The sequence below is a fragment of the Dioscorea cayenensis genome, chromosome 14 (assembly GCF_009730915.1).
Source record: "Dioscorea cayenensis subsp. rotundata cultivar TDr96_F1 chromosome 14, TDr96_F1_v2_PseudoChromosome.rev07_lg8_w22 25.fasta, whole genome shotgun sequence".
In the NCBI taxonomy this organism is placed as follows: Eukaryota; Viridiplantae; Streptophyta; class Magnoliopsida; order Dioscoreales; family Dioscoreaceae; genus Dioscorea; species Dioscorea cayenensis.
This window is the reverse complement of record NC_052484.1, coordinates 8,111,254-8,183,342: the sequence shown is the minus strand read 5'-3', so window position 1 is coordinate 8,183,342 and position 72,089 is coordinate 8,111,254. Positions and strand designations below refer to the sequence as shown.

General features: G+C 41.1%; 4 non-coding genes across 4 annotated transcripts; 3 read left to right on the top strand and 1 right to left on the bottom strand.

Moving 5' to 3' along the window:
* Positions 1-6,267: 6,267 nt before the first annotated feature.
* On the top strand, positions 6,268-6,374 carry LOC120276629. The gene has a single exon (XR_005541340.1). It is a non-coding gene; the product is annotated as a small nucleolar RNA R71 (small nucleolar RNA).
* A 4,987-nt stretch (positions 6,375-11,361) lies between these two features.
* LOC120276559 lies at positions 11,362-11,468 on the bottom strand. The gene has a single exon (XR_005541275.1). It is a non-coding gene; the product is annotated as a small nucleolar RNA R71 (small nucleolar RNA).
* Positions 11,469-29,118: 17,650 nt separating this feature from the next.
* LOC120276576 lies at positions 29,119-29,225 on the top strand. Its single transcript, XR_005541291.1, has one exon. It is a non-coding gene; the product is annotated as a small nucleolar RNA R71 (small nucleolar RNA).
* An 8,746-nt stretch (positions 29,226-37,971) lies between these two features.
* Positions 37,972-38,078, top strand: LOC120276630. Its single transcript, XR_005541341.1, has one exon. It is a non-coding gene; the product is annotated as a small nucleolar RNA R71 (small nucleolar RNA).
* The last annotated feature ends 34,011 nt before the right edge of the window (positions 38,079-72,089 follow it).

The window sequence follows — 72,089 nt, the reverse complement described above, 5'->3', positions numbered from 1 at the left end:
GTGGTGGTGGTGGGAATGTTGGAGGGGTCCTTGGTCTCGTAACAAATGGCGAGGTCAGGTCTCACTCGAGTAACTACTATAAGATATTGAGACTCGCCATCACCTCTGTGTGGTTCACTGCTTGAATCGCACGAACCTCTACCAGATCTGCCTGTAACCCTCCCACAGCATTCTCGAGCCTCTCAAATTGATCATGGGCTCGCGTGGGAGAGAATATACGCATGGGTGGTTGCTATTGTGCTGTAGGAGGTTCCTCTTTCTGTACCTGCTTTGTATGTGGCTCAAGCACTTGCTGTGACCCCTCTGCTGTGTCATCCTCGATCTCGACTGGCTTTGGTAGGGGCATGTTAATCACATACACCCCGTCTCGATATCTCCTGATCATACCCATCAGTCGCATAGTCTGCAAGCGAGGGGTGTGGGTACTATAATCTTCTCAGCCCCCTTGGTCGCATCCAGGATACCCATACCCCTGATGAGTCTCTTAATATACGGGCCTGAGAAGATGACTCCAACTCTGGCGTACTGGCCCTGGTGGCACAAGTACTCGGCCAAGATGTGCCCCAGATGAATCGGCTCACTCTACACCATGGAGTACAAGTATAATAGCTCATGTCGGCTCAACCCCCTGTGCTATCATCTTGTGTGTTCACCGATCGGTTGAGAACAGCATGGATGTACATGTACGCTAGTCGAGAAAGGCAAGTAGCCTTGGACACTCCCGGCTTATACTGGCCCTAACCACAAAGTGTCCTATATACTCTTTGAGCGGTTAAGCTACCCGGATAATCGGTCGATAGGCAATCGTACGCCTCATTGTATGAACCCAATCTGACGGAGAACTATGTGACGCTCTTACTATGGTATTGGCCGAACGCTCTGAACTGAATGATGCAAGTACCTCCAATGTCAACATACGAATAGCCGGCCCACGAATAAGTAACAGATGGCGCCAACTCCCCACAACAAGCAACTACTCAACCTTATCCGTCATGCCATTGGCCAACTGAATCTCTCTGATCGCACTCAAGTTCAGGAATCGTGTATGACCGAACTTAAGCTTCGCCAGTCACTGACAGGGCTCCCCGGAAGTGCACGGAGTTATCAAAGTAATAAATCCCAGGTGAGTGGGGTATTGTATCCACATGGAAAAGGGAATAAAAATACTTAATTTGCTTCTTAACTATATGAAAGATGAATAGTGATATATGTGACAAGATTCAATTCTCAAAAGTAAAACAACCCGGAAGAGAGCAAAAGTAAAGGAGAAGGTAAGGCAATCGATAAAGATGGGGTACCCGGGTATTGATCCGCCTAGGAAAATCGTTTCAAGTGCAAGAATTCTCTATTATGCTTCCTAACTAATGCAATGGTGAGTCAGGGACATCCTTTAATGCATGGCCCCAAATCTAGGGTTAACCAAGTCTAATCCTCTACATGTCCCGGAGGAGAGGTTGAATAACCTCTCAACCTCGCACTCATAAGAAGGATTGCATTAAGTTCTGGAGATTCCAAGTTATAAATCTCTTCCTAATTGTAGACCTAACCCTTGGTCCAGAAGAAAGGTCCCTAACCACAATTAAGCCTTAGATGCTAAAATCACTTCAACGCTTCACTTCGTTGCACTCACAACTAAGCCCCAGCGGAGGGTCATCCCTTAGCTCATTCGCTCTATTATAGCCACAAAGAACTCGAGGAACAGAGGTAGAATCTATCACACAGGAGGGGAAAGGCGACGCTCCTGTACCTCTCGACTCACCCTCTCAACCCTCTCCAATCAAGCTTTGTCTAACTCTCGTGGTGTGTCACTCACTCACAAGGGTTACCACATGAACTCTCAACCCTAGTGACACTCTAAGGGAGTATTCAAACAATCAAACATTCAATTTTGGAACTCACAATAACATCAATTAATTGAAAGCATAATAAAAAGATTCAATGAAACTAATACGTCCTAGGGTTCACAAATACCCAAGTACCCACTAGGGGTTTAGCTCTCCATGTAGCATAATACAAACGATAATGAAATCAAATGTAAAAGAAAACAATCCATAGGAAAACCCCCTCGAAAGTCATGGCGATGGTCTTGTGGAGAGTCCTCTACTCGTCGCAAGATCCCCTTATCCGGTATAAGATATGCCTCGCCGAATCAATCCGATAGAGGCTTCCTTACCAACCTTCTTCCAAAGAGATGATGATGTTGGAGCCGTAGAACCTCTCCAAATCCCTAGCCAATAACTCTCAAAACCCTAGCCGCATCCTTCTATCAAGTTGGGGAAAAGATGAAGAAAAGAATATTGAAATCGGGGCTGAAATCGGCCTTAAATAGGGTTGGAATCGGGATTGCACATGCCCTTGTGGATATTCCACACGGGCCTGTGAAATTAACGCACGGGCATGTGAAATTTCCACACGCCCGTGTGGCTCCTCTGTTTTGCTCCTTCGACCGGATGTGAACAGTGCTTGCTACATTGATTTGCTACAGTACCGCCCGAAAAATACTCCTGAATCCATGCTTTTATCGAGGTAATGTAAACGGGCACACGTTCACGTCGTAGATCATCTTGGTTCTTCAATAAACGGTCATGTTGGTGGAGATCTTACTAAATATACACAAGCCGGAATACTAGGATGTAACTGCCTTCGTGTCCCTCCGAATCATTGTCTTAGCTCGAATACAAGGAGGTTGGCACACATTCTAGCATTCTAAACCCGACTCTTGTCTCCGCGTTTGAGCCTTCTCAAGATCTCCTCCAAATAGTGAGTAAAACGATCTACAATGGCTTCATTCATAAATAATCTCCCTCACAACCCAACCTGCATAAAAGTACATAAATACACACGTATTAGCGCTAAAACCTGACCAAATTAATGCTCATCATAAAGAAATAACGCTTTGCATTCTTATCCTTATCAGTCACTCAAACAAAGCCTGATGCTCGGGAATAGCAAACTCCATGTGTTATGGCTTAGGAGAATGTTCTCTGGGATGCTTGCTGGCTTGCTTATTTGATCTTGGTGTCATACCTGCAAGAATTGAAAAGGAATTGATCAAATAAACTTAAAGATTCAATACTACAGAAATACACATGGTCGTGTGGTAATTCCACATGCCCGTGTGGATCTACGGGGCGTGAATACCACACGATCACTATGCAAAAATTTCAAAAAATGCATCTAAAACTCATTCTAAATTACTCTGAAAGCATGCGCCAACTATTTAACATGTAAATAAAGAAACATTCACAAGATTTAGACTAAATAAATTAAGATTGGCGAAGAAAAGAGGGGAAGAGGGCCTACCGACAAGATGAGGATGAAAACCTAGAAAACGGCTCGAAAACTCGAATGAAATCCCTCTAAATCGACGGTGAGAAGTCGGGAGAGGGAAATAATGAGTTCTCTGAGTGTTTGGGAGTGCGAAAATGAAAAGTCACAATAGATTTATAAAGAAAAATCGTGGCCTTTTGAGTTCTGTACATCCAGGCGGGTGTGTGGAAATTACCCATGCTCGTGTGACTCCACAGCGGAGCTTTACAGAGGTAGTCACACGCCCTTGTGTGCTCTTGGGATAGTATACTTTGCCTCTGATTGCACCGACAAGGGTTTATGGAAATTTCCCATGCCTATGTGCCTAACCGACAGGGACACACACACACTCCTGTGGCTTCTCTGTTCACCTTAGTAATTTGGCTAAGTGTTCCACATGCCCCTGTGGAAATTCTACATGAGCATGTGGATACTCATAGGGGTACTCATAGGGGCATTCACACGCTCCTGTGTCTTCTCAGGGTGGCAGAAAACTCTCTGCAGAGATCCACACGGGGGTGTGGAAATCACCCAAGCCCGTGTGTAATTCACAGGGTTATCCACAGGGTAGACACACGCCCCTTTGTCTTCTCGGGATAGAGCTCTGAACTCTGCAAAGAAACACATGCTCGTGTGGAAATTACCTACTAGCGTGTGACTGTCACAAGGTCATCCATAGGGGTACACAAACGCCCCTGTGTCTACTTGGGATAAGCTCTGTATGGAGACACACGGCCGTGTGGAAATTATACACGTCCGTGTGTCTTCTCTGGATGACTTAGAAAAATTACACATTAAAAAAATCTGACAAGAGAATCATGCAAAACATGCTCAAACGACCAAGAAACTTTGCTAATCATAATTCGACACATGAAAACACTAATAATCTAATAGAAAATCACAATAAAAGTTGTAAAAGATTAAGACACCGACACTCAAGCTCTTATTCATGCAAGCACTAAACTAAAACCTAGAAAACAGTAAAGACTTGGGTTGCCTTCCAAGAAGTTCTTGTTTAACGTCACTAAGCTTGACGTACCTGACTTTACCTCACGAGGGCTCATAGATGAAAGTTTCCCTCTTAATCATAACCTAAAATCATGATGAACATAATTTTTTTAAGGTAGAGGGAGAGTTGTTAAGCATGTTACCACATGAGGGTATGTCACCCTTACTCCATTCTTGTACATCGCCATTAGCCTTGGGGTGTTTTTTGTAACATCTTCTTGCTTGCTTCATCTTCTGGATCATCTTCTTCATGATTCCCGGGGTAGGTTGCACCTTGTCCTCTAGACCAAGCATCAAAACTTCTTCATTCTCCATCTCTTGGTCAAGTAACCCCTCGTACAGGTCCGGGCACATCATTTCTTGCACATATTCATCTATTAGTTCATCAGTAATGTGAAAAAGAAAAGAGTTCATCAAAGTCTAGAGAATGTCTCAAGGCTTTAGTGAGGCGATATGTAAGCTTGTCATTCCCAACTCGTAAAGTCAACTCCCTACTGTCCATGTCTATAAGAGCCTTGGAAGTGTGCAAGAATAGCCTCCCAAGTATCAATGAGATATCAACATCCTCATCAACATCCAACACTACAAATTCCATAGGAAATATGTACTTGTCAACCTTCACAAGTACGTCTTCGATGATGACCCTCGGATGTCTAACCATTCAGTCTGCCAATTGAAGTGTCATCCTAGTGGGCCGAGGCTCTCCCAAGCCTACCTTTTGGATGAATATGTAAGGCATGACGTTAATACTAGCCCCTGAGTCTGCCAATGCATTCTCCTCACCCAAATTGCCAATGTTGCACAGAATAGTGAAGCTTCCGGGATCCTTCTTCTTGTTCGGCATATTCTTTTGCAACACCGTCAAATATGAAGCATCTAAGATCACAGATACACTCTCCTCCAACTTCCTCTTGTTGGTGAAGAGGTTCTTGAGAAACTTTGCACAACGAGGCATTTAAGACAATGCCTCCACAAATGGGATATTGATATGCAACTGCTTCAATAGACCCAAAACCTCTTGTATTGCTCATCATTTTGGTCATTCTTCAATCTTGAAGGATATGGGATTCTTAGCTTGTAGGATGGGGGTGCTACCCCTTTCTCTTTTGTTATTTCCTCAATCTCCATGACCTCAGGTGCTTCAATATTGGTTTTCTCACTTGGGAGCCTACCCTCAACTTCACGACCACTTCATGTTCTCTTGGGTTGATTTCGGTGTTACTAGGTAAGCTCCATTGAGGTCTCTCCAATAATGACTTCGCAATCTGCCCCACTCGATTCTCTAAATTGTGCAATGACGCGGTGTGGTTGTAAAGTGTAGCTTCGACCAATTGAAACCTTGTATCTGATGATTGGATGAACTTGGTCAAAGCTTTCTCTAGATCGGTCAACCTAATCTCCAAGCCTGAAACTCGATTTTCAATGTTTGGAGCTTGTTGTTGTTGTTGTTGTTGGAAACCCGGTAGTGCCATAGCCTTTTGTTGCTCGGGGGTACTCCATGAAAGACTCGGGTGGATCCTCCAACCCGGATTATAGGTGTTGCTATATGGATTCCCTATACCTCTCATTGCATTCCCTACAAAGTTAACTTGCTCCACAGAGGATGTACCACCAATAGCTATCGGGCAATCGGATGGAGCATGTCCTCCTCCACATCCATTATAACTAGTTACAACCGCCAATCTAGGAGAAATTAGAGTGTCTAACTTCTTGCTCAATGACTCCACTTAGGCTACCAACGACGAAACCGCATCAATCTCATGAAGTTCAGCTATCTTCTTTCTGTCCCTTGTGTTCCACTGATAACTATTCATAGCCATTTCTTCAATGAGATGTCGGGCCTCATTGGGAGTCTTGCTTCCTAAGGTACCTCCTACTGCAACATCAAGTAAGTGCTTTGTGCTTGGGTTCTAACCATTATAGAAAGTTTGAATGATCATCTACTCGAAAAACCCATGTTGAGAACATTTCTACAGGAGCTCCTTGAACCTATCCAATGTCTCAAATAGAGACTCCAATTCCGTTTGCACAAAAAATGATATTTCATTCCTATGCTTCATGGATTTTCTGGGAGGGAAATATCAGGCAACAAAAGCTTCTACCACCTCCTCGCATGTAGTCATCAATGCTCTAGGTAATGAATGTAGCCATTGCTTTTCTCTTCATTTCAAGGAAAATGGGAAAGCTCTTAACTTGATAGCATCATCCGTAACACCATTAATCTTGAGCATGTCGTACATTTCTGAGAAGTTCTCAATGTGATTGTTTGAATGCTCATCGACCAAACTATTAAACTGTGCCGACTACTGTAACATCTGGATGAAGCCTCACTTGAGCTCAAAATTTTGAACCATGATCAGTGGTCGTAAAATACCAGACTGGGTGCCATTCTATTCTGATAGTGTCCTCTGCTGCTCATTCTGTTCTGCCATGTTATCTGACCATTAACCTTCTATTTCAGCTTGATTTGACTGTCCTTACACATGTTCTTTTCCCCTTCTATGAATTCTTCGTTCAATGTCAGGATTTTCTTCAACCAATGTTGATGGGTTTCCTCGGGTCATAACCTGGAGTTGTAACCAAAGAAAAGAAAATAAATCAGAACGATGGAAGAATAAGAAACTGTGAAATAGAATAAGTGATGAATAGCTAAAATTGCAAATTGCAAAGTGTTTCCAAAATGCCTATTCCCCAGTAACGGCCCCAAAAACCATGGCACACCTCTTTGCATGTGACTCGCAAGTGCACGGGATTGTCGAATTAATAATACACTTGTGAGTGGGTAGTTGTATCGACAAGGAATAGAGATCAGAAACACAAAGATTGCTATTTAACTAGAATGGAGATGAATCAATAGTGGTGTGAACAAAATCAATGAAAATAGAAATAAGAAAAGAAGAAGGAGATGCAAATAAAAGATAGGAGAGGCGATCAACAGAAATCGGGGCATCCGGGCATTGCTCACCCTAGGACTATTTTTTCAAGTGCAAGACTAGCCATTATGTTTCTAAACTGATGCTTAATGAATCGTGGAAATCCTAAAACACAGGGTCCCAAACCTAAGGTCAACTGTGACTAACCCTACACTATGCCTCGGCGGAGAAATCGCTCAGTCTCGACGCCTCACACTGTGCAAGGTTGCTTAAAGATCTAGGGACTCCAAGTGATAAACCCTATTCCCTAATCCAGATCTAACGCTTTTGGTCCAGACGAAAGACCCCTAGTTACAATTAAGCTCCGGCACTAAGGATTACTTCAACGCTTCACTCTGTCGCTTGCACAACAAAGCCCCAATGGAGTTCATCTCTTAGGACTTCACTCTATTATGGCCACAAAGAACTCTTGGAACACGTAGATAGGATAAATCACACCAGAAAGGAAATGGGACGTTCCGCTACCTCTCGACTCATCCTCTTAACCCTCTCTAATCTAGCATTATCTAATCCTCATGGTGTGTCACTCATCCACAAAGATTACCAAGATGGATTCTCAACCCTAGTGTCACTCTATGGGAAATTCAACTCAACGAGCATTCAAGATTGGAACTCGATTAAAACATCAATTAAAGAAAGCATAACAAAAGGTCAATAAAACAATAACATCCTAGGGTTTACAAGTCCAAGTACACACTACGGGTTTAGCTCTCCATAGAGCAAAATATAATCAAAAATGAAATCGAAAGTAAAGATATACAATCCATGTATAAAACCCCCTTGGTGTCTGTTTTGATGGTCTTATGGAGTGTCGTGTCTTCTCCAAAGGTTCCCTCATCAAGCCTAGGGCACACCTCACCGAATCGATGCCGACGAAAGCTTCCCTAATAACTATCTTCTGAAGGAACACGTTGTTGAAGGCCGTAGAACCACTCCTAAAACCTAGCCAACGCTTCTCCAAACCCTATCTGTGAGCGCCTCCAAAGATGGTGAGGAGATGGGCAAACGATGGGAAAAAAGATCCTCAAAACAGGCTAAAGTCATGACTTAAATAAGCTGGAATCGGGTTTCCACAAGGGCGTGTGGAATTTCTTGTAAACTTTGATGGCTTGATAGGTTTTGTATTACAAATGGAATGATGTCTTATAATGTCTGATCTTGATATTATCACTATTTGTTATGTAAAATCAATAAGGAAATAAAAAGTTCTTCCTATTATTTGGGGAAAATCACAATCAGATGAGTAGCTATAACTAAAATGGCACCTTCTATCATTGAAGATATTAGTAGTAGATATGGATAGCTAACAACTATAGGAATTGTGTTTGATAGCATTGTGTATCTTTTGACCTGCTTTTTGTAAAAACAAAGCAAGTCTAGCAATTCTGTTAGCGTTAGATCCTTGCCTCTATCTCCATAAATGGATATTTTCCCTCTAAATTAATTTAAGACATTAGGAATTAGTACCAACTCGACCTATCAAGATATATGAAATAGAGTTCCATATGCAAAAAAAAAAAAATGCATCCAATTAAAGAATTAAAATGGTTTGATGACTTAGTGGAATAATTTAAAAAAGGAATCCAAAATGTGCAAAGATTTGAGGTTTCCATGAATATTTCCCACTTTGTTGTGCTTGATTCAAAGAAGTTATGATTTCATTTTTAAATGTTTTCTTTCTTTCAATTCAGTTTTCGAGAATAGATGAGTGTACAACATTTATATATTTTATATCACTTTATACACTCATTTAGCATGAATTAGAGTCATATTGTGGAAATCAACGCTAAATATAGTGTGTTTTACATTCTCAGCCTTAGGGCAGCATTTCAAGACGAGAGAGAACAAAAATAAGCATTTTAGACATCAAACGATGATGTTGGAACTCTTTTGCAATCATTTGAATAAGGACAAGGCTAAATTGGGTGGCATAAAGGTAGCTTACGGCCGTAAGTAGATTCTAGAGAACCTTGCGGGCACGCTTATGCCTATAAAGTAGGATTCAGAGCCAAATCAGATAACCTTATGGGCAAGGCTTACTCCCATAAGGAGGGCCATAAGGATCATCCAGAGGAGTTTACGACCACAGCATACGCCGGTAAGGGCAGTAACAAGAAGCGACACAGTAAAGTTTATGGTCCAGAGCTTGCGCCCATAAGCTGGACCATAATACAAATAGAAGTCCTTACCGACATGACTTATGGTGGTAAGTTGTCCAATAAGGCTCATGACTATCTTCTCCAACTCCCTTAAGGCCACATCCTTGTGCCTGTAAGTAACTCGTAAGTAGTCGGGTATAAATAGACCTGATGAGGACTTTTAGGTTGTTTTTGGGTTTTCTTTTGGGTGTTTCTTGGAGGTGAAGTGAAGGAAGATAAGAGATGAATCTTTAGTGCTTAAGGGGTAATTTCAAGGGGGTTTCGAATCAACATTCAAGGTGATTGAAGATCGTATTCAAGTTCATCAACATGATTGAGAACAGGCTTTCCTTGGGCTTCTCCGACAATCCTTCATCGACATGATTTAGAACAGGTTTTCATGTCTTTCATGTTTACTCCTAATATTTTTATTTTGGATGCTTTTCCTCCATTGATGGAGGGCTAACTTACAGATGTTTGGACATATTTGTACTCTAGGGTTTATACTTTTGACATTGGTTGTTGGATCTTTGATGCTTTAATTGCTTTCTTAATTGCAATCATTTTTACTTGAGTCTATTTGTGTATTTGAATGCTTGGTTGCTAATGAGGCAAAATCCCTAGCTATCATGTTTGGTTTACTATGTAACGAGAAGAAATTCATACCTAGTATAGACTTATTGCATTTCAAGAGGATAGTGAGTACGCTTTGGTTAGGTTACTTTAGAGGCTTAGTCTTCTGCAATCCTTCCGAGTGAGTTAGTGATTATCTCTATGATCTTTGCAATCATTTGAAGTGGATTTGAGGAGAAATCGCATTTCTGCTCTGTATTTAGATTAAGGGTAGTAATCTCTTTCTTTGAGGGAGAATATCTATTTAAAAGATTATTAATAGCTCACAGTAAGGTTTCATAGAGTGTTAATGCGATTGTATGGATGTATGTATTAGCTCAGCACCTATTTAGTTACTATTTGCTTGAGAAATCTAAGTTTAGTATACTTATGGAAACCTCTCGGTTCAAATAGGATTACATGCATAAACAACCTTTTTTTTGCACTTTATAACCCTAGAAAGGATGCTATGCTCGGGCTTCGCTTTCTTTCTTGACTTCTCTCCTATTATTATTTTTCATATTTTCTTATCTTTGTTTGCCTTTTGTTCACTCACACAACATTCGATCACTTAGGCTAATTTTTGGGTTTAGGGTTACTACTAGTATTAACTTTATTTTCTATGGATAGACACTCTACTTTCACACACACTTTATTACGTGATCAACACGTACTCTTGTATCCCTATCAAGTGTTTACCTCTATTGAAGGGGAAGATTAGTGACATTAGGAACACTTGAATATCCATTACTTTAGCCATTTCTTTTCTTCCTTCTTTGTTTTTCTTTTGTTTTTATTTATTATTTTCATATTCTTTTTCTTTTATTTGATTTTAGTGTATGGTGCAAATCAATAAGACTAGTAGAAGATGAAGGCAGAATAGAAAGAGTTATTGGAACAAGATTGAGAACAACTTTAATGAACGAGATAGTATCTTTGATAGTGAGTTTTGAGGAAGAGCAGTTGTACACCATGGTAGATTAAGGGAACCAACATAGGACCCTTTCAGATTACTCTTATCCCACTCTCGGTGGCTCTCAATCAAATATAGTTTACCCACCAGTTGCAGCAAACAACTTTGAGCTCAAGTCTGTATTTGTACAGATGGTCCAGAATTTAGTATAATTCCATGGGCTACCAAACGAGGATCCTAACAGTCACATAGGAGGATTCCTCGAGGTATGTGATATGCTAAATATTAACAACATATCATGACGCAATCAAACTTTGCTTTTTTCCCATTTTTATTGAAAGGAAGAGCTAAGCAGTAGCTGCAAGCACTCCCTCAATCATCTATCATGACTTGAGAGAAGCTCATCAAAGCATTTTTAGCTCATTATTTTCCACCATGAAGAATGACCAAGTTGCATCAGGAGATTACAGCTTATGCACAATTGGACACTGAATCACTATTTGAGGTATGGGAGCGATTCACAGACTTGATAAGGAAATGCCCACATCACAACCTCCCTAAATGGATAGAAGTTTAGATTTTCCATCAAGGCCTAAATTAGAGTACCAAACAGCTTATAACCTTAGCAGTGGGTAGATTAGTTAGCACTAAGACCCCAAAGGCAACCAAGCAGTTGATAGAATAGATAGCCATAAACAACTACCTGTGGAACTCTAGTGGTAGCCTAGGTGGAAGCTTTGAGCAAAAAGATTAATAACTTGTCAACTCAGAAGCTGGCTATAATCATGGCATATGACACATGTGGGGGAGGTCATGCCTCAACAAAATATTCCATTGTAAGAGTGATGCATGGACCTGTCGAACAAGTAAATTTTGTTGGTAGTGGCCTCTGAAAACAAGAGAACCCTTATAGTGGCACGTATAACCCAGGATGGTGGAATCACCCCAATTTCTCTTGGGGGAATCAAGGGCATCAGCTGAAGCCCCCGCTAAGATTTTCTCCTTACCAGCAGATAAACAAGAGACCCTCATTAGAGGAAGTACTTACTCGGTTCATTCAAAGCACGGATGTTACGTTTAAGCAGTTTGAAAACCGATTCCAGAGCATAGAGGCATTAATGAAAAACCAGCAGGCTTCTCTAACTTAGAGAATTAGGTGGGGCATATAGCTAAAATATTGTCCGAACGTCCTCAATAAAGTTTGCCGAGTAATACTGAAGCTAATCCCATGCGTATCTCAAAGCTATCACTCTTTAGAATGGTAAAGAAGTAGATATGGGTAATAAAAAGGTGATGGAGAAGGAAAAGGGACTAGAAATTGAGGTTATTGAGAGTCCGACAAAGGAAAGAGAAGCTACTCCAAATGTTGAGAAAAGAACACCACCACCAGTGAAGGAGTATGTTCCTCGTCTCTCGTACCCATCAAGGTTGAAAAATGATTATATGGACGAATAATTCAAGAGGTTTCGGGATTTGTTGACGCAATTGCATATTAATGTACCATTTGTTGAATCCTTGTCTCAAATTCTGAAGTATGCTAAATTTCTTTAGGACCTACTAACAAACAAGCAAATGAAAAGGCCATAGCGGATCTAGGTGCTAGTATCAATGTAATGGCTTATACCATGCTTACGAGACTTTAACTTAGTAACCTTAAGACAACTAGGATGACCATGCAACTAACGAACCACTCCATTAGGCATCCTGGGGGAATCATAGGTGACGTATTGTTTTAGGTTGACAAATTTATTTTCCCGATAGACTTTGTGATTTTAGATGTAGATGAAGATGTTCAAGTGCCCCTCATTCTTGGTAGGCCATTCCTCGCCACCTCCCAAGCCCTAATCAATGTTAGCAAGGGTAAGATGACATTTAGGGTTGTGGATAGGGAAGTCATGTTTGTTTTATCCAATGTAATGAAACATCCTTCAACTTTTAATAATACAAGTTATTTTCTTGTTAAGACTGATTCGATTGTGGATGAATGTGTGCAAGAAATTTTACACAAAGAGCCTTTCGAGGAGTCATTGGATAACCCTCACATTGAAGAGACCACCCCTTTGCTTACACTAACATCAATTGAGGAAGACACGAACAAGAAGCAATGGGGTGAGGTCACTTCCCCTAAGAAAGGCAAGAGAAAACCTTCGCCCAAGGATGTGACCCCTAAGTAAGTCAACTTCATTGGTAAGTTCCCTAATTTCTACGATCTCGCACTTGGGCACTATTTTGGAGACATTGATTTTGGTATTGAGAAGTGTTTCTATTTTGAACCTACTTGACATGTGCCCTATAGGTATGTCAAGCTCATTATATTAGACAACCGCTCCATGGGAGGTAAGTCCAGAAAAAAAAATTTCGTATTTTGTTGAGTTTGAGTTTTTAGTAGTAGTTTTGTAGTTTTGCTTGAGTTAATAATAATTGCTCAGCTTGTATTGGTTGGATGATTGTTATCTTAGACACTTGATAACGCCCCTTGCGTGTGACCCGCAAGTGGACGGGTTTGTCGAGTGATAAATCCCAGGTGAGTGGGGTACCGTATCCACAGAGAGTATGGAGTAAAAATACTTAAATTGCTACTTAACCACTTGAAAGTGAACAATGATAATGTTGATAAAATGTAATGAAAATAAAGATAAAAAGAAACAAGAATTAAAGGCAAAGGTAAGTGAGAGGTAAGGCAATCGATAGAAGTGGGTTACTCGGGCCATGCTCCCCCTAGGATTAATGTTTCAAGTGCAAGCTCAACTATTATACTTCCTAATCAATGCTCAATGAGTTGTGGAAATCCTTAAGTATATGGTCCCAAATCTAAGGTCAACCGTGACTAACTCTATACTATGTCCCAGTGAAGAAATCACTCAGTCTCAACACCTCACACTGCGTAAAGTTGCATGGAGTTCTAAGGAATCCAAGTGATAAACCCTCTTCCTATGTATAGACCTAACCCTTTGATCTAGGCGAAAGGCCCCTAGTCACGACTAAGCCCCAGACAATAAAGTCCCTTCAACGCTTCACACTTTTGCTCATGCAACTAAGCCCAACAGAGTTCATCCTCTAGAACTTCACTCTATTGTGACCGCCAAGAACTCAAGGAAATAGAGGTAGGATAAAAAACACCAGAGGGGAAAGGGGACTCTCCACTACCTCTCGACTCACCCTCTCAACCCTATCTAATCAAGCAATGTCTAACCCTCGTAGTGTGTCACTCATCTACAATGGTTACCAAGATGGACTCTCAACCCTAGTGTCACTCTAGGGGAGAAATCATTCCACAAGCACTGATGATTGGAACTCAGTTGAAACATCAATTAAGGAAAGCGTAATAAAATATCAATGAAACAATAACATCATAGGGTTCATAAAATCCAAGTACCCACTAGGGAATTTAGCTCTCCATGGAGCACAATACAATCAACAATGAAACGAAAGTAAAAATAAGTGTTCCGTAAGAAAACCCCCTCGGTAGTCTTGTCGATGGTCTTGTGGAGTAGCCAAGTCTTCTCCAAAGGTCCCCTTGTCCCGCCTAGGGCACACCTCGCTGGATCTATACCAACGAAAGCTCCCCCAATAAACTTCTTCCAAGCGAATCACGGTGTCGAATCCCTCAAACCACTCGAAAGACTTATCAAAAGCCTCTCTAAACCCTAGCCGACAACTTCCTAAATGATGGACAAAAGTGGAAGAGAATAGGGGAAAAAGATCCCAAAAATCGGGCTGAATCGCAGCTTAAATAGGGCTCAAATTGGGAATCCACACACCCCTGTGGATTTTTCCCACGGCTTGTGGAATTTCCACACGGTCATGGGGAATTTCCACACTGCCGTGTGGATTATTTGGAAATCCTATTTTCTGCCGGCTGTGAACAGTAATTGCTACAATACTTACTACATTGTTTTGCTAGAGTACCTACTACAATACTCTCCCAAAACACTCCCAATTCCATGCTTTTCATCGAGGCAACATAAACAGGCACATGTTTATGTCATAGATCGCACGTCTTCTTCAATCAAAAGCTTCATTAGCGGAGGTCTTGTTATCAATGCACAAGTCGGGATACGCAAATGTGACTGTCTTTGTGCCCCTCCAACTCATTGTAGTGGCTTGAATTCATAGTGGTTGCCACACATTCACGTATCTTGGAGTCCCACTTGTGTCTTAACATTTGTTCCTTCCAAGATTCTGCTAAATAATATGTTTACGATTTACTTTTGGCTTCTTTTCTCAATACTTAGCTTCACAACCCTACATGCGCAAAAGAACACAAATACACATGTATTAGTGCTTAAACCTACTAAAGGTAATACTCAACATAAGGAAAGAACACTTTGCATTCTTATCACATAAGCACTTATCAACACTTATTTTATCTTTCCTAAGTCATATATGTACTTCAGCCTAGCTGTATGAAACAGAGAAAACTCTGCTCAATTTTCTAGGACTCTTATGGGCTACTTACGCCTGTGAGAAGGGCCATAAGCGTCAAACAGAGAGCTTTATGGCCATCTTATGCCCGTAAGCCACCCAGCAAGGGAAATCCAAAGAGTCCTACAACTATACTTATGATCTATAAGTCCTAGTGAGTACAATTCAGAGGTTCCATATGGGTGACTTATGCCTATAAGCGAGGTTGTAAGGGTCATCCAGAGCACTTTACAAGTATACCTTAAACTGTTACAGCCTGTAACCTCCATGGGGATGTGTCACTCTTTTGAACATATTTCACTCTTCCACACCTCAATCAGCTGCGTATTCCCTTCTCTTGTTCCTGAAGACAGTTTGTCCGTGCCTCGACTTCATCCTATGAGGAAGTTACCCTTCTTAAATTCTTTTCACCAAGTTATTCTGACTCTCCGACACTTGAGATGAAGATAGATTTGTTTTTCATGAGCATTATGGTATTTGGCTTATTTTCTTGGTGGTTTCACTATTTTATTACTTTGCATCTCATCTCTGTTGTCTTGTGGGTATTCTTTATAAATATTTGAGCTTCTCTGCACAAAGGGGCCCTTATGGTCTGAGCTCTAGGCTTACAGCCGTAAGTGGGTCATAAAGCTGAAGTTTCCCAAGGCTTACGGGTATAAGACATCCCATAAAAAGGCCATAAGCTACTCTGATTTGGCTGATTGTATATCATAGAATGGACAATGTTGTTCTTTTATATAGGATGACTAAAACAAAACAAACAACTGTTGGGCCAAAAAAGTAGGGCCGTTATAAGGGTTTAACTTCCCAACAAACACTTATGGGACCAATGAAGGAGATGCGGGGGAATGATCATGCACGTGATTAAAAGTCATCACCACCTCGGACGGCAACTGCGATCACTTTCTCTACTCCATGATTTTGAGAACAGTACGATCGTTAGAAGACAAAATGGTTTGGGGTCAATTGCACACTATGGATTGGTAGGTTCTACAATAGTTGGATTTAGATAAAGAGATTAGGGGATTTTTCAGTACAGGAGGATGGACCCCCAGTTATTTGACATAGGAGAGGACACATATCAGGTCGCTACACTTGAGGTACTTAGTACCACTGAGATTAATCACCGTTTGACTAGCTTCAATACAGTAGGCTCTATACGATTTGAGTTATTTGGAGTCGAGTGTACCTTGAGTTATATGGAGTTCACTTTGTTCATGGGTCTCTATAACAGTGAGTTTGTCACGACTCATGCCTACGATCAGTTACTCATTAACTATCTTCGAGGGTAGATGGCAGCTAGTATGTGGAGACATTTGTGCTTAAGACAAAAATACGAACCAGGTATAACAAATGCTTCATGCATCAGCGACCCTATATTCTTTTACATACTCACAGTGATCGTACGATCACTTGTCAGCAGCCTTTATACTAGCAGAGTTTCTCACACATCAAGGACACCCCACCTGTCTGAGGACCATTTTTGTAAGAACATATATCACACATCTTGTTCAAGGAATGAGACTGTGGGAGGAACTGGAGGGACATGTCATAGTAGGTAGCACAACATCCCTTGGGATGGACACTCTTCAGTCTATTGGGATGGTTATGCACGAAGGTCACGGTACATAATCACTCCTTGCTGTAGCAGATTACCTCCAGTTCCTGGAGGAGATTCAGGTGATGCATTAAAGAATGAGTCTAGGAGTGACTCATCACTCTCCTCAGCTATAGGTAGCCAGAGAGCACTAGCTCCCTCTCCTAAACATTGTTCTGATATCCATCAGCTGCGGGCTAAGGTTCGACAGATCCAAGCGAGCCAGCAGGAGATCATCGTAGCACAAGCCCTAATTGTCACTAACCTCGGCCGTGCCTTATTCTTACTTTCTCGATTGATACGTCCTCCAGCTCTAGCTCCTCCGGGATCGACTTCTCCTTCTTCACCGCATCCACCGACAGACTCCACACCTTCCGACGCAGCCAAGCACTAGTTTCTTTTTTATTTCCTTTTGTATTTTTATTTTCATCATTATATTTAGAATTTTGACAAGGTTGACCATGCTGATTTTGTACTCATTTTTTATACTTTTAGTGGATTTATATTTTCTATTTTGTTATTTTATTTTGTTATTTTATTTTGTTGAGCTTTAATGATCTATCCTTATTCTTCGAAGCACTTATTTGCAACACCCAACATCCTCAATTATAAAGGGGATGCTCACTAGGTCATTTCTTGACGTTAAGTGCCCCCTAACTGCTAGGGCACATGATAAGTGCTTGAGTAGACATATTTTTATATATGTTTTACATGCATTGAGCATCATTTTTACTGTGGTTTATGTCTCATATTGTGTATTTGGTGTTCTTTTATGCATATAGGTTGTGAATGCTTTAAAGAGTAAAAAGGAAGCAAAGATAGGCTATAAAGACACAATGTTGGGAGTTCTTGTTCAATTCAAGGATCAAGACACGAGAGCAGTTCATAAACGTGGAGATGTGTGCCAACTTCTAAGAAGATTCAAGTCAATTCACTATTTGGAAGGGCACAAAGGCAGCCACATCTTCATATTCCTTCTCTTTGTGAAGATTGCAAGACCTCTCAAAGATACGTCGATGAAGAAAAGTTTTATAGCCTACCACATGGACGTGTGCCCGGACATGTGGCCTTAAGAGAAGAGTGTTCGGATCGCGTTTTGTGAAAAGTACTGTAGCAATTCACTGTAGCATTGCTGTAAGAAAATTACTGTTCACGCGGCCGCGTGGAAATTCCGCGCGCCAGCGTGGAAATTCTTGCAGCCCACGCGGGCGCGTGGAAAATCCACACGGGCGCGTGAGGGCACGTGACAGACGCTATCTAAGGCCTATAAATAGCCGTTTTGCCCTATTCTTTCTCATCTTTTGTGCGACACTTGAGGGGTGAGACGGCTAGGGTTTGGAGAGGAGGTCTTTGCGGCTTTGGAGGTGCTTCGTCACCAACTTTGATCGATTCCTCCTCCGTCATAGCATAAAGGAAGCCACCGGTGAACCTAGCTTCAGAGTGGGTCCTTCAAGACGTCGAAGCTCTCCATCAAGGCCATCAGTTCATATATAAGGGGGTTTATTTCTATGGTTTTAATGTACTTTCATTCATTGATGGTGTGTTTTGTATGTTTCTCCATGGAGAGCTAAAACTCTAGAGGGTATTTGGGCTTGTGAACCCTAGGATTCTCATCTTTTGTGGATTTGCTTAGTGTTTCTATTTAATCCGAGTTTGATTAAGTTTCATTCTTGATTGTTTAATGCTTGCTTGCCTTATTGATCTTATGGTTATTTGGTTTGCATGATTTGTTGCCTTGGTGGGAGAGAGATCTCCATTAGGGTTAGAACCTCAAGATTGAAGAGGGTTGAGAGGGTGAGTCATGAGATAGTGAAGTGTCCCCTTTCCCCTCCGATTGGTGTATTCTATCTCCATTCCCTAAGCTCTATGCAACCATATTTGGTGGGAGGCGTGAGATTGCTCGATTTCTCTGCCGGGACCTTGTAGGGGGTTAGGATCCTTCGCCGGGAATTAGGGTTGGATCAATCGTTAGGAATTGGATACAGCTTTGGAATCCCTAGAGTGCTTTTGCGGTCATATGTGGTGTGAGGTGTTGAGATTGAGCGATTTCTCCACCGGGACCTCGTAGGGGACTAGTATCGGTGATCTAGAGATAGACCCGATTATGTTTGGATTTCCACGACTTAACTTACTCATCATAGAAACACTTTTGCTTATCCGGTACCTAATACCTGAATCCTAGGGGGAGCATTGCCCGAATACCCCACTTTTTACTCGATTGAGATTCTCCTTCCATTTTTACCCTTGCATATTCGTCTCCGGTGTTCATCTCTTCACACATTAGATCACCACACTATCCCATTATCATTAGGCTAGATAGCAGAGAAGAAGTTAGTACTAGTAGCCCTGTTCCCTGTGGATTCGACTACCCGACTCACCGGGTATTTATTACTTCGACACCCGTGCACTTGCGGTACACACACGCATATTCGGACGTGTCAGCACACCAATGAACACACTAGGCTGGTTCCAAGCATCATTGACCTTTTCAAATTAAATGGGGGATGTAATTATATTCCACACTCTTTCTATTTTTGTTTACATTGTCTTACATGATTTTATTTACACACATTGAGTATAATGTATGAATTAAGTGTGGGGGAGGGGTTTAAGTTTCATTGTTAACTCTTTTACATGTCAAGATCGACTTATGATGGTGCATTTGAAATGTAATTGGACTTTCTTAGTATTAGGGTGGACACATGAGAGTATGTTCCTTTTTGAGTTCTATATTTTTATTATGCACTGTATTATTAGTGATTTACCTAATTAGAACACAAACTTCTTTATTGTAACAACTTAGACCAATGTTAAACTTATTTTAGTTCTGTTCATTGTACTTCTTATGGTTGAATTGACAAAAAGGTTTTGCAAATTTGAAAGAATTTGGAAATGGAAAGAGCTACCCCTATTAGAAGTGTGAAGCTACTCTCGATAAGTCAGATACTATGTATGCCCTAATGAGAGAAAGAGCTAACTCTTTAGGTGAGTGAAAGCTACCCATTTTGTGTAGAAAGATGTGAAAAGAGATGCCTCTCTTAACTGTGAAAAATGCTTAACTAGCGCTACCGGGAATAGGCTACCTTAGGAGATGTGTGAAGCTACCACCATGCAAATAAGAAGTTGTTTATGAATTTTTACTTGTGAAGTACTCTAAGTTGAAAAACGTAAAGTAGAGTTGTAATACACACAATGATAATCTTGAATAATAGAGTGTTTACTATTTTTGAGACTTTAAGTTTTTTGCATTCGAGTATTGTGGAAACTCGAACTACTTGTGAAACTAACAAATTCTTGAGCACTAGAGTTCTTGCACTCTCTCCACTTAGTTTGTAATGGTTAATTTTTGCTTGAGAATAAGAAAAAGCTTAAGTGTGCTGGAATTTGATGAGTGTACAACATTTATATATTTTATATCACTTTGGACACTCATTTGTCATGAATTAAAGTCATATTGTGGAATTCGATGTTAAATATATTGTGTTTCACATTCTCAGGCTTATGGCAACACTTCAAGATGAGAGAGAGAGAGAGAGAGAGAGAGAGAGAAAGAGAGAGAGAGAGAGAAAAGAAGCATTTCAGATCTCAAACGATGAAGTTGGAGCTCTCTCGGCATAATTTGAATAAGGATAAGATAAAACTAGGTTGCTTATGGGTAGCTTACGGCCTTAAGTAGATTCCCGAGAACCTAGCAAGCATGCTTATGCTCGTAAGAAGGGATTCAGAAGCAAATAAGAGAACCTTACGGGCAAGGCTTACACCCATAAGGAGGGTCAGAAGGATCATCCATATGAGTTTACGACCACAATGTACGCCCGTAAGGGCGGTCGCAAGAAGCAACACAGTGAATTTTACGGTCTAGCGCTTAAGGTTGTAAGCTACTGTAATACAAATAGAAGACTTTATGAATATGACTTATGGTCGTAAGTGGTCTTGTAAGGCTCATGACTATCTTCTCCAGCTTCCTTATAGCCATATCCTTACGCCCCTAAGTAGTCGGTAAGCAATCGGGTATAAATAGACCTGATGAGGAATTTTTGGTTTTATTTTTGGGCTTTTCTTAGAAGAAAAGTGAGGGAAGATAAGAGAATAATCTCCAACATTTAATGGGTGATTTCAAGGTGGATTTGGATCAATATTTAAGGGCATTAAAGATTATTGCCATCAAGTCCACCTTGGTGGTGTGCGTGGAAGCTTTCCTAGGGCTTCTCTGGTGATCCTTCATCGCCACAATTGAGAAGGGGGTTTTCATGAATTTTATGTTTACTCCTAATATTTGTATCTTTGATGCTTACCTTCCATTAATGGAGACTAATTTGTAGATGTTTGGGCATAGTTGAACTCTAGGGTTTATACTTTTGATATTAGTTATTGGATCTTTGATGCTCTAATTGTTTTCTTAATTGCAATAATTTCTATTTGAGTCTATTTGTGTGTTTGAATGCTTGGTTTCTAATGAGGCAAAAGCCCTAGCTATCACATTTGGTTTGTTACGTGACGAGAAGAAATTCCCACCTAGCATAGACTTGCCACATTTCGAGAGAATAGGTGACTTAGTCACCTATGGTTAGGGTCCTATGGTGAGGGTTAGGGTACTTTGGAGACTTAGTCTTCCGCAATCCTTCCCATTAAGTTACTGATTATCTCCGTGCTCTTTTCATCATGTGGAATGGATTTTAGGAGAAATTGCATTTCTTCTCTATATTCGGATTGTGGGTAATATCTTTTTTTTTATGGAGATTATCTACTTAAGAGATTGTCATTAGCTCACATTGAGGTTTCATAGAGTGTTAATACAATTGTGTGGATGTTTGCATCAGCTCTGCACCTATTCAATTATTATTCACCTAAAAAATTGGGCTTTAACATACTTCTAGAAACCTCTCCGTTCAAAATAGAATTGCATGCATAAAAAGCCTTTGTCTTGTACTTTATAATCCTAAAGGGATTGATGCACTCTCCACAAGTGTATGGGTCACACACAGGTAATACAGTGGCACCCCATGAGTGGTAGGGGTGTCGAATCGCAGGGACTGGACATAAAGTACTAATTCTTCTTCCAATCTCTAGTTAAACAAGAATAGGAATTGGTTAACAAAGAGAAAATAAAACAAATAAAGGATAGAAAAGGTGGAATTATCAGGCATATTAGGATCGAGTGTTTCAACAACAAGAGAACAATGCCCAGGGATAATTCCTATGAGCTATAGCATGCTGATTGACTTCTAATGTCTATCAGGTACATTCTAAGGTTCTCATGTATGCTCTAAAGCAATGTTGCATCTATGGTCCTCAAATACACCAAATTTTACTAAATTAACTATGATTTCATATACATCGAGTTTTACAATCACATGAGGCAACCACAACAATGGATTAAACACAAGAAACCAAAAGAACTCTGTAGATCATTAGAACAAAGTATTCAAAGCATACAATGCATCATAGTTCAGCAGCTCGGGGCACAATTGACGGTTAGGCCCTCATGGATGGGTACAACATGGAAGAAACAAATAAAGATCTAAGGGAAGAAGACATGACTCCCTCTGACAAGATCCCCTTGTGTATATCCCGCAAGTGCATGGGTTTGTCGAAGTAATAATCCCGGATGAGCGGGTATCAAATCCACAGGGAGTAGGGAATAAAAACACTTAATCCGCTTCTTAGCTATGTGAAAGATCAGTAGTGATAAGTGTGACAATGATTCAATTCTCAAAAGTAAAAACAACAAGTAAGAGAGCATGAGTAAAGGAGGAGGTAAGGCAATCGATAAAGATGGGGTACTCGGATAATGCTCCGCCTAGGACAATTGTTTCAAGTGCAAGAACCCTCTATTATGCTTCCTAATCAATGCAATGGTGAGTCATGGAAATCCTTAAATGCATAGTCCCAAATCTAAGGTCAACTATGCCTAACTCTATACATGTCCCGGAGGAGAGATTAGATAACCTCTCAACCTCGCACTCAAATAGAGTTGCAATGAGCTCTAGGGATTCCAAGTGACAAATCTCTTCCTAATTATAGACCTAACCCTTTGGTAAAGTTGGAAGGTCCCTAACCACAATTAAGCCCTAGATACTAAGATCACCTCAACGCTTCACTCCGTTGCACACGCAACTAAGCCCCAGCAGAGGGTCATCCCTTAGACCATTCACTCTATTATGGCTGCAAAGAACTCGAGGAACGGAGGTAGAATCTATCACGCCGGAGGGGAAAGGTGACGCTCCTGTACCTCTCGACTCACCCTCTCAACCCTCTCCAACCTAGCTTTGTCTAACGCTCGTGGTGTGTCACTCACTCACAAGGTTACCAACAAGAACTCTCAACCCTAGTGTCACTGTAGGGGAAATGTTCATACAATTAAGAATTCAAGGTTGGAACTCATAACAAACATCAATTAATTGAAAGCATAATAAAGAGATTCAATGAAACAAATACATCCTAGGGTTCACAAATACCCAAGTACCCACTAGGGGTTTAGCTCTCCATGGAGCTAAGTACAATCAAAGAAATAGAATGTAAAAGTAATGAATTCATAGAGAAACCCCCTCAATAGTCGTGTCGATGGTCTTATGGAAAGTCCTCTACTCGTCGTCCAAGGATTTCCTTATCCGGTATAGGATACGCCTCGGTGGAAGTTCCCCTACCAACCTTCTTCCAAAGGAATGAAAATGTCGGTGCCGTAGAACCTCTCCAAAACCCTAGTCAATACCTCTCAAAACCCTAGCCGAAACCCTCTCTCAAGTTGGGGAAAAGATGGATAAAAGAAATCCTGAAATCGGGGCTGAATCAGCTTTAAATAGGGCTTGAATCGGGAATCCACACACCCCTGTGGGCGCCCCTGTGGAATTTCCACACGGGAGTGGGTAATTTCCACACGCCCGTGCGGATTCTCTGAAATTGTCATTTTCGGCCGGCTGTGAACAATAACTACTACAGTGTTTGCTACAAATATAACTAGTCCCTTTAACATCAAACATGAGTTTCCAATAGAGTTTAAAGAGTGAGGAGTGCACTGAGTGTAATTCGGGCAAAATTTCCTAAAAATTCAAATAAAACTAGAGCATGAAGATATTCAATTATAAAAATTCTCCTAAACTCAAGAATACAATCATTGCAACTAAGGTGAACCACCATTAGCTATGTGAGCATGTATAACAATCAAAACTAATATAAAAGATATGTGCACTATGAAACTCTCCCCCACACTTAAGTTGTACATTGTCCCCAATGTACACATGCAAGCTCACTCATAATGTATATCAATGAAGAATATATGTGGGAGAAGCAATCAAAACAATACTCCCCTGACTCCTAGTATCGCGTTTGATGGAGCTAAGTCCTTGGGAGTAATGTTCCGATGGGTTGTGAAGCTCACACGGGCAAGTGCCAAAGCACTTTGGCCGTGCCCATGACAAAGTCTCAATTCCGCAAGTGACAAGAGCATCTGCATGCATATACGAGGGGATTCAGTGAAGCTCAATAGAAACAAAATAACTCGAGTATATATAAAAGATAGACAATGAAATACAACTCGAGATGCAAAATGAAAATAAACTCAGAAGGAGAATCCTTTCTAAGTGAAAAAGTCTAAAATAAAAAAGAAAAATAAAGAAAATGCAGAAAAATAAAGTCAAATGTCGGTGTCACGCTCTGTCGGCTCCTCTGCTACTGCTGGTGATGGGGAAACATAAGGTGGATCCACCGTTGCTGGTATAGGAGATGGGGGTGTAGGAGATGCCGAGGGTCTAGATCTCAATAGATCTCGTAGGAAGTCGAAACGGGCCATATGATCTGTACACTGAGCTAATTGTATCGCGCGGAGCTCCACTATCTCGGTCCGAATCTCTCTCACATCGCTCTCAAGCCTCTCAATACGATCATAAGCTCGAGGCCCCTGTGCTGCACGGGATCTGGGAACCTGTCCGGATTCCTCCACTGTATCCCCTCCACTCCCAGTGGTCTTTGTGGTAGCTGAAGCAATAATATAGACCCCTAGCCCACATCTCCGTACCAACCCCATCATCCTAATCGTCTCAAACGCAAGAGGTGTAGGCACAACTGTCCTCTTAACACCACGTAAAGCATCTACCAAACCAATCCCCAAGATGAGTCTGGTAATGTAAGGGCCAGCAAATAATAATCCCACTCTCGCAGACTGACCCTGGTACCTTAGAACATCCACCACTATGCACCCCAAGTGAATCAGCACATTGCGAGCCATGGAGTATAAAAAGAATAAGTCCTGCCTGGTCAGAGCAGATGTGTTATCGCCTCAACATGACACAGAACTGCTGAGGACCATGTGCAAATACCTGTAGCTAAACCGGGATAGGCTGGTGGCCTTCGACATTCCCAGTTCAATTTGCCCATGTCCACATAGGACCCTATACACATAGTCTGGAGTCACTGATACTGAAAATCCACAGGTAAACGTCCATACTCCTCTGTACTGGTATATGCGATGTCATACAGGCCCATCAGAATCAAAAACTCAGTAACACTCATGGAAAATGGATGTCTGAATGCTCAAAACTGTATAGCATCCATAGTGTCAATTCTTCCATACCTCAACCCAAAAGACGCTAAAACCTCAAGCTTCAATGCGCGGTAAGCCAGCTCACGAATCTTCAGTAACCTCCTCCAGCTTCCTACTACTAACATATCATAGATCTCATCAGCTAGCTCGTCACACCGTTGAATATCTCTTAGCGCTTACAAATCCTCAAAACAAGTCTGACCAAAACCAAGTGCTAAAAGTCTCTCAAATCGAGCTTGATGCTCGGGATTTGAGAATTCAATGTGTATTGGCTCGGGTGGGGTGACTCTGAGACGCTTTACTTTGTTCTTCTTCACGTGAGGTGCCATACTTGTAGTACAAAAAGAGGAAAATGATCAAAGAAGCTCAAAAGCAGTATACTGCAGAATTCCACATGGGCTTGTGGAAATTACCCACGCCCGTGTGGATCTGTAGGGCGTGAAAAACCCGCATAGGTGCACAACAATTCTCAAGAATTTAACTTAAAACAGCGTCTAGACGCTTTCTAAACATGCACCATGCATTGTAAAAATGAAAATTCGCACTTACAGATATTTAATCTGTGAAAAACAAGAGTTGGCGAAGAAAAGAGGATAAAAAGGTTACCGATGAAATAAATGTGAAAACTTTCAAAATCGGCATGATATGCGAAGAAAAATCCTCCAAAACAACGATGAGAGGTCGGTAATATGATCAGAAACGGTTTTCAGGTGGTTGAAGATGGAAAGGAAGAGAGCATGCAAGGATTTTTTATAGGAAGACTCGCGCCTCTTGGAATTCTGTGCAATCGCATGGGCGTGAGGAAATTACGCATGCTCGTGCGCCTCATCAAGAGAGCTCCACATGGACAGATGCATGCCCCTGTGCACTCTCGGGAGAAACTCATAGTCTCTGAACGCACCTCCACGGTCGTGCGGAAATTACGCAAGTCCGTGCGCCCGACCAACAGGGGCAGCCCCACGCCCCTGTGGCTTCTCTGCATCCAAGAGAAAATCTCTAAGTGTTTCACGCGCCCGTGCAGAAATTCTGCACGGGCGCGGAACTTTACTGGCTCAACTCACAGGGGCAAGCGCGCACCTGTGTCTTCTCGGGATGGAGAAAACCCATCTGCAGAGATTCACACGAGAGTGGGGAAATTACCCACGCACGTGCGGTTTTCACAAGGTCGCCCACAGGAGCGAATTCACGCCCATGTGCGCTCTCAGGATAATTTGACAAACTCTGCAGGAAATCACACGCCCGTGCGGAAATTACCCACGGGCGTGCAATATTCGCATGGTCATTCACAGTGGCAGCCGCACGCCCCTATGCCTTCTCTGGATGAGCTCGCAATATAAATCCACGGACGTGTGGAAATTCAACAAACCCGTGTGTTTTCACTGGATGCCTTAGAAAAACCTGCAGGCTCTGCAGAAAGTTTCTGAACATGTTTACACATTCAGAGCCTGCCCTAGTATGCAAGTTTTACCAGTGAACAACATGGAATAAAGCTCAAACGACATAACTTCGCCAATTCCACATGAAAACACACGATGAATACTAAAAGCCCACAAGAAAATCTCAGCACAAGCATCTAAAAATCAAGACAACAACACTTAACAAATTATTCATGCAAACAAACTAAACTAGAAGATAAGAAAACAGTAAACACTTGGGTTGCCTCCCAAGAAGCCCTTGTTTAACGTCACTAAGCTTGACGTACCTTGTCTTACCTCACGGGGGTTCATAGATGAAGGTTGCCCTCTTACCCATGACTTGAAAGCATGATGTGCAAAGTCTCTTGAGTATAGAGGGTGAATTATCGGGCTTCGGACCAGCTAGAGATGGTTCATCCAACTCCTTCAGTTTATGGACGTCTCCAATAGCCTTGGAGTGTTTCCGGTGGCGTCTCCTAGCCCTCTTCATTTTCCGGAGCACCTTCTTCAAGATCCCCGGGGGAGATGGTACTTCTTCCGTCGAACCAAGCATCATTACTTCTTCATAATCCTCCTCTTGGTTGAACAAACCCTCGTATTGGTCTAGATTGAACATTTCCTGCATGTATTCATCAACAATCTCATCAGTAGTGTTTAGAAAGTATAAATTATCATCGAAATCAAGAGAATCCCGCATAGCTTCAGCAAGGTGGTATGTGAGCTTGTCATCTCCAACCCTCAAAGTTAGCTCTCCGCCGTCCATGCCAATCAATGCCTTGGAAGTCCGCAAGAACGGTCTCCCAAGTATCAAAGGTATATCCGCATCCTCATCGACGTCTAGCACTACAAAGTCAATCGGAAAAATATACTTGTCCACCTTGACAAGCACGTCTTCAATGATGTCTCTCGGATGTCGCACTGTTCGGTCCGCTAGTTGGAAAGTCATCCAAGTAGGCCTAGGCTCACCCAAGCCTAGCTTTTGAAAGAAGGTGTATGGTATAACATTGATACTGGCCCCTGAGTCCGCCAATGCCATTTCCTCACCTAGATTCCCAATATTACAAGGAATGATGAAGCTTCCCGGGTCTTTCTTCTTGTTCGGCATGTTCTTTTGCAATACCGCCGAGCATGAAGCATCTAAAATCAATGAAGCACTTTCCTCCAACTTCCTCTTGTTAGTCAACAAGTCTTTCAAGAACTTCGCATACTTAGGCATTTGCGCCAATGCCTCAACAAAAGGAATATTGATGTGGAGTTGCTTGAACAAACTCAGGAACTTCTTGTACTATTCATCCCCTTGGTCATTTTTCAATCTAGAGGGATAAGGGATTCTTGGCTTTAAAGGTGGGGGTGCCATCTCTTTCTCTTTGTTTGTTCCCTCTTCTACCTCTATAACCTCGGGTGCGTGTTCTTTTGGCTTCTCACTCGGAAGCCAACCTTCAACCTCATGACTACTTCTCAAAGTGATCACCTTCACGTGCTCTCTAGGGTTGGTCTCTGTATTACTCGGGAAGCTTCCATGTGGCCTTTCAGAGAGAGACTTCGCAATTTGCCCCACCTATTTTTTCAAGGTTATGTAAAGAGGCGGTGTGGTTGCGAAGTGTAGCCTCGACTGATTCAAACCTTGTATTTGCAAATTGCACAAATCTAGTCAAGTGCTTCTCTAAGTCATTCATTCAGGTTTCCAAACCTGAGACTATGTTTTCTACCTGAGGGGCGTGTTGTTATTGTTGGAAACCTGATGGCCCCATGGCCTTTTGTGGACCCTGATTATTCCATGAGAAATTAGGATGATTCTTCCAACCTGGATTGTAGGTATTGCTATATGGGTTTCCTTGAGGTCTCATGCCATTACCTACAAAATCAACATTCTCCACCGAAGAAACATCACCGATGGAGATCGGGCAATCGGAGGGAGCATGTCCTCCACCATACCTAGTGCAATTAGTCATGGCCGCCACTCTATTTGAAGTTAGAAGATCTAACTTCTTACTCAAATTTTCCACTTGAGCCGCCAATGAAGTTACCGCATCTATTTCATGGAGACCGGCCACTTTTTTCTTCTCCCTAGCATTCCATTCGTAGCTGTTTAACACCATTTCTTCAATTAACTGACGGGCCTCATCGGGGGTCTTGCTACCTAAGGTACCTCTTGTCGCCACATCCAAGAGTTGCCTTGTACTCGGATTCAAACCATTATAAAAGGTCTGAACAATCATCCACTCTAGGAATCCTTGTTGCGGGCACTTTCTCAAGAGCTTCTTGAACCTTTCCCATGTCTCGAATGGAGACTCCAATTCCAACTGAACAAAGGATGCGATCTGGTTCCTAAGCTTTGCTGATTTTCCGAGAGGAAAATAACGGGCCAGAAAAGCTTCTACCATCTCCTCCCACATGGTAATTGACGCTCTAGGTAATAAGTGTAGCCACTGCTTCGCTCTCCCCTTTAGGGAAAATGGGAAGGCTCGCAACTTGATTGCATCATCCGTCATCCCGTTTATCTTCAGCATATCACACACCTCAAGAAATCTCTCTATATGACTGTTTGGATCTTCATTGGCCAAACCATTGAATTGTGCGGATTGCTGCAACATGTGGATGAATGCCGGCTTCAATTCAAAGTTCTGAGCTGTAATCGGGGGACGCACAATACTCGACTGTGTCCCCAACACTGAAGGTCTAGCATAATCGGATAACGTTCGCTGTTGCTCATTCTGTTCTGCCATGTTTTCAGATTCTTTCACTTCCAAATTAGCTAAATTAGACTGTTCTTGCATAGGCTCTTTCCCTTTTCTTCTAAGTGTACGTTCAAGCTCAGGATCTCCTTCAATCAATATTGAGGGATTCCCTCAGGTCAGAACCTGGAGCTACACACAAAAAGAAAGAAAAAGAAATCAGAATGATGATAGAATGAGAAGATATGAAATATAATGTATGGTGAAATAGCTAAAAAAACAAAGTGCAAAGTATCTCTAAACGCCTACTCCCCGGCAACGGCTCCAAAAACTTGACAAGATCCCCTTGCGTATATCCCGCAAGTGCACGGGTTTGTTGAAGTAATAATCCCGGATGAGCGGGTATCGATTCCACAGGGAATAGGGAATAAAAGCACTTAATTTGCTTCTTAGCTATGTGAAAGATCAGTAGTGATAAGTGTGACAATGATTCAATTCTCAAAAGTAAAAACAACAAGTAAGAGAGCACGAGTAAAGGAGAAGGTAAGGCAATCGATAAAAATGGGGTACTCGGATAATGCTCCGCCTAGGACAATTGTTTCAAGTGCAAGAACCTCTATTATGCTTCCTAATCAATGCAATGGTGAGTCGTGGAAATCCTTAAATACATAGTCCCAAATCTAAGGTCAACTATGCCTAACTCTGTACATGTCCCGGAGGAGAGATTAGATAACCTCTCAACCTCGCACTCGAATAGAGTTGCAATGAGCTCTAGGGATTGCAAGTCATAAATCTCTTCCTAATTATAGACCTAACGCTTTGGTCCAGGCGGAAGGTCCCTAACCACGATTAAGCCCTAGATACTAAGATCACCTCAACGCTTCACTCCGTTGCATGCGCAACTAAGCCCCAGAGGAGGGTCATCCCTTAGACCATTCACTCTATTATGGCTGCAAAGAACTCGAGGAACGGAGGTAGAATCTATCATGCCGGAGAGGAAAGGGGATGCTCCTGTACCTCTCGACTCACCCTGTCAACCCTCTCCAACCTAGCTTTATCTAACGTTCGTGGTGTGTCACTTACTCACAATGTTACCAACAAAAACTCTCAACCCCAGTGTCACTCTAGAGGAAATGTTCATATAATCAAGTATTCAAGGTTGGAACTCACAACAAACATCAAGTTGGGGAAAAGATGGAGAAAAGAAATCCCGAAATCGGGGCTGAATCGGCTTTAAATAGGGCTGGAATCAGGAATCCAAACGCCCTTGTGAGCACCCCTGTGGAATTTCCACACGAACGTGGGTAATTTCCACACGCTCGTGCGGATTCTCTGAAACTGTCATTTTCGGACGGCTATGAACAATAACTACTACAGCGTTTGCGGCAATGATTTTCTACGGTACCTGCTACAGTACTCTGCCAAAAATACTCCCGAATCTACTTTTCATCGAGGTAACATAAACGGGCACACGTTTATGCCGTGGATCGCTTTACTTCTTCAATGACGGATAAGTTGATGGAAATCTTGTTCTATGTGCATAAGTCGGAGTGCTCAAGTGTGACTGCCCTTGTGCTCCTCCAAATGGTTGTGTAAACTCAAATACGGGGAGGTTGGCACACACTCTAGCATCTCGCACCCGACTTATATCTTCGCGTTTGAACTTTAGCAAGATTTCCTCCAAAATTGGTGCATTGTGATCCACATTGGCTTCTTTAATTCATAATTGGTTTCACAACCCTACCTGCATAAAAGTAACATAAAAACACACATATTAGGGTAAAAACCAGAGAAAAGTAATGCTCAACATAAGGAAAGAACGCCTCGCATTCATATCGCACAAGCACTTACCACCCTCCTTCTCAACATATCCTTCCTAGTTGCCCTCCGTATGTTAGCCCCACTTCCCTTGTGCCTCTGATTGATTACCCGCAAGTGTACGGGATCGTCAAGTAATACCCTGTGAGTGACACAGGGGTCGTAGTATTCCACGGGGCTAAGGAGCTCCTATTACTCCTTCAACACTTACTTTCTAACCTTTCAATTGAAACATGGTGTTACTCTAATACATGAAATAATATCAATAAGAATACAAGTGTAGCAGTCCCATAATAAGCAAGGAAATCGCAAGAGCAATAATGATAAGAATAGGCCTCGGGATGAGGGTTCCCAAGAGGGGCTCACCGTGATGCATGGATGCAAAAGAATAGATGGCATGGGTGATTTAGACCGACGCATCTCAACAATAGTTCAACCCCGATTTCTCGGTAGTCAAACTCTAATCCCATACAAATGATGACAAGGATTTCTCCTTAGTCAAATTCCTACGATTGCGTTAAGAACATGGAGATCGCGCAACAAGGATGCACTTAGCCTAAGTTCATCCTCATGGTTCGGAGGGGTAACCAACATCCAATTTCTCGGCATGTTGGTCAAGGATCTCCCCTTTTAGCTCAAAAGTGATCTAGTACACGTGAGTAGGTCACGTCTACGTGTACAACTCAACTAAGAACTAAGGATTTCTCGGTATTATAGTTCTAGGCATGAAGCAACATGAGCTAAACCACAAATCACACCAATGCATTCCAAATAAAAGTGAAGCATCCAAAATACATGATGAACCCCCCAAGGTTCACCTACATCCGATGGCCTTGGGCGTCTAGTGTGCCATTACACAAATAAATGTCTCCAACACAACAAAAGCAAGAAGTAAATGTATAAATGGCACTCCCTAGTCCGAATGATGAAGAGGAGGAAGAATGCCAGCCGAATGAAGCTTCTTCTAGCCCAAAAGGTACCGAATGCTTCTCCTCCCTTGATGATGAAACTTTCTCTTGAAGTTCAAACCCTTGATTTTCCAAAGCTTCAAGCCAAAATCTCCTCAAGAATATAATATCTTCGTTTTCTCCTTCTTCCCAAGTGGTGGCTGGCAAGAACCCTCAAAAATGTCTCCCAGAAATCCTCTCAAAAGTCCCCCTTTCTTTTCCCCAAGATGCTCTTTATAACTCTCCTCATTTAGTCCAAGATCCATCAATCCCGAGGTGGTAAACTGGCTCAATGAGGACCTCATTAAGCTCCTCATTGACACTGTTCGGGGCAAGAAAACTCCTCATATGCACACCCAATAGTATCCATACTAGCTCAATGAGCACCTCATTGAGCCAGTATGCCTTCAATCAATCAACTTCCTCTATGCTACAGTGATTATCCCGGGCTCTATACCGGGCAGCATTGAGGCCGTATGCCATGATTTGATTTCTGCATTGAAAACTCCCCATGTGCTACAGTCTTTTGCTACAGGGAATACACTACAGTACTGCGACCTGGTTTTCTCCTCTTTTTCGCCCAAATTGTATCTTCCTGTCCTCCATGGCGTCTCCGTGCCCTGCAAAGCAAATAATACATGATTAAGCACAAAACGGGCATCAATTCTAGTAAAAATACATGCTAGAAGCGACAAATACATATACAGAAATATGTACATTTAGACACTTATCAAATATCCCCATACCTAAGCATTTGCTTGTCCCCAAGAAAACACATCATGAAAAACAAATATAAAGATAAGTGGCTAAATGTATTACCTCCAGCTCAAATAAATACAAGACTCTACAAGCATTGGAAAATGATAAAAAGATAATGAGTTACAAACATTAAGAACAAAAGAAAGATCATGTCTCACCTCTTATATGTCTGTGCCATGTGTGTGAACCTTGTATTTCATTTACCCTGATCTGGTCTAGCCTACTGACTTCAATCAGTACAGCTCTAGATGCTAAACACTCAACAAGCAAGAGTATGAAGTCTTAAAATGCTATGTGCTACTTCAATGAGAAAGTAAGATCCTTCCAAGTCTTGAACTCGAACTAACTCCCTATTCTTCTCAAAGCCTCTAGTAGGTAGCCAAAAAGATCACTAGGGTTTTTATTTTCATTTCATTTCATTTTTTTCTTTCTTTTTCGAGTCCGACTAACATAGACTGTGCCAAAAACTCTTTCTGGAGGGTGCACATGCTGGTTAGGCACAAGAGCCACCCAACTACTCGATTACAGTCTACATAGACGCATTCATGCTTCATTAGCAGAGGAATACTGACATAGACTCAATTTTTTTTTTCTTTTTCTCCTTTTTTTTTCATTTCTCTTTTTTTTCATCATTTTCTTTTTCACATTCATCCTAGATCATGTCTTCAGACTACTCTACATGCTACAAAATTAGGGCTAGCTCAACAAGCCTCAGAAGTTCTTAAGAGTTCATTGAATGAAGGAACTTAGTACTCTAAGACCAAATACTCAAAGTTGTGTGTTAAGCATACAAGAGAGTTAGAGTAGTCATATTGGCTATTCCCAGGGCATCAACAAAAGATTTAGTGCACAAGACAATACTATAGGTGAAACAAAATTCAATAGAGTACAACAAGAAGTATGTAACTCAAATCGATCATTAAACTATGCTAGAGGAGTCTTACAATAATGAACAAGCCATCATGGGTACACTAGCATGTAAATAATCACTCAAATACATACAATACACCCATCCCCATACCTAGAGTTGTACATTGTCCTCAATGTACACTAATCATGAAAAACATAATAATATATGCAATGAAACAATAGAGGAGGGTGGAACGAACTTCCCTGGTTATTCTCGTGCACAAGGCGAGATGTGACCCGAACTAAAGGTGTTGCAAGCGTTGCGTGTCGGGTCCGGCTTCCATGAAATATAGGAAGGTTCACCAAGCTCCCTTAATGCCCTGCAAGGCATAAGGGGGCATCATCATTCCAAACAAAAATTTAAGATTGCAAAAATAGATACTAGAGAGTAGTCCAAGCACACAAGTACTAGAAAAAAAAAAGTAGCAAAGTTAGACACAATGTTGGTAGGGCATCCCCTCCCCAACTTATTCAAGGCAAACAAACACACTTGCATCAAAAGTAAAGCAAAGAAATAAACTAAAGAAGTAGAGCAAATGTCCATGCTCAAATGTCCAACTTGTCATCACAAGATGTTGAAGATGTGGTTGTTTTGGTGTGCTTCGAAATTGCTCAAAACCTCCAAAGTATGTTGGTGGAAGGTTGGATCATCAATTGAGAATAGAGTCACCAAAAACCATGTGAAAGTAATTCCTTGAATTGTTCATGCGTCCCAAATATTTCCAAAATACCCTATTCTATGTGATGAAGTGTGCCACATGGTTTGGTCTTTGAAACTTCACACTTCGCCTTATGATAAGCATGCTTAAAGTGTGGTTCTTCGGGGTTGGCATTGTGTTTCTTGGACGTTTGGAGGCAAATTTCTTGACTTGTGTCATTCCTACATCAATAAAAATTCAAATAAGTATGAAAGGAATCAAAAAGCATGTATCATATGGCATGAGAAGGGCTAAAACATGAAGAATATCAAGGGAATAGTATCCATACGGGTCTCAATGAGGATCTCATTGAGACAGTATGGGTACTATTCATTTTGCAAGAGTTTCCCCTAAATCATGAATTCGAAAAAAATTTATACAACAATTCAAGATCATACAAAGACATGATGTTCATACCATAAAATACAAGCCAAAAGCTTGAAACATCCACACACAAGCTCAAGGAAGCAAGAAGAAAAGAAAAGAAAATTATTTCATCAACCAAGCTTCATACCAACTAAAATCTTGAAAACACTTGAGTGGAGCTTGAAGAAAAGCACTAGATCTACTTCCCAAAGCGATTTGGAGATGATTAAGAGCACTATCTAGTGAGATCCGGCCATGGAGAGAGAACTCATGGAGGCTAAGGTTCGGTTGGAGAAGAAGAACAATGAAGAGAGAGAAGAGAGGACAAGGTCACATGCAAAAAGGAGGGTCCATACCGCCTCCAATGAGCTCCTCATTGAGGCCGTATGCCCTAGTGTAATGTTTCTGGAATTTCATGAGGACCTCAATGAGGAGCTCATTGAGGCCGTATGGCTTCTAAAAATAAGTTCAAAAGTCATCTTAGCTCCACCAAACACATGGACATGGCTACAAAATGTTCTAAAATCATCTCCAACATAAAAGAATGGTTCAAATGCTCGATCTAATGCATGAAATGATGACCAAAACAAGTGTTACTTCACAATAAAATTAAGTAAACAACCACATGAACAATGATCATGATGAACAAAATAGTTAGAGCATGGACTTATTCAAATTCACAACTCTAAGAAAATACGAAAAAAGACAAGAACATGAACATGAACACAAAGAACAAATAAACATAAAAATAAACCCCCGAATGCTTGGGTTGCCTCCCAAAAAGCGCTTGTTTAACGTCACGAGCTTTACGTACCTTTTCACTTACCTTACGGGGGCTCAAACAATTTGAAATTTCCCCCGGTCATCTTTGAATTGTTGTTGTTACTTCCCGGTAAATTCAAGGACAATAATGAATAAACATCACATTTTTCATGAGCAAAAGGAGGTGAAGATTGTACCTTCTCTTCTTGGGGTGTTTGATGAGAACAAGTAATACCTTTCTTCTTCTTTCCCCGAACCTCCCTCCAAATTTTCTTCAACATTGAATCTTTCTTTTCTTTCTCTTTGGCATTGGTACACATAACTTTCTCTTTTGGTTTCTTTGAATTAGGATTTGGAAGAGGGTAGTGGGGTTCTTCTTGATCTTCATTTCCTAGCTCTTCCAAATACTCATCCAATGGGTTTAATGAAAACACCTCCTGCACACAATCAAAAATTAAAAGTTCAGTTTCATCGACAAAATAAAGCATGTCATCATGGTCTAAAGAGTGTTTCATGGCCGCCGGTAGAGTGTACACCGCTTCTTCCTCACCAACTCTTAATGTTAACTTTCCTCCTTTGAGGTCAATTAGGGCACCGGAGGTAGTGAGGAATGGCCGACCAAGAATCAATGGTGTCTCCACATCTTCATCAATATCCATGATGACAAAATCCACAGGAAACACAAATTTGTCTACCCGGACAATCACATCTTCGACAATTCCACGAGGCTTCCTTGTTGATCGATCTGCCAATTGTAAAATCATTCTCGTGGGTCTAAGCTCATCAAGACCAAGTTTCGAATACATGGTATAGGGTATAACATTAATGCTTGCTCCCGAGTCCGCTAGAGCATTTTCTTGAATTCCACCCTCAAGCACACATGGAATTATGAAACTTCCCGGATCCTTCAATTTTTGTGGGAGCTTTTTCTCCAAAATGGCCGAGCAATTTCCCGTGAGTGCAACTGTGCCCTCTTCTTCCAATTTTCTCTTGTTTGTTAGCAATTCCTTTAAGAACTTGGCATACTTGGGCATTTGAGTTAAAGCTTCTACAATCGGGATGTTTATGTGGAGTTGCTTGAAGATGTTGATAAATTTTCGAAATTGAGCATCCTCCTTATCTTGCTTCAATCTAGCCGGATAGGGAATTGGAGGTTTGTATTCAGATGGCTTAGATGAACCCTTTTTTGGAATTTCCTTATCTTCACTTTGCTTGATTTTTTCAATAATTTTCTCTACTATGTTAGGGTCTTCCACATCGGCTACCCTAGTCTCCTTGACACTTGGGTCAGCTCCGACCCTTGTCTCAATCTGTTTTCCACTTCTAAGGGTGATGGCCTTCAAGTGTTCTCTTGGGTTCTCCTCAGTGTTGCTAGGAAGACCGCCTGAAGGTCGCTCAGAAGTTGCTTTAGCAAGCTGCCCCACTTAGTGTTCAAGGGACTGCACTGAGGCTTGGAGGTTCCGCAAGATTGAGCCTATTTCGTTGAATTGCCGGGCGTGTTGAGTAAGCTGAGCATTCACCTTACTGAACTGATTCTCCATACTGCTAGTTATGTTGTTGAACCTGGATTCAGTGTTAATCATGAACTTGGCAAGCACATCTTCAGTAGTGAACCTCTTCTCCAAAATTGGTTGTTGCATTTGGGAATTTTGTTGAGGTGGGGCGGCTTTTTGTTGTTGCCCTTGATTCCAAGAAAAGTTTGGGTGGTATTTCCACCCCGGATAATAAGTTGAGCTATATGGATTCCCTTGTGGCCTTTGTCACCCAATATAATCAACATTCTCAATTGGGGCGACGGAGGAACTAGCAATTGGACAATGAGCAACTTCATGCCCTCCACCACAAGTGCTACAACTCATCACCGACTCCGACTTCGAGCTACTCCCCATGAGCAACTCTAACTTTCGAGACAAAACATCAACCTTCGCTGCAAGAGCATCATTAGCACTGACTTCATAGATTCCGGCACCTTTTTGTGGTGCACCTCTTGAGGCCCAATGAGACTCATTGCTTGCCATCGATTCAAGTAGTTGCTCGGCTTCGTCAGGGTACTTGTTGCTAAGGGATCCACCCGCTGCGGCATCAATTAATTGACGGGTTGCATAGTTTAATCCATTGTAGATGATCTGAATCTGCATCCAAGAAGCAAAGCCATGATGGGGGCATCTTCGAAGAAGGTCCTTGAATCTCTCATAAGCTTCAAAAAGTGTTTCCGACTCCCCTTGCTTGAATGCTAAAATTTCTTGCCTTAGCTTCGCCGCCTTACTAGGAGGAAAATACCTTCCCAAGAATTTTTCCACCATATCTTTCCATGTTTTGATCGATCCCGGTTGTAAGTATGTGAGCCAACGGTATGCTCCATCTCTCAAACTAAAAGGGAACAATCGTAGCCGAATCGCGTCGTCAGTCACCCCGTTTATCTTGAAGGTAGAACAAATTTGAAGAAAACGGGCGAGATGATCATGGGCATCTTCATTTGCAAGACTATTAAATTGAACTGAATTCTGGATCATGCCGATGGTGCTTGCCTTGATCTCAAAATTATTTTTGGCGATGGATGGAGCTTGCACACTAAATTCTTCACCCGTAAATTGTGGCCTTTCATACTCTGATAAAGTACGTCTTTCTTCGGCCATAACGACAGATTCTCTATCCTCGATTTCGATGTTTCTTTCACTAGTGCTTTCACTCACTTCTCTAAGCCGTCGATGCAAGGTTCTCTCGATTTCACGGTCTTGTGCAACTAGATTTGACGGATTTGCTCGTGTCATGCACAGTACCTTGCAAAGTCAATAAAGATAAAGGAAGTTAAGCTCAAAAAAGAAGTAAGACAAATAATAAAAAAAATGCAAGAAAAGAAAAATGGTTAGAGCAATAAGCTAGAAGTTTCCTAGAATTCCTTAATGTCCCCGGCAACGGCGCCAAAAACTTGATTGATTACCCGCAAATGTACGGGATCGTCAAGTAATACCCTGTGAGTGACACAGGGGTCATAGTATTCCACGGGGCTAAGGAGCTTCTATTACTCCTCCAACACTTACTTTCTAACCTTACAATTGGAACATGGTGTTACTCTTATACGTGCAATAATATAAATAAGAATACAAGTGTAGCAGTCCCACAATAAGCAAGGAAATCGCAAGAGCAATAATGATAAGAATAGGCCTCGGGATGAGGGTTCCCAAGAGGGGTTCACCGTGATGCATGGATGCAAAAGAATAGATGGCATGGGTGATTTAGACCGACGGATCTCAACAATAGTTAAACCCCGATATCTCCGTAGTCAAACCCTAATCCCATACAAATGATGACAAGGATTTCTCCTTAGTCAAATTCCTACGATTGCGTTAAGAACATGGAGATCGCGCAACAAGGATGCACTTAACCTAAGTTCATCCTCATGGTTCGGAGGGGCAACCAACATCCAATTTCTCGGCATGTTGGTCAAGGATCTCCCCTTTTAGCTCAAAAATGATCTAGTACACGTGAGTAGGTCACGTCTACGTGTACAACTCAACTAAGAACTAAGGATTTCTCCGTATTATAGTTCTAGGCATGAAGCAACATGAGCTAAACCACAAATCACACCAATGCATTCCAAATAAAAGTGAAGCATCCAAAATACATGATGAACCCCCCAAGGTTCACCTACATCCGGTGGCCTTGGGGGTCTAGTGTGCCATCACACAAATAAATGTCTCAAACATAACAAAAGCAAGAAGTAAATGCATAAATGGCACTCCCTAGTCCGAATGATGAAGAGGAGGAAGAATGCCAGCCGAATGACACTTCTTCTAGCCCAAAAGGTACCGAATGCTTCTCCTCCCTTGATGATGAAGCTTCCCCTTGAAGTTCAAACCCTTGATCTTCCCAAGCTTCAAGCCAAAATCTCCTCAAGAATATAATATCTTCGTTTTCTTCTTCTTCCCAAGTGCTGGCTGCCAAGAACCCTCAAAAATGTCTCCCAGAAATCCTCTCAAAAGTTCCCCTTTCTTTTCCCCAAGATGCTCTTTATAACCCTCCTCATTTACTCCAAGATCCATCAATCCCGAGGTGGTAAACTGGCTCAATGAGGACCTCATTGAGCTCCTCATTGACACTGTTCGGGCAAGAAAACTCCTCATATGCACACCCAATAGTATCCATACTGGCTCAATGAGCACCTCATTGAGCCAGTATGCCTTCAATCAATCAACTTCCTCTGTGCTACAGTGATTATCCCGGGCTCTATACCGGGCAGCATTGAGGCCGTATGCCACGATTTGATTTCTGTCTTGAAAACTCCCCAGGTGCTATAGTGGCAGCTACAGTTATTTTGCTACAGTGCCATGCCTAAATCTATACATGGACCCTCTATTATAACTGATGCAATAATGAGCCGTGGAGATCCTTAAATACATGGTCCCAAATTTAAGGTCAACCATGCCTAAATCTATACATGTCCCTGAGGAGAAATTGAATAACCTCTCAACCTCGCACTCGTATAGAATTGCAATGAGTTCTAGGGATTCCAAGTGATAAATCCTCTTCCTAGATGTAGACCTAACCCTTTGGTCCAGGTGGAAGGTCCCTAGCCACAATTAAGCCCTAGGTGCTAAAATCATTTCAACGCTTCACTCTGTTGCACCCACAACTAAGCCCCAACGGAAGGTCATCCTTTAGCCCATTCACTCAACTAAGCCCTAAAAAACTTGATGAAATGGAGGTAGAATAAATCACACCGGAGTGGAAAGGGGGCGCTCCGCTACCTCTCGACTCACCCTCTCAATCCTCTCCAATCTATCTTTGTCTAACTCTCATGGTGTGTCACTCATTCACAAGAGTTACCAACAAGAACTCTCAACCCTAGTGTCACTCTAAGGGATTATTTATATAATCAAGTATTCAAGATTAGAACTTAAATAAAACATCAATTAGTGAAAAGCATAATAAAGAGGTTCAATGAAACGAATACATCCTAGGGTTCACAAATACCCAAGTACCCACTAAGCCATTTAGCTCTCCATGGAGCTAATTACAATCAATGAAATCAAATGTAAAAGCAAATAATCCATAGAAAACCCCTTCGATAGTCATGGCGATGGTCTTGTGGGGAGTCCTCTACTCATCCAAGGGTTCCTTTGTCTGGCCTAGGATACACCTCCCCGGATCGGTGTCGACAAAAGCTCTCCCACTAACCTTCTTGTAAATGGAGCATGATGTTGGAGCCATAGAACCTCTCCAAATACCTAGCCAATGTCTCCCAAAACCCTAGACGAAGCCCTCTCTCAAGTTGGTGAAAAGATGGAGAAGAATGCTGAAATCGGGGCTGAAGAAATCGGCTTTTAAAGTGTTGGAATCGGGAATCCACACGCCCCCTATGTGCGCCCCAATAGATTTTTCATACGGCGTGTGGAATTAACTCACGGCCGTGTGGATTCTCTATTTTCATCCTTCTTCGACCGGCTATGAACAATACCTGCTATAGTGGTTTGCTACAATGCCCTGCTTCAGTACCATCCCGAAACACTCCCGAATCCATGCTTTCATCGAGGTAATGTAAACGGGCACACATTTACGTCAAAGATAGCTTTGCTTCTTCAATAACAGACATGTTGGTGGAGATCTTCGTATACATGCACAAGCCAGAATGCTTGAATGTGACTGCCCTTGTGCTCTCCAAATCGTTGTGCTAACTTTAATATAAGGAGGTTGGCACACATTCCCGCATTTTGAACCCGACTTATGTCTTCACGCTTGAACCTTCTCAAGATTTTCTCCAAATGGTGTATTTATGATCCAAATTGGCTTCTTTCTCTAATATTCGGCCTCACAACCCTATCTAAATGAAAGTAACATAAATACACACTTATTAGCATTGAAACCCGATAAAAGTAATGCTCATCATAAGGAAAGAACACTTCGCATTCTTATCACACAAGCACTTATCAAACTCCCCCACACTTAAGCTTTTGTTTGTCCTCAGGCAAAAATTAAAACATTATATGCATAGATGATGGAAATATTGGAAGTGCTTTGCCTTAGGTTCACCAAAGCATACAAAGAGAGCAATCTACAAGTAAGGAAATTTCAACACTAAATATGAAAAATCAATGCTCTAGCTAAAAACTTGAATAAAAAAGGATAACAAACCCGAAATCGTGTAAGTGTGCGAACTCAATCAAAATAACCCAAAGTATACTTCTCAAAGTTCTACGTACAAGGGACTTATTTATCAACAAACAGTAACAAAATTTCAAAGATGGTAGTAGCTTCACACATCCTCTAAGGTAGCCCTTTCCAAAGCGAGCACTAAGGTGGCTTTCACACTTTCGAGGTGGTAGCTTTCACTCATCCTATGAGGTAACTCTTTCTCTCATTAGGGCATATCTAGTATCTGACTTATGAGAGTAGCTTCATACTTCATAGGTGGTAGCTCTATCCACCCAACAAGCACAAATAAACAATAAAACTATTTTGTTCTTTCTTTTCATTTCACCATTTTTTTTCACAAATAACAAAAGAAACAACAATAACTAGTCCCTTTAACATCGAACATGAGTTTCCAAAAGAGTTTAAAGAGTGAGTAGTGCAACAAGTGTCAATCGGGCAAAAATTCCTACAAATTCAAGCAAAAACTAGAGCATGAAGACATTCAATGTTAAAAATTCTCCTAAACTCAAGAATAAAATCATTGCAACTAAGGTGAACCGCCATTGGCTATGTGAACATATATATCAATCAAAATTAATATAAAAGAGATGTGTGCACTATGAAACTCCCCCCCCCCAACACTTAAGTTGTACATTGTCCCCAATGTTCACATGCAAGCTCACTCATAATGTATATCAATCAAGAACAAATATGGGAGAAGCAATCAAAACAATACTCCCCTGACTCCTAGTGTTGCATTTGATGGAGCTAAATCCTCGGGAGTGATGTTCCAACTGGTTGTGAAGCACACACGGCCAAGTGCCGAAGCACCATTAGCCGTGCCCATGACAAAGTCTCAATTCCCATGATGAGAAGACCATCTGCTCGCATAAACAAGGGCGTTCAGTGAAGCTCAATAAAACAAAAGCAACTCGAGTATGTAAAAGATAAGGCAATGAATACAACTCGAGAACACAATATGAAAATAAACTCAGAAGGAAAGTCCTTTCTGAGTATACAAGTCCGGAATAAAAATGCAGAAGTAATAAGATGAAAGAAAATAAATCACGTGTCGGTATTGTGCTCTGGCTTCTCTTCTACTGTGGATTCTAGATCGAAGGGAGCTAGTGGAGGTGGTGATGGTCATGCCGAAGGGGCCTAAGGAGTCCTCGGCTACAAGATAAATGACGAGGCGACGTCTTACTCCAAAATCTGCTGTAACATGTCGAAACATGCCATGAACTCTGTATACTATGCAGCCTGCGCAGCCCAAATCTCAGCAATCTCTTCTCGAACCTCAGCGACCTCTGTCCGTATCACCCCCACAGCACTCTCGGGCCTCTCAAAACGATCATGGGCTCGAGATGGTGAAAACATGCATAGTGGGGATGGGTCCTCTGCCACTGCAGGTGCCTCGGTCTCCATAAGTGCTGGCTGAGGCTAGGGAGCAGGCTGAAAAGCCTTGGCATCATCACCCTCATCCTCAGCTATCTTTGGAGCTGATAGAACCAAAGCAATTACTCCCGTCCGAACCCTATGGACCATACCCATCAATCTCATCATCTCCATGCTCAGGGGCGCAGGTGTACTCGTCTTCTCGACCCCGTGAAGTGCGTCCAAGAGACCCACGGCCAAAACTAGTCTCGTAATGTAGGGGCCCGAGAAGATCACTCCTAATCTATCATATTGCCCCTGATGTCGAATTTACTCTAAGATTATGTGCCCTAGATGAATCGGTATGCGCTTCACCATCGAATACAAGTATAGAAGCTTCTCCCGGCTCAGAATGTCAGTGCTATCACCACGTCCATTCACCGACCTTCTCAGAATGGTGTGTAAATATCGGTACGTAGGTCAGGAAAGGCGTGTGGCCTTGGACACCCCCCGCTCATACTGGCCCTGACCACACAACGCTCGGTAAGCTCTCTGCGGAGGCAACGCTCCAGGGTAATCGGTCAGTAATTGCGAATGCTCCTCAGTGTCTGTAAATGCCTCCTCGTACAAGCCAAGGCGAACTGAAAACTGAGTGACGCTTATGCTATGGTAATGTCCAAGTGCTCTGAAATGAATGGCATCGAGGCTGTTGAATCTCACATAAGATCTATTGAACTCGAATGATAATAAGACCTCAACTGTAAGCTCACGAATGGCTGGCTCCCTAGTCAACAATAACTGCCTCCATCTACCCACCGAAATGAGATCCTCGACCTCATCTGTGAACTCATCTCCCTACTATAAATCTCTCAATATGCTCGTGTCCTGAAATCGAGTCTGTCCAAACTGAAGTCTCGACAAACGCTCAAAACAAGCCTGATGCTCGGGGATAGTAAATCTCATGCTCTCGGACTCAGGGGATGACTCACGCGGGCATTTCTCGGCTTGCTTCTTTGACCGAGGTGCTATAATTTACAAAATTTGAAAGAAAATCGATCAAACCAGTTAGTTAAGTAATGTTGCAGAAATCCACACGGTTGTGTGGAATTTCCGGACACCCGTGTGGATCCACTAGGCGTGAAAAATGCACGGCCGCGCCTCAAAAATCCAAAAAATACACCGTTAAATCACTTCTAACTTCTATCTAAACATGCATAATCATTCTAATTGCAGAAACGAAGCGTTATTAACTAGTTTCATCGATTAAGATCAAGAATTGGTGAAGAAAACAAAACAAAAGATAGGGCTTACCGATGAGTTGAGATTGAAAACCTTAGATCGGTCGGAAAACCAAGTAAAAATCCTTCCTAATTAGTAATGCGAGGTCGGACGAATGGAGAATGTTAGGATAAAGAGGAACGGTGATCCTTTAAAAGGAACTTGCACCTCTTGACATTCTATACATCCGAACGGGCGTGAGAAAATTACCAACGCACGTGAGCCTCCACAGGGGAGAGCCACATGGCAGATGCACACCCATGTGCGCCCTCGGGATAACACTCAATCTCTCTGAACGTAACCACATGGGCGTGCGGAAAATATCCATGCCGTGCGCCCGACCCACAGGGACAGCCGCACACCCCTGTGGCTTCTCTGTCCAAGCGAGAAAAATCACTAAGTATTCCGCACGAGCTTGCAGAAATTCCGCAAGCGCACGCCCCTGTGCCTTCTCGGGATGGAGAGAGCTCTTCTGTAGAGTTTTATACGGCCGTGCGGAAATTACCTATGCTTGTGCGTTTTTCAGAAGTTCACCCACAGGGGTGAGTCCACGCCCCTTTGTGCTCTTGGGATATGTTGCCAAATCTCTACAGGATAATGCACGCCCGTGCGGAAATTACCCAAAAGTCACGAGGTCACTCATAGGGGCGAGTCCACGCCCCTGTGCCTTCTCTGGATAAGCTAGCAATACAGATCCACGGGCGTGTGGAATTTCCACACGTCCATTCCTTGGATGCCTTAAAAACTCTACAGGCTCTGCAGAAAATTTTTGAACATGTTTACAGACTCAGAGCCGGCCCTATTATGCAAACTATACCAGCGAAAAATATGAAACATACCTCAAACGACCAAAACTTCGCTAAATCCACATAAAAACACATGATGAAATTAAAACCCACAATAAAATCACAGCAAAAGCATCTAAAAATCAAGACACCAACACTCAACACTTTATTCGTGCAAACACTAAACTACTAACTAAGAAAATAGTAAACACTTGGGTTGCCTCCCAAGAAGCGCTTGTTTTACGTCACTAAGCTTGACGTTCCTTGTCTTACCTAACGGGGGTTCATAGATGAAGGTTGCCCTCTTACCCATAGCTTGAAAGCATGCTAAACAAAGTCTCTTGAAGGTAGAGGTGGATTTATCGGGCTTGGGACTACCTAGCAATGGTGCATCCAATTTGTTCGGTTCATGTGCATCTCCAACAGCCTTGGAGCGTTTCCGGTGGTGTCTCCTTACCCTCTTTTTCTTTTGGAGCACCTTCTTCAGCATCCCCGGAGTAGATGGTACTTTTTCAGTCGAACCAAGCATCATAACTTCTTCATTTTCCATCTCTTGGCCGAACAAACCCTCGTACGGGTCCGGATTAAACATTTCCTGCATGTATTCACCAACAGTCTCATCAATAGTGTCTAAAAAATTCAAAGTATCATCAAAATTAAGAGAATGCCGCATGGCTTCGGCAAGGCGGTATGTGAGCTTGTCATCTCCATCTCTCAATGTTAGTTCCCCACCGTCCATGTCAATCAATGCCTTGGAAGTCCGCAAGAACGGTCTCCCAAGTATCAAAGGTACATCCGCATCCTCATCGACGTCTAGCACCATAAAATCTACAGGAAAATTGTAATTGTCCACCTTGACAAGCACATCTTCGATGATACCCCTCGGATGTCTCACCGTTTGATCCGCCAATTGCAAAGTCATGTGAGTGGGTCTAGGCTCGCCTAATCCTATCTTTTGAAAGAAGGTGTATGGCATGACGTTGATAATGGCCCCTGAGTCCGTAATGCCATTTCTTCACCCAAATTGCAAATATTACATGACTGATGAAGCTTCCCGGGTCTTCCTTCTTGTTCAGCAAGTTCTTTTGCAACACCGCCGAGCAAGACACATCTAAGATCGCTGAAGCACTTCCCTCCAATTTTCTCTTATTAGTCAACAAGTACTTCAAGAATTTTGCATACTTAGGCATTTGGGCCAATGCCTCAACAAAAGGAATATTGATGTGGAGTTGCTTGAACAAACTCAGGAACTTCTTGTACTGTTCATCCCCTTAGTCATTCTTCAATCTAAAGGGATAAGGGATTCTTGGCTTGAAAAGTGGGGGTGCCACCTCCTTCTTTTTGCTTGCTCCCTCCTCAACCCTTATGACCTCTGGTGCGTCTACATTGGGATTCCATCTTGGCATATCCCTTGGATCATAAGTTGTTGTCACTCTATATTCATAAGTTACATACTAGATTCTATTTGTTTTTTAAATTACTAATTGAAGACTTTAGCATATCGTGCTTATGAAGTTCTAACTTGTGAAACTACTTAGGTCTTTAGCTTCTTCATGTCCTGAAACTTTACCCCTATATTTGTTGTTTGTACGAGAAGTTTAGATTTTGACCCTCATATGCTTTTGAGCCTTGATCTTCTTATCATCAGGCAGTGACCTCTTACATGGGCCACTAGCTTGACTACTTTGACTTACTTGCTTTCGGAATGGATCTCAAGTTATAATCATGAACTTGATTTTCTTTAATTGAGCCGTAAAAATCTTTTCTAATACCAAAATAGGTCTTTCGCAACATTTACTTAAATGTTTAGTGGCGTTTTAAAAAGTGACTAAATACTGGAGTAGAGTTATCAAAAAATGCCTGTGAAAATGTTGATGAAGAACGCGTCGACAATCTATTAGTAATTAGAGGCACTTTCAAAAGCACCTCAACATTAGCACCGTTTGTTTAAACAAATACCGCTAGTGCAGTTGTGTTTTCAAAGTAACTAGCAGTGTTTTTTTTTTAACATATAGTGATGCTTATCAATAAAGAAAACAACCAATTAAGTGCCGCTCTTAAAAAAATACCCTTAAATTTAAATTCTTTTTTTAAAAAAAAAAATAAACTAAATTAGCAGCACTTATATATAGAAGCGATCCTAACTTATCTTTTCTTTTGTTCCTTTCTATGGTGTTCTTGCCCTTTTTTTTTGTTTTCATTTCTTCTTCTTCTTCTTCTTCTATTTTTTAGATGTTTTTTCTTTATATTCATATTTTTTCTTTTTTTTTCTTTTTTTTCTTCTATTTTCTTCTTGCTCTTCTTTTCTTCTACTTTTCACTACAAAAAAAACTATTAATTACTAACGAAATTTAACCCGAAAAATATTTTTCTTGGTAATTAGCCAGGGAATAGATAGGGAATGGGTAGAAATGATTATATATAAAGGCTAGAAAAATTGCCTAGGGTACATGACACATCCTCGCGTGTACCGCAAGTGCACGAGTGTCGAAGTAATAAAGTACCCAGAAAGTGGGTAGTCGAATCCACAAGGATCAGACTCTAGAAACAAGTAGTATTGCTAATTAGCTAAGGAGATGATCAATTAATGATTGTGTTTAAGATTCTAATGAAATAAAAGAGCAAGAAAACAAACAAAAGGTAAAGAGAAGGAAACAATCAGGTATAAAGTGGGGTACTTGAAATGTGCTCCCCCTAGGACTATTGTTTCAAGTGCAAGATTAATATTATTCTTCCCTAATTAAGTTCCAAACAGCCATGGAAATCTAGTCCTAAATCTAAGGTCAACTGTGACTAGCCCTCTACGTATGCCTCGGTGAAAAGGAATACTCTCAACATCTCACACTGCGTGGGACTGCTTGGGGTTCTACGAACTGCAAGTGATAAACCCTATTCCCAAATCAAAATCTAATCCTTTGGTCCATGTGAAAGACATCTAATCACAACTAAGCCCTAGTGGAAGGGATCTCTCAATACTTAACTTTATTGTGCCCGCACAATTAAGCCCAGTGAAGGAAATCTATCAACACTTCACTCTGTTTGTGATTGCAAAAAACTTATGGAATGTGAAACTAGGATAAATGACATCCGAAGGGAAAGGGGACGCTCCGCTACCTCTCGGCTCACTCTCTCAACCCTTTTCAATCTTGCTAAGTCTAATCCTAATGAAGCTATCACTCATTCAAAAGGATTCCTAGATGGATTCTTAACCCTAGTGTCACTCTAAGGGAAAATCCAACCATAAGCATACAAGATTGAAATTCAATTGAAAACTCAATTAAAAGAAATCTAATAAGAGTCAATGAAATAAAATCATCCTAGGGTTTACAAGTTCAAGTACCCACTAGGGGTTTAGCTCTCCATGGACCAATACATGATCAAAGAATAAATCAAAGATGAACGAAAACTATTTATAAAAATAACCTCCTTGTTGTCCGTGATGATGGTCTCCAAGAGCTGCTTCTCCTTCTCCATGCACTCCTCCGTCAAGCCTAGGGCACACCTAGCAGGAACAATGGCATCGAAAGCTCCCCCAATAACTCACCTTCGAAGGGAAATTGATGTTGAACCTGGTAAACACTCTCTAAAACCTGGCAAAAACCTTCTCCAAACCCTAGGTGCGCTCTCTCCAAAAGATAGGAAAAAGACACCCAAAATAACTCTTCGAGGCGGTATTTATAATGCTGAAATTGGGACTTCACATGCCCCCATGGATTTTCCACACGGGCGTGTGGATTCTCAAGTTTTATGAATTTCACATTTTTTGACTGTCATAGTGATTCCAAAATTCCATTTCTTCCCTTGAGGCCACATGGTTGGGCACACCCCCATGGGGTAGGTCATGTCAAATGACGTTCTCGAAAACTTTGCATAAGCTGCAACACGAGTTTGTGACTTCCTTTGTGCCCTTCCAATTTGTAGATAGATTTCCACATTATTGGAAGTTGGCACACACCATCATGTGTTTGATCTCGGCTCATGTCTTAAACTTGATCCATGCAAGATCATCCTCAAAACTATCTTCATAACCTATATTCGCTTCCTTTCTTCTTATACTGCCTTCACAATCCTTAATGCATGAAAGAACATGAAAAACATATGAATGAGCCATAAAACCTGATAAAAGTAATGGTCATTGTAAGTTGAAAATGCTCAATAATATGCAAACACAAGAACTTATCAATCTCCCTCACACTTAAGGCTTTGCTTGTCCTCAAGCATAATTACTCATTAAAGCATCTAAGAAGAAAATTAGACATGCTTAGCCTTAGGTTCACCAAGAGTATACAAGACAAGCATTCTAAAAGTATGGATTATTTCAAATACCACATAAGAAAATTATTGCTCTAGGTAAAAACCCAAATCAGAAAGGATGAAAGTACCACATCGTATATGTGTGTGTAAACTCACTCAAGTCAACCCAATGTCCACTCTCTAAAGTTCTTGATACAAAGGGCTTATTTACAAACAAAAAAAAGGTAGTAGCTACACACATCCTCTAAGGTAGCCCTTTCCTAAGCGGCCGCCAAGGTGGCTTTTACACTTTTGAGGTAGTGTCCCTTTCTACTCTTTCTACTAGGGGTAGTAGCTTTCACTCATCCTATTAGATAGCTCTTTCTCTCATTAGGGCGTAACTAGTATCCGACTTATGAGAGTAGCTTCATACTTCATAGGTGGTAGCTCTTGCCACCCCCAAATGCACAATCAAGCAAATTTTTTTTTGAAACTATATATATATTATCAACTCAAAACCTAAAAAAAATGCTACTATAGTCCTTTAAATAATAAACTAGAGTTTACACAAGTTTAATGAGTAAGTAGTGCAATAAGGAGATAGTCAGATAACAATTCCTGACAAATTCAAGTAAAACTAGAGCATGATAGCATTCAACGTTCAAAAATTCTCCTAGACTTAAAGAATAGAACACTTGCAACTAAGGTGAACCACAATTACCCACATGATCAAGACCATGAAATGCATGAGTGTCCAATACATGTGTAATTTGAACTCCGAACTCCCCCCACACACACACACACAGACACACACAATTAAGATATACATTACCCTCAATGTAGACATGCAAGCATAATATAGATAAAAACAATAAAAACAACATGTGTGAAGGTGGGCAATTAGAACAATACTCCCCTGAACTCATAATGTGGAATTTGGTGAAGTTGGATTCGTTGGAAGTTAAGTCCAACGAGTTGTGGAGATCACACAGCCATGTAAAAATCCCACATGACCGTGTCCATGACAATTCCTCATTCACAAGACCTAAAAGACCATTTGCACATATATACAAGGGGATTCAGTGAAAGTCAACACTAACACAATAAAAACGAGTTTATAAAGATAAAATAATGAAATATAACTCAATAAAGCAAACAAAATAACTAAAGCAATAAAATAAACTCAAAAGGAATAACCTTCATGAGAAATACAAGTCCAAAGATAATAATAAAAAGTGCAAGAGTAAAATGAATAAACAAAATAATGAGATGCCTCAAGCATTGATGTCATCTGCTACTGCTGGTGGAACAGGCGATCATGATAGTGCTGGTGATCTAGGTGAGGAAGGTGATGCAAAATCTCACTATAAGATCTGCTGTAAAAGTGTAAGACGTGCCATCACCTCCTCATGATTCGAGACCTGACTCGCATGCACTGCTACCAAATCGGTCTGGAGGACTCCCATAGCACTCTCAAGCCTCTCAAAATGATCATGGGCTCGAGGTGATAAAGATATATGTGTAGGAGGAGCCTTAGAAGTTACTGTGGGAACATCCATCTTCAAAGGGTCCTGCTGTGGCGGTGGTGCTAGCTGGGAACCCTTAGCTTTGTCGGTCTCCTCCTTGGACTCATCTGTAGAGCAAACAATCAGACCATAGCTGCATAGTGTCAAGTCCAATAGGAGAGGGAATAGTAGTCTTCTCTGCTCCTCGAATCGCCTCCATCAAACCCATACCACGAATAAGTCTAGTGATATACGGTTCAGAAAATAGCATTATAACATGAGTATACTGACCCGAATGTCGCTAATATTCAGCCACAATATGCCCTAAGTGTAGGGGCTCACTCTGTACCGTGGAGTATAAGTAGAGTAGCTCTAATCAGCTCAAAACTCCAGTGTTGTCTCCATGGCCATTCACTGATCTGCTAAGAACGGTGTGGATGTATCTATGTAATGGATGAACAAGATAAGTAGCCTTGGAAACCCCTGGCTCATATTGACTATCTCCACACAACATATGGTATACATGCTAAGGAGTCACTGTAGGAGGATAATTAGTCGGGAAGTGAGTGTATTCCTTAGCGTGAATAAAATAGTCATCAAATAACCCAAGCCTCACTGAAAACTATGTTAAACTCATACAGTGATACTGGCCATAGATGTAGAAATGTATCGTATCCTCCTAACTAAGATTGGTATAGGATCGATCAAACTCAAACGACGCAAGAACCTCCAAAGTAATAGCATGAATGGCCCGATCCCTGATATAGAGGAGTCTCTGCCAACCACCCACGGAGATGAGCTCAGGAACCTCCTATGGCATATCATCGCCTAATTCTATCTCATTTAAGGCTCGTAGATCAGGAACTCGCGACTATCCAAAATTGAGCTTCTAAAAACACTAAAATGTCAATTGATGCTTGGGTATTGTGAACTCTACCTACTCCGGAGAGGCCTTAGGAGGACTCATGCTGGCCAATCTATTCTTAGCTCGGGGAGCCATTCCTACAAAATAGAAAAGAAAATTATCAAGTTTGAATTAAAAACAAATATGCAGAAATCCACACAGTCATGTGGTTATGACCCATGCCCATGTGGATTATCTGGCAGGGCGAAAATGTCATGGTCTCACCGCCAAATTCTCTACAAAACTCTCACAAACACTTGTAATTTTAAATAAAAGCATGAATAAAAGATAAACCATACAAACTCAGACCAAATGGATCCAATAAACAAAAAATAATAATAATGGCAAGGCAAAGGAACATGGAAGGCTTACCAAAGAAGATGAGATCTAAACCTTGAATGCTAGCTCGATAATAGCCCACAAACCTTTAAATAGAAGGAAAAAAAGGTCAGGAGACGGAGGAGGCGCAATCCTTTTGTGTGAAGAAATATAAAATAAAGAGATGCGAAATGAAATTTGAAGAGGCAAGTGCCTTTATAAATGCTGAGCATCCACACAGGCGTGTGAATAAGTCCCACGCCCGTGGGTCACCACAAAGGGCATTCACCCACCCCTATGAATCTCTGAATCGTAACCTCCTCTCTGGAAAACTCCACACGGGCATGGGTAATTTCCACACGCCCGTGGGTCTTACCTGGAGAATCATAGGGGAGGCTACAAGACCACTCACACACCCTTATGTATTCTCTAGATTCCCAAAAATTTTTTGAACACATCCACACACCAGCCTGGATTCACAGGGGAGGTCACAGGGGCATCCACACGCTCTGTGCGCTCTCGGGACAAAGAAAATTTTCTCCGAATGCAAACACACAGCCGTGTGGATTACCACACCCCCGTCTAAATCTCCAGGATTAGGTCAGAAATATAGTTCCTGCAGAAAATAAATTCTGATACAATATAATGAACAGAAGAAACTTTTATAATGCAAAATAGAATTAACCACATCCCTATGAACACTCAATCATACAACCTAAACCTTGCCATTAGCATTAAACCACAATGAATTACCAAGGATCAATAAGAAAAACACAACAACATTAATATTGAAAACATCGTCACTATGGTATTTATTACTGGAAAAAATAAACTAAGTCCCAGAAAAACGAAGAAAACTTGGTTTGCTTCCCAAGAAGTGTTTGTTTTATGTCATGAGCTTGATGTACCTGATGCTTACCTCATGGTGGCTCATGAACAAAAAATACTTCCCCGTCATCATTACTCACTTTACGACCAAAATATGGTTTAAGTCGGTGCCCGTTGACTTTAAATGTATCTCTATCCAGATGAGTGATCTCAATAGCTCCATGCGGTGATACTTGAGTTACAATGTACGGCTCGAACCATCTAGATTTGAGCTTCCTAGGAAACAACCATAGGTGAGAATTAAACAGTAGAACTTGATCTCCTACCTTGAATTCCTTCGGTATCTTGATATTCTTATCGTTCCACTTCCGAATCATTTCTTTGTAAATTTTGGCATTTTCTTATGCTCTCAAGCACCATTCATCCAACTCATTAAGATGGAGCAACTTCTATTCCCCAGCCTTACCAAGATCAAAATTCATTGCCTTGATTGCCCAATAGGATTTATGCTCAAGTTCTATTGGTAAGTGATAAGGTTTCCCGTAGAATAAATTATATGCCGTGGTTCCTATAAATGTTTTGTAAGCCGTTCGGTAAGCCCATAAGGTGTCATCCAGACATTCTGACTAGTCCCGTTTTCCTTGTTACAATGATTTTGTCATGTTCCTCTTCAGCTCCCTATTGGTGACCTCAACTTGACCACTAGTTTGTGGATGGTATGTAATGGCAAGACGATAATGCACTCCATAGCGTTATAGCACCTTTTCAAGTTGAGTGTTGCAAAAGTGGGTTCCTTTGTCAAAAATGATAACTCGAGGTGTTCCAAATCGAGTAAAAAGTCTCTTCAAGAATTTTACCACAGTTCTAGCATCATTGGTAGGCAGAGCTTGGGCTTCGACCCACTTAGACACATTGAATGTATCTATAACCGTTAGAGCTCGAGAATGGTCCAATGAAATCAATACCACTAACATCAAAGACTTCGTTGAATTGCATCGGGTTTTGGGCCATTTCATCACATCGGGAAAGGTTTCTTGCTCTCTAACAATTATCACAATGGAGAACAAACTGATATGCATCCTGAAATAATATTGGCAAATAAAATCCAGCAGCGAATGCCTTCTCAGTAGTTCTACATGAAGCATAATGACCTCTAATAGGTCCTAACTAACAATGTGCAAGAATATTCTATCCTTCCTCTCATGAAACACATCTCCGCACCACATGATCTGCACAAATTCGGAAGAGAAAAGGATCCTCCTAGAAGTAATTCTTTAGATCACTGAAAAACTTTTTCTTTTGCTGAGATGTAAGTCCTTGCTTTAGAACTTTCCATGACAAATAATTTGCAAAGTCATTGAACCAAGGAGTGTCACTTGATGCCTAATTCTATATTATGTAAAATTGCTCCTCAGGGAAAGAGTCATTAATTTCCTGATTTGATGGTTCTTGTCCTTCACAACCCTCCAACTGAGATAAATAATCTGCAACTACATTTTCGATACCTTTTCTTATCTTTAATTTCCCTATCAAACTCTTGCAGTAGTAAAACCCATTGGATCAACCTTGATTTAGCATCAGCCTTGCTCATGAGATAACATAATGTTGAATGATCTGTAAACACAGTGACCCTAGATAAGGTGAGATATAGCCTGAACTTGTCAAAAGCAAACACAACTACTAATAACTCTTTCTTTGTGGTGGTGTAATTCTCTTGAGCACTTGTGAGAGTTTTACTGGTATAGTATATCTGTTGCAATTGCTTGCCCTTCCTCTGTCGAAGTACTGCTCCAATTGCATAGTCACTTGTATCACACATAAGCTCGAAAGGTATGTTCCATTCTAGTGTTATAAGAATCAATGCTTGCACCAATTTCTCCTTAAGAAAATTAAAAGTAGATAAAAACAATCCATTCCGAAATCAAAAGGAGCATCTTTTTTTAGAAACTTCATCAACGGTTGGGTGTTCTTCAAAAAATCCTTGATGAAATGCCTGTAGAACCCAGCATGGCCTAGAAAACTATGGATTCCTTTCACATTTGTTGGTGGAGGAAGATTATCAATGACTTCAATTTTTGCTCTATCAACTTCCATCCAATTTTGTGAAATATTATGCCAAAGAACAATGCCTTCTTGGACCATATAATGACATTTCTCCCAGTTTAGAACAAGATTTGTCTCTTCACTTCTCACAAGAACTCTCTCCAAGTTTTTTAAACAAATGTTGAAGGAGGAACCAAACACTGAGAAGTCATCCATGAACAGCTCCATGATATCCTCTAGAATATCATCAAAAATTTCAGTCATACAACGTTGGAATGTCGCCGGTGCATTGCACAATCTAAAAGGCATTCTTCTATAAGAAAAAGTCTCATAGGGACGAGTAAATGTCATCTTCTCTTGATCTTCTGGGTAATAGGAATCTGAAAATATCCTGACATGCCATGAAGGAAATAGTAAAAGTTATGCCCAGCTAATCGCTCCAACATCTGATCAATAAATGGCAATAGGAAGTGATCCTTTCAAGTTGCATCATTTAACTTCCTGTAATCAATGCACACACGCCAACCTGTAACTGTTCTAGTCGGGATTAATTCATTCCATTCATTTTTCACCACTGTCATCCTTCTTTTCTTAGGAACTACTTGAGTCAGACTTACCCAAGCATTGTCAGAGATTGGATAAATAATCCATGCATCCAATAGCTTCACAACCTCTGCCTTAACAGCCTTCTTTTTATTCGGGTTCAGTCTACGTTGAGGTTGAATCACATATTTGTAATTGTCCTCCATTAGGATTTTATGAGTGCAAGACGAGGGATTGATGCCTTTTGCATAAAAAATTTTCCAAGCAATGGCGGATTTATGTATCTTCAACATGGTTATAAACTTATCATTCTGGGATGTCGAGAGATTTGAAGATACAATTACAGGGAGTTTTGATCCTTTCGCCAAAAAGGCATATTCCAAATGCTCAGGCATGTTTTTGAGTTCCAAATCAGGTGAGTCTTTGATGGATGGTCGCAACCTATTCTCCTTCAATCTGTCAATTCCTTCAAACTATTCTGGGTCATCTTCTGGGGTTTTCTCTGAACTTTCATCTTGATCTCAAGAGATTGGATGAGCTTCAGCAATTTCTGAATTTTCTATCTCACAGATCTCTTAGGTTGTGCTCGAAATCCCCAATGAAAAAAATTTCATGCCTCTGTCCTTGCCCAAATAAACTAAATTGAGCAAGGGCCTTTCCCAAATCATCTCCCATATGATAGGTCGGGGATACTGATGTTGATTCTACAAACTGATTTAACATATCGACTAAGTCACAACTCTGAATCTAAGTGTCAACATCATAACTATTACACCTTGCTCTTGCATGAAACAACATGAAGTTGCTTGTGTGGCAACCAAACAAATCTTATGTTCTATGTCCTTTACCATTCCAGTTATCATATCAACTAGCTCAATTATACTGATCATTTTCTCTGCAAAAGTTAACAAGACAAACAAATTAGAACGATGGAAGAATAAGAAAGTATGAAGTAGACTAAATGATGAATAGCTAAAATAGTAAAATATAAATGTTTCTAAAATGCATGTTCCCCAACAATGGTACCAAAAACTTGACACACCCTCACATGTATAACGCAATTGCACGGGCGTCGAAATAATAAAGTACCCAAAAGATGGGTAATCAAATCCACAGGGAATAGAGTCTAGAAACAAGTAGTATTACTAATTAGCTAAGGAGATGATCAGTTGATAATTGTGTTTAAGATGCTAATGAAATAAAAGAGCAAGAAAATAAACTAAAGCTAAAGAGAAGGAAACAATCAATGATAAAGTGGGGGTACTTGGAAAGTGCTTCCCCTAGGACTATTGTTTCTAGTGCAAGACTAACTATGGAGGTAGGATAAATCACATCGGTAGGGAAAGGAGACGCTCCACTACCTCTCGGCTCACTCTCTCAATCGTCTTTATTCTTGCTAATCTAACCTTAATTATGATGATCACTACTCAAAAGGGTGAATAGATGGATTCTCAAACCAAGTATCACTCTAAGAGGAAATCAAACCATAAGTATTCAAGATTAAAACTCAATTAAAAACTCAATAAAAAGAAACATAATGAAAGTCAATGAAAAAAAATCGTCCTAGGGTTTACAAGTCCAAGAACACACTAGGGGTTTAGCTCTCCCTAGAGTAATACAAAATCAAAGAATAAAACAAAGATAAATGCAAAATGTCCATAAGAATAACCCCTTTATTGTCCGTGATGATGGTCTCCAAGAGCTACTTCTCCTTCACCAAGAACTCCTCCGTTGATCCTAGGGCACATATCACCGAAACAATGCCTTCGAAAGCTCCCCCTATAACTCTCCTTCGAAGGAAATCGATGTTGACATACTAGAAACACTCCAAAACCTAGCGAAAATCTCCTCTAAACCAAAGCCACACTCTCCCCAAAATAACTCTTTGAGGTGGCCTTTTATAATTGTTGAAATTGGGATTTAGCACGCCCATGTGGAATTTCCGCACGGATGTGTGGATTCTTTGTTTTTCTAATTTGTTACAGTGATACCGAATTCCTTTTCTTCCATTAAGGCCACATGGTTGGGCACACACCAGTGCGGTAGGTCATGTCCAATGACACTCTCGAAAACTCTGCACAAGCTGGAACACAACTGCCTTTGTGCCCTTCTAATTTGTTGATAGATTTGCACATTCTTTGGAAGTTAGCACACACCCTCATGTGTTTGATTACGGCTCATGTCTTGACAGTTGTTCCACATTGGAGAATCCTCAAAACTTGCGTTAATGAACTATTTTCACTTCCTTTCTTCTTATAATTGCCTCCACAACCCTAAATGCATAAAAGAACACAAAAACACATGAATGAGCCATAAAACATGATAAAAGTAATGCTCATTATAAGTAAAACATGCTCAATAATATGAATACACAAGCACTTATCAATAATTTTCCTCGAAGAGAGAAATTACACCTAATCCGAATACAAAATAGAGATGTGATTTCTCCTAAAATCTACTCCATATGATTATAAAGAGCACGGAGATTATTTCTAACTCACTCAGGAGAAATGAGGGAGACAGGGTCTCCAAAGTACCCTAACTAGAGGCTTAGTAACAATCTCTCGAATTAAGGCATGTCTATGCTAGGTGGGAATTTCTTCTTATCACCAAGTACATCAAATGTATAAAAACTAGGGGGCTCTCACCACAATAGATTTCATTCAATAAAAATATACAATTAGATATGAAAATATGAATTGTAATAAATGAAATGAAAGAGCACAAGCATCCACAACTATTGTCAAAGTATAAACCCTAAATTTCAACTATGCCCTAACATCTAATAAATTAGCCATCCATTAATAGAGGGCAAGCATTCACGATACATGATATAGAAGCAAACATGGGAAACATGGAAACTCCATTCTCAATAGTGCCAGAGGAGGATTGCTGGGGAAGCCCTAGGAAAGCTTCCACGCACGCCGCCAAGGTGAGCTTGATAGCTATGACCTCCAATCCCCTTGAATGTGGATCCAAATCTCCCTTGGAATAGCCTCTTGAGTGCTGGAGATTCGTTCATTTTCTTCCCTAATTTCACTTCCAAGAATCATCCAAAAGAAATACCAAGAATACCCTAAAAATCCTCATAAGGTCTATTTATACTCGACTGCTTACCGGCTACTTGTACATGTAAGGACGTGGCTGTAAGGGAGCTGGAGAAGATAGTCGCGAGCCTTACTGGAACACTTATGGCTATAAGTCACTTCTGTAAGGTCTTTTATTTGTGTTACAGTCTAGCTACCGACAGTAAGCACTGGACTATAAACTCCACTATTCTTTTTCTTGCGTTGGCCCTTTCGAGAGTAAGCTATAGTCGTAAGAATCCTTATAGGAGTAAGTGTTCCCCATAAGGTTATCTTGTTTGACTCCGAATCCTCCTTATGAGCATAAGTATGCCCGTAAGGTTCTCTGGAAAGTACTTATGGCCGTAATGTATGCTGTAAGTTGTCGATAAGGCACCCACTTTGCCTTGTCCTTGATCAAATGATTTCGAGGAAGCTCCAACTTCTTCTTTTAAGGTCTGTAATACTTCTTTTAGCTCTCTCATATCTCGAAGTGCTTTTTTTTAAGCATGTGAATGTGAAACAAACTAGATTTAGCATTGAATTCCATAATATAATTCTAATACAAGCTAAATGTGTGTAGAAAATCATATGAAATACATGAACATTTTACACTCATCATAACAATGGCACACCTTTTTGCGTGTGAACCGCAAGTGCACGAGTTTGTCGAAGCAATAATACACTTGTGAGTGGATAGTCGTATCCATAGGGAATAGTTATCAGAAACACAAAGATTGCTATTTAACTAGAATGAAGATGAATCGATAGTGGTGTGAACAAAATCAATAAAAATAGAAATAAGAAAAGAAAAAGGAGGTGCAAATAAAAGATAGGAGAGGTGATCGACAAAAATTGGGGCAACCGGACATTGCTCACCCTAGAACTATTGTTTCAAGTGCAAGGTCAACCATTATGTTTCTCATCTAATGCTTAATGAATCATGGAAATCCTAAAACACACGGTCCCAAACCTAAGGTCAACCGTGACTAACCCTACAGTATACCCCGGCGGAGAAATCGCTTAGTCTCGATGCCTCACACTGTGTAAGGTTACTTAAAGCTCTAGGGACTCCAAGTGATAAACCATACTCCCTAATATAGATCTAACCCTTTGGTCTAGGCAAAAGACACCTAGTCATAATTAAGCTCCAGATATTAAGGATTACTTCAACGCTTCAGTCTGTTGCTGACAACGTCCCTTGCATGTGACCCGCAAGTGCACAGGTTTGTAGAAGTAATAAATCCCAAGTGAGTGGGGTATCATATCCACAGAGAGTAGGGAATAAAAATACCTAAATTGCTACTTAACCAAGTGAAGATGAACAATGATTGTGTTGATAAGATGTGATGTAAACAGAAATAAAAGTAACAAGAATGAGAGGCACACGTAAGTGAGAGGTAAGGCAATCGATAGAAATGTGGTACTCGGATAATGCTCCCCCTAATACTTATGCTTCAAGTGCAAGACCTACCATTATACTTCCTAATTAATACTCAATGAGTCGTAAAATTCTGAAAGCACACGGTGCCAAACCTAAGGTCAAAGTTGCATGGAGTTCTATGGATTCTAAATGATAAATCCTATTCCTATGTGTAGATCTAACCTTTTGGTCCAGGCGAAAGATCCCCAAGCCACGAACCACACTAAGGTGATGGCACGTCTGAATATTCTATAGCAACTACTTGAGAGAGATGCGGCCTTACCGTTCATTATGCGACCGAGGACCCCTTAGGCATCCACAGCACCACTATCACCAGTTCAGATGCCGATTGATCCACCAGTATCAGCATCATCACCACCATCAGGAGCAAAGGTGACCGAGCACGACACCGACCCTTGATGCATCTTTACTTTTCTTTTAGTTTCTTATTTTTCTTATTTTATTTCTGTATTTTATTTTGGACTTGTACACCTTAGAAAGGATCTTCTTTCTGAGTTTATCTTCTATTTTTGTTTCGAGTTGTCTTTGTTTTTATTGAGCTTCACTGAACCCCCTTGTGTATATGTGCAGATTGTCTTGTTAGTATGGAATTTGAGAAACTAGTCATGGAAACCGTCTTATGGCCGTGTGTGCTCCACAACCCATTGAGACTCAACTCTCATTGAATATAGCTCCATCAAACGTACCATTCGGAGTTCAAGGGAGTATTGTTTCAATTGCCCACTTCCACATATACTTTTGATTGATTGATATCCTATTGTGCTTGCTTGCGTACATTGAGGGCAATGTACATCTTAAGTGTGGGTGGAGTTCACATTACACATGTTCATTACATAAGTTTTGACTGAAATACATGTTCACGTAGCGAATTATGGTTCACCTTAGTTGCAATGATTGTATTCTTAAGTTTAGGAGAATTTTTAACATTTAATGTTCTCATGCTCTAGTTTTTACTTGAATTTATAGGAATTTTTGCCCAATTTACTATTGTTGCATTACTCGTTCATTAAACCCTATTGGAAACTCAAGTTCGATGTTTAAGGGACTAGTTAGTCTTGTTTTCTTGTGTTAATTTTGCTTAAAAAAATGAAAAATGAAAAGAGAAAAATACTTGTTTTAGTTGTGCATTTGGGATGGAAAGAGCTACCACCTATGAAGTATGAAGCTACTCTCATAATTCGGATACTAGTTATGCCCTAATTAGAAAAAGAGCTATCTCATGGGATGAGTGAAAACTACTACCCCGGTAGAAAGAGCTACCACCTCGAAAGTGTGAAAGCCACCTTAGCAGCCGCTTTGGAAAGGGTTACCTTAGAGGATGTGTGAAGCTACTACCATCTCTTTATTTTGTGTTGTTTTGTAGATAAATAAGTCCCTTATACCTAGAACTTTGAAGAGTATAAGTTGGGTCGACTTAGTGAGTTTACACACACTTACAAGATTTCGAGTTTGTTGTCCTTTTTGATTTGAGCTTTAAGCAAGAGCAATGATTTTTCGTAATTAGTGTTGAAATTTCCCTTACTTGTAGAATGCTTCCCTTACATGCTTTGGTGAACCTAATGCCAAGCACTTTCAATATTTCCTTCTTCTATGCTTCAATGCTTTATTTTTGCTTGAGGACAAGCAAAAGCTTAAGTGTTGGGGAGTTTGATAAGTGCTTGTGTAGTAAGAATATGAAGTATTCTTTTCTTATGTTGAGCATTAATTTTATCAGGTTTTATTGCTAATATGTGTGTTTTTGTGTTCTTTTGCGCATATAGGGTTATGGAGCCAAATAGAGAAAAAAGGAGCCAAAGTAGATTGTGAATGCATTATGCTGATGGAATCTTGAAGTGGACCTACAAGAAGACGTAAGTTGTGCTCGAAGACATATGAGTGTGCTAACCTCCATTATGCTTGATGGAATATGTAAATTAGAGGGGCACAAAGGCAGTCACATCATGTGTCCCGACATGTGCAAGGCTAGTAAGATTCTTGTCAAATGTGCTTTTACTCGAAGATACAACGCGATCTACAGCATAGACGTGTGGCCGTTTATGTCGTCTCGATGAAAAGTGTGGATTTGGAAGTATTTTCGTGGAGTACCATAGCAGGTTACATTAGCAAATCACTGTATCAATTTACTGTACTAGTTACTGTTCCTAGATCGCTGAGAACAAATTTTCTACAGATTCACATGGGTGTGTGGAAATTCCACACGCCCGTGTGGATTCCCGATTCCAGCCCTTTATAAAGCTGTGACTTGTACTGATTTGGGGATCCTTTTTTCCATCTTTTCCCCAACTTTGGAAAGGCCTGCGGCAATGGTTTATAGAGGCTTTGGCAAGGTTTTTGGAGTGGTTCTACGGCCATCAACACCGCGTTCCTTTGGAAGAGAGTTATTGGGGTAGTTTTCCTAGGCACCGATCCGGCGAGGTGTGCCCTAGGCTTGACAAGAGAACCTTTGAAGAGGACGAAGCTACTCCACAAGACCATCGACATGAATACCAAGTGCGTTTTACTTATGGATTGCATATTTTTACTTTTGATTTCATTATTGATTGTATCTTGCTCTATGGATTGCTAAACCCTTAGTGGGTACTTGGACTTGTAAACCCTAGGATGTTATTGATTCATTGACCTTTTATTATGCTTTCCTTAATTGATGACTTTAATTGAGTTTCAATCTTGAATGCTTGTTGTATTGATTTCTCCCTAGTGACACTAGGGTTGAGAGTCTACATTGGTAGTCCTTGTGAGTGAGTGACACACCATAAGGGTTAGACAAAGCAAGATTGGAGAGGGTCGAGAGGGTGAGTCGAGAGATAGCAGAGCGTCCCCTTTTCCATTCGTTGTGATTAATCCTACCTCCGTTTTCCAAGAGTTCTTTGCGGTCACAATAGAGTAAAGTGCTTTTAGCATGCAGCCGTGCGGTTTTCACGCCCTGTGGATCCACACGGGCATGTGGAATTTCCACACCATGTGGATTCCTACAGTATTATTTTGTGAGTTTATTTGATCAATTTTATTTTCAATACTTGTAGGTATGGCACCAAGGACTAAGAAAGCAATCGGCAAGCATCCTCGAGAGGCCTCACCTGAGCCGGAGCATATAGGGTTCTCAATTCCTTAGTACTGTGGTAAGTGCTTGTGTGAAAAGAATGTGAAGTGTTCTTTTCTTATATTGAGCATTACTTTTAGCAGGTTTAAGCCCTAATACATGTGTATTTGTGTTCTTTTACGTATGTAGGATTGCGAAGCTAAGTATTGAGAAAAGAAGTCAAAAGTAGATCATAAACGCATTATTTGGTGGAATCTTGGAAGGAACAAACGCAAAAACACAAGTGGGACTCCAAGATACATGAATGTGTGCCAACCTCCATGAATTGAAGTACTACAATGAGTTGGAGGGGCACAAAAGACAGTCACATTTGCGTATCCTGACTTGTGCATTGATAACAAGACCTCTGCTAATGAAGCTTTTGATTGAAGAAGACGTGCGATCTATGTCATAAATGTGTGCCCGTTTATGTTGCATCGATGAAAAGTGTGGAATTAGGAGTGTTTTGGCCAAGTACTGCAACAAGTAACGTAGCAGTTACTGTTCACAGCCGGCCGAAAACAAGATTTCTAGAGAATCCACACGGGAGTGTGGAAATTCGCCACGCCCATGTGGAAATTCCACAAGCCCATGGGAAAAATCCACAGGGGCGTGTGGATTCCCGATTCCAGCCCTATTTAAGCCGCGTTTCAACCTGATTTTTTTTATCTTCTTTTCCCCTTTTCTCCAACTTTCATCCATCTTTCGAGAGGCCGTCGACTAGGGTTTAGTGAGGTTTCTTTCACATCTTTGGAGTGGTTCTAAGGATTCAACACCGTGCTCCTCTTGGAATAAGGTTATTGGGGGAGCTTTCATCGGCACCGATCCGGCGAGGTGTGCCCTAGGTCGGACAAGGGGACCTTCGGAGGAGACTTGGCTACTCCACAAGACCATCGACATGACTACAGAGGGGGTTTTCTTATGGAACACTTGTTTTTACTTTTGATTTCATTGTTGATTGTATTGTGCTCCATGGAGAGCTAAACCCCTAGTGGGTACTTGGATTTTGTAAAACTTAGGATGTTATTATTTCATTGATCTTTTATTATGCTTTCCTTAATTGTTGTTTCAATTGAGTTCTAATCTGCAATGCTTATTGAATGATTTCTCACTTAGTGTGACACTAGGGTCGAGAGTTCATCTTGATAACCATTGTAGATGAGTGACACACTATGAGGGTTAGACATCGCTTGATTGGAAAGGGTTGAGAGGGTAAGTTGAAAGGTAGCGGAGCGTACCTTTTCCCCTACGGTGTGATTTATCCTACCTCATTTTCTAGAGTTATTTGCGATTACAATAGAGTGAAGTGCTATGGGATGAACTCCATTGGGGCTTAGTTGCGTGAACAACAGAGTGAAACGTTGAAGTGACTTTAGTATCTGGGGCTTAATTGTATCTAGGGGTCTTTCGCATGGACCAAAGGGTTAGATCTTGACAAGGTCTCCTTGTGTATATCCCGCAAGTGCACGGGTTTGTCAAAGTAATAATCCCGGGTGAGCGGGGTCTAATCCACAGGGAGTAGGGAGTAAAAACACTTAATTTGATTCTTAGCTATGTGAAAGATCAATGATAAGGAGTGTGATAATGATTCAATTCTCAACAATAAAAGCAACAAGAAAGAGAGCAAAAGTAAAGAAGGGGGGTAAGGCAATCGATAGAGATGGGGTACCCGGATAATGCTCCGCGTAGGATAATTGTTTCAAGTGCAAGAACCCTCTATTATGTTCCTAATCAATGCAATTATGAGTCATGGAAATCCTTAATTACATAGTCCCAAATCTAAGGTCAACTATGCCTAACTCTATACATGTCCCGGAGGAGAAATCGAACGATCTCAACACCTCGCACTCGCATAGAGTTGCAATGAGTTCTAGGGATTCCAAGTGATAAATCTCTTCCTTAATATAGACCTAACCCTTTGGTCCATGTGGAAGGTCCCTAACCACAATTAAGCCCTAGATACTAAGATTACCTCAACGCTTCACTCCGTTGCACGCGCAACTAAGCCCCAGCGGAAGTTCATCCCTTAGACCATTCACTCTATTATGACCGCAAAGAACTCAAGGAACGGAGGTAGAATCTATCACGCCGGAGGGGAAAGGGGATGCTCCTGTACCTCTCGACTCACCCTCTCAACCCTCTCCAACCTAGCTTTGTCTAACGCTCGTGGTGTGTCACTCACTCACAAGGTTACCAACAAGAACTCTCAATCCTAGTGTCACTCTAGGGGAAATGTTCATACAATCAAGCATTAAAGGTTGGAACTCACAATAAACATAAATTTATTGAAAACATAATAAAGAGGTTCAAAGAAACAAATACATCCTATTGTTCACAATACCCGAGTACCCACTAGGGGTTTAGCTCTCCATGGAGTTAAGTACAATCAAAGAAATAGATTATAAAAGCAATGAATCCATAAAGAAACACCCTCGATGGTTGTGTCAATGGTCTTGTGGAAAGTCCTCTACTCGTCGTCCAAGGTTTCCTTCGTCCGGTATAGGATATGCCTCGACGGAAGCTCCCCTACCAACCTTCTTCCTAAGGAATGACGATGTCAGAGCCATAGAACCTCTCCAAAACCTTGGCCAATACCCCTTGAAACCCTAGCCAAAGCCCTCTCTCAAGTTGGGGAAAAGATGGAGAAAAGAATACCAAAATCGGGGCTCAATCAGCTTTAAATAAGGCTGGAATCGGGCGACTACACGGGCGTGGATGCTCCACGCACCCGTGCGGAATTTCCACAATGGCGTGGATAATTTCCACACGCCCGTGTGGATTCTCTGTTTCTCTGGTTTCTCGGCCGGCTATGAATAGTGCTGCTACAATACATATGACAATGTTGCTACAGTGCTCTGCTACAGTATTCAACCTGAATAGCTTCCCAATTCCATACTTTCATCTGGGTAACGCAAACGGGCACACGTTCACATCGTGGATCACTTGCTTCTTCAATGGTGTACATGTTGGCGAAACTCTTGTTCTATGTGCATAAGTCGGAGTGCTCGAGTGTGACTGCCTTTGTGCCCCTCCAAATGGATGTGCCAACTCGAATATGAGGAGGTTGGCACACACTCTAGCATCTCACATCGACCTATGTCTTCGCGTTTGAACTTTAGCAAGATTTCCTCCAAAATCGGTGCATTGTGATCCACATTGGCCTATTTCCTTCATACTCGGCCTCACAACCCTACCTGCATAAAAGTAACATAAAAACACACATATTAGTGTAAAACCTGAGAAAAGTAATGCTCAACATAAGGAATGAATGCTTCGCATTCGTATCGCACAAGCACTTATCAGATCTACACATAGGAAACAGATTTATCACTTGGAATCCATAGAACTCCATGCAACTTTGTGCTGTGTGAGGTGTTGAGACTAAGCAATTTCTCCACCGGGACATAGTATAGGGTTAGTCACGGTTGACTTTAGGTTTGAGACCGTTTGCTTTAGGATTTCACTACCCGTTAAGTATTAATTAGGAAGAATAATGGTAGGTCTTGCACTTGAAGCATAAGTCCTATGGGAGCATTGTCTGAGTACCCCCTTCAATCGATTGCCTTACCTCTCACTTACTTGTGCCTCTCATTCTTGTTCCTTGGTTAAGTAGCAATTTAGGTATTTTTTATTCCCTACTCTCTGTAGATATGATACCCCACTCACTTAGGATTTATTACTTCAACAAAACCCATGCACTTGCAGGTCACACGCAAGGGGTGTTGTCACACTAATAACTGCTTGTGTACTAAGAATATGAAGTTTTTTTTTATGATGAGCATTACTTTCATCAGGTTTTATTGCTAACACGTGTGTTTTTGTGTTTCTTTGCGCATATAGGGTTGTGGAGCTAAATAGAGAAGAAAGGAGCCAAAGTAGATTACGAATGCATTATGTTGATGAAATCTTGAAGTGGACACACGAGAAGACGCAAGTTGTGCTCGAAGACAAATAAGTGTGTGCCAACCTCCATTATGCATGATGGAATATGTAAATTGGAGGGGCACAAAGGCAGTCACACTCATGTATTCCGATTTGTGCAAGGCTAGCAAGATTCCTATCAAATGTGCTTTTACTCAAAGATGCAACACGATCTACAACATAGATGTGTGGCTGTTTTTGTTGCCTCAATGAAAAGTGTGGATTCTGGAGTATTTTGGTTTAGTACTATAGCAAATCACTGTAGTAATTTACTGTAGTAGTTACTATTCAAAGAGCGCCAAAAATAGATTTCCTACAGATTCACACGCGCGTGTGGAAATTCCACACACCCATGTAGATTCCTGACTCCAGCCCTTTATAAAGCCGCGACTTGTACGGATTTGGGGAGGCTTTGGCAAGGTTTTTGGAGTGGTTTTACGGCTTTCGACACCGTGTTCTGTCCGAAGATAGTTATTGGGGAAGCTTTCATCGGCATCGATTCAGCGAGGTGTGCCCTAGGCTTGATGAGGGAACCTTTGAAGAGAACGAGGCTACTCCACATGACCATTGACATAAATACCAAGGGGTTTTATTCATGGATTGCATCTCTTTACTTTTGACTTCAGTGTTGATTGTATTTTGCTCCATGGAGAGCTAAACCCTTAGTGGGTGCTTGGACTTGTAAACCCTAGGATGATATTGTTTCTTTAACCACTTATTATACTTTCCTTAATTGATGTTTTTAATTGAGTTCTAATCTTGAATGCTTGTTGTGTTGATTTTCCCTTAGAGTCATACTAGGGTTAAGAATCTATCTTGGTAATCCTTGTGGAAGAGTGACACACCATGAGGGTTAGACAATACTTGATTGGAGAGGGTTGAAAAGGTGAGTCGAGAGGTAGCATAGCATCCCCTTTCCCCTCAGGTGTGACTTAGTTTAACTCCACGTTCCAAGAGCTGTTTGCGGACATAATAGAGTGAAGAGCTAAGAGACAAACTCCGCTGAGATTTAGTTGAGTGAGCAACATAGTGAAATGTTGAAGTAATCCTTAGTATCTGGGGCTTAATTGTGATTAGGGATCTTTCACCTGGGCTAAAGGGTTAGGTCTTTAGTAGGGAATAGGGTTTATCACTTGGAATCCCTAGAGCCTAAAGCAACCTAGCATAGTGCGAGGTATCGAGACTGTGAGATTTCTCCATCGGGGCATAGTGTAGGTTTAGTTATGGTTGACTTTAAGTTTTGGGACCATTTGTTTAAGGAACTCCATGACTAATTATACATCAGTTAGGAGGTATAATGATTGCTATTTCACTTGGAACAATAGTCTTAGGGGGAGCAATGTCCGAGTGACTCACTTTTTATCGATTGCCTTTCCTCACATTTTATTATGCCTCTCCTTCTTATTTTCTTTAGTTCTTTTCATATTGATTTTGTTTATACCACTATTGATTCATCTTCACTTTCGTTAAATAGCAATCTTTGTGTTTCTTATCACTATTCCCTGTGGATTCGACTATGCACTCACAGGGGTATTATTACTTCGACAAACCCGTGCACTTGCGGGACTCACACAAGGGGTGTGTCAAGCACCAAGCTCGATTCGAGCGTTTGTCGAAGCTCAAGTTCGGTCAGACACGATTTCCAGATTTGAGTTCACTCAGAGAGGTGCAGTTAGCTGATGACATGGCTGATGAGGTTGACGGGATCCTCTTGGTGGGTAGTTAGCGGTATTTACTGCAGATTAGAGACCCGGTTATCCGCATGTTTACATTAAAGATGCTCGGCTTATTTGAGTATGACCGCTCCTATTGCAGCTTCGATAGTGTCAACGCCATTCAGTTTAGAGCTTTTGGGCATCATCATAGTATGAGTGTTACGCAGTTTTCGGTCAGACTCGGGTTGTATGATGAGGCATTCACAGATACTAAAGAGTACGATTGTTTGCCCACAGACTAAACAAGTAGCTTGACACTGCAGCGCGTGTACAGAGTGTTTTGTGGAAAGGGACAGTATGAGCCCGAGGTTTCGAAGGCTACTTGTTTATCTCAGCCGAGCTATCGATACATTCATGCAGTCCTGAGCAGATCCGTGAATGGCCATGGTGATAGTACCAGAGTTTTGAATGAACAGGAGCTTCTATACTTATACTCTATGGTACAGAGCGAGCTGTTACATCTAAGACACATTATGGTTGAGTATTTGAGACACTAGGGATAGTATACCAAGATTGTTGTTCTCTTCTCTGGCCCGTACATCACCAGACTCATCATTAGGATGGGTCTACTGAACGCCATTAGAGGGGTCGAGAAGATGATTGTTCTAGCACCCCTCGGCTTAGAGACAATGTGCATTATGGGCATAATCAGGAGATATATAGATGGGGTGTATGTGCTGAACATGCCCCCACCGGAGTCAATCGAGGCTGAGGGAGACACATCAGAGGGGTCCCAGGCAGTACTTGAGATAAGACTGAGCAGGTACAGGCAAAGGCACCCCCTACAATGCAAGATCCCCTACCAATTCAGATATTCTCTCCGACTCGAGCCCATGATCGATTTGAGAGGCTCGAGAGTGTTGTAGGGGTGCTGCAGAGTGATTTGGCTGAGGTTTATGCGCTACAGGCCACAAACCACACTGAGGTGATGGCACGTCTGGATATTCTATAGCTGCTACTTGAGAAAGACGTGACCTCACCAATTCAGGTGTCGATTCAGCATCGTCAAAACCAGCAGCAGAAGAGGCGATAGAGCATGCCACTTATGATTGATACGTCTTTACTATTCTTTTAATTCTTAATTTTCATATTTCATTTCTATATTTTATTTTGGACTTGTACACCTTAGAAAGGATCTTCCTTCTGAGTTCATCTTCTATTTTTGTTTCAAGTTGTATTTCATTGCCTTATCCTTATATACTCAAGTTGTTTTTGTTTTTATTAAGCTTCACCGAACCAACTTGTGTATAAGTGCAGATGGTCTTGTGAGTATGGAATTTGAGGAACTAGTAATGGACACGGCCTTATGGTCGTGTGTGCTCCACAACCCATTGAGACTCAACTCTCAATGAATATAGCTACATCAAACGTACCATTCAGAGTTTAAGAGAGTATTGTTTCAATTGCCCACTTCCACAAATGCTTTTGATTGATTTATATCCTATTATGCTTGCTTGCGTAGATTAAGGGCAATGTACATCTTAAGTGTGGGAGGGAGTTCACATTACACATGTTTATTACATAAGTTTTGACTGAAATACATGCTCACGCAGCTAATTACGGTTCACTTTAGTTGCAATAATTGTATTCTTAAGTTTAGGGGAATTTTTAACATTGAATGTTCTCATGCTCTAGTTTTTACATGAATTTCAAGGAATTTTTGCCCGATTGACAATTGTTGCACTACTCACTCATTAAACCCTTTTGGAAACTCAAGTTCGATGTTTAAGGGACTACTTAGTTTTGTTTTCTTGTGTTACTTTTGCTGAAAAACATGAAAAATTAAAAGAGAAAAATACTTGTTTTAGTTGTGCATTTGGGGTGGAAAGAGCTACCACCTATGAAGTATGAAGCTACTCTCATTAGTTGGATACTAGTTATGCCCTAATAAGAGAAAGAGCTATCTCATGGGACGAATGAAAGCTACTACCCCAGTAGAAAGAGCTACCACCTCGAAAGTGTGAAAGCCACCTTAGCAGACGTTTTTGAAAGGCTACCTTAGAGGATGTGTGAAGCTACTACCATCTCTTTATTTTGTGTTGTTTTGTAGATAAATAAGCCCCTTATACCTAGAACTTTGAGGAGTATAAGTTGGGTTGACTTGAGTGAGTTTACACACACTTACACTATTTCGGGTTTGTTGTCCTTTTAATTTGAGTTTTTAGCTAGAGTAATGATTTTTTGTATTTAATGTTGAAATTTGCAATACTTGTAGAATGCTTCCCTTGCATGCTTTAGTGAACCTAAGGCCAAGCACTTTCAATATTTTCTTTTTCTATGCTTTAATGTTTTATTTTTGCTTGAGGACAAGCAAAAGCTTAAGTGTGGGGGAGTTTGATAAGTGCTTGTGTACTAAGAATACGAAGTATTCTTTCTTACGATGAGCATTACTTTTATCATGTTTTATTGCTAATATGTGTGTTTTTGTGTTCTTTTGCATATATAGGGTTGTGGAGACAAATAGAGAAGAAAGGAGCCAAAGTAGATTGGGAATGCATTATGTTCATGGAATCTTGAAGTGGACACATGAGAAGACGCAAGTTGTGCTCGAAGACATATGAGTGTGTATCAACCTCCATTATGCTTGATGGAATATGTAAACTAGAGGGGTACAAAGGCAGTCACACTCATGTGTTCCAACATGTGCAAGGCTAGCAAGATTCAAGTCAAATGTGCTTTTACTCGAAGATACAACGCGATCTACAGCATAGACGTGTGACCGTTTATGTTGTCTCGATGAAAAGTGTAGATTCGGGAGTATTTTCATGGAGTACCGTAGCAGGTTACATTAGGAAATCACTGTATAAATTTACTGTAGTAGTTACTGTCCACAGACAGCCATAAGGACTAGACAAAGCAAGATTGGAGCGGGTTGAGAGGGTGAGTCAAGAGGTAGCGGAGCGTTACCTTTCCCCTTCATTGTGATTAATCCTACCTCCATTTTCCAAGAGTTCTTTGCGGTCACAATAGAGTGAATTGCTAAGAGAGGAACTCCGCTGGGCTTAGTTGCACGAGTAATAGAGTGAAGTGCTGAAGTAATTTTTAGTGCAGGAGTTTAATTGTGACAAGGGGTCTTTCGCCTAGACCAAAGGGCTAGAA